This window comes from Trachemys scripta, chromosome 1 (genome assembly GCF_013100865.1).
Source record: "Trachemys scripta elegans isolate TJP31775 chromosome 1, CAS_Tse_1.0, whole genome shotgun sequence".
NCBI lineage: Eukaryota > Metazoa > Chordata > Testudines > Emydidae > Trachemys > Trachemys scripta.
The window spans coordinates 185,279,594-185,351,682 of NC_048298.1; the positions used below are offsets into that span (position 1 = coordinate 185,279,594).

The 72,089-nt window shown below is 43.1% G+C and overlaps 2 protein-coding genes across 5 annotated transcripts in view; both read left to right on the plus strand.

Moving 5' to 3' along the window:
- Positions 1-5,593: 5,593 nt before the first annotated feature.
- Positions 5,594-40,922, plus strand: IFNAR2 (interferon alpha and beta receptor subunit 2). Of its 3 annotated transcripts, none has more exons than XM_034751905.1 (9): positions 5,594-5,700; positions 16,677-16,770; positions 23,389-23,430; positions 23,761-23,890; positions 25,733-25,908; positions 28,573-28,733; positions 31,244-31,409; positions 31,757-31,878; positions 37,156-40,922. In XM_034751905.1, the coding sequence occupies exons 2-9, from the start codon at positions 16,728-16,730 to the stop codon at positions 37,810-37,812; spliced, it is 1,497 nt and encodes a 498-aa protein (XP_034607796.1). In that variant the 5' UTR covers positions 5,594-5,700; positions 16,677-16,727; the 3' UTR covers positions 37,813-40,922. The 3 variants fall into 3 exon arrangements, with proteins under 3 accessions (XP_034607796.1, XP_034607802.1, XP_034607811.1); XM_034751911.1 differs by having other exon boundaries at positions 28,576-28,733; XM_034751920.1 differs by lacking the exon at positions 16,677-16,770 and having other exon boundaries at positions 5,603-5,700.
- Positions 40,923-50,538: 9,616 nt separating this feature from the next.
- The window catches only part of IL10RB (interleukin 10 receptor subunit beta), a 27,532-nt gene continuing 5,981 nt past the window's right edge, over positions 50,539-72,089 (plus strand). The window contains exons 1-6 of one of the 2 annotated variants that reach the window (XM_034751944.1): positions 50,539-51,077; positions 59,668-59,791; positions 61,158-61,312; positions 64,285-64,451; positions 67,160-67,310; positions 68,941-69,098. In XM_034751944.1, coding sequence (XP_034607835.1) covers positions 51,020-51,077; positions 59,668-59,791; positions 61,158-61,312; positions 64,285-64,451; positions 67,160-67,310; positions 68,941-69,098 — 813 coding nt within the window. In that variant the 5' untranslated portion in view covers positions 50,539-51,019. Of the gene's footprint in view, positions 51,078-59,667; positions 59,792-61,154; positions 61,313-64,284; positions 64,452-67,159; positions 67,311-68,940; positions 69,099-72,089 lie in introns of both variants that reach the window. The other variant, XM_034751934.1, reaches the window with a different exon arrangement.

The following is a 72,089-nucleotide window of genomic DNA, read 5'->3' on the forward strand; positions in this document are numbered from 1 at the left end:
TCACTACAACCACACAACTTTCAGATACAACACCGGACAGGAACTTGCATTGCAAGTTTATCAATTTTCTGTCCAGGGAAGTAGCCTATACCAGCTAAGGCTGGGCCTTGGCCTTGTGGAGAAGGCTACATGAACCCCATAATGAGCATAGACAGAAGGGGTAGGAGAGCCACTCCTCTTTATAAGCAAGCAACTTGACCACAACCCCATGCAGCTGCCAGAGCTGCCAATCATGGAGGCAGGCACCCACAGCTGCAGCCAATAGAGGAAACACGGCCCACCATAAAGGAGAGAGCACAGAAAAGGAAGAGAAAGCAGAAAGGCCTAGGACAGCAAAGTGGTGATACCCTCAAACCAGAATGCTTTGACAAACACTGCCAACAGACTAAAGCAGACTGCTAGACTTAATTAGTGATAAGGGTCCAAGAACTACCCTGATGGAGGACAAATTAAGTAGGGCCAGGCAGGAGCAGCAGAGACCCCTCAAAAGACCATACCAGGAGCCAGTGACTCAAAACTAAGGGTAGGTCTATACTTACCTCCGGGTCTGGCGGTAAGCAATCCATCTTCTGGGATTGATTTATCGCGTCTTGTCTAGACACGATAAATCGATCCCGGAAGTGCTCGCCGTCGACGCCGGTACTCCTGCTCGGCGAGAGGAGTACGCAGCATCGACGGGGGAGCCTGCCTGCCGCGTCTGGACCCGCGGTAAGTTCGAACTAAGGTACTTCGACTTCAGCTACGTTATTCACATAGCTGAAGTTGCGTATCTTAGTTCGAAGTGGGGGGTTAGTGTGGACCAGGCCTAAAACTGTCTTCATTTGAAAGACGTGCTTTCAGTTTATGCTCACAGCCTTTGTAACCATTTGATCTGCCTATGTAACCACCAGAGAACTATTCTCGGCTACTTCAAGTAGCCTGAGAACAGGTTAAACCAACATCCAGTTACAGTTATGTTCTAGATGGAAAAGCTGCAAAAGTTGCACCAGAGTGGTACTGTATTGATAAAGCTTGTGGATGTCAGCAGTTAGGGCTTGAGGTCTTACTAGGGAAATACATCATGTTAGAAAACACACTAGCTAATACTTTACAAATAAATTATTTTATTATAAACATACATTAACTTTCCATACAAATATTAAGAAATCTTATTTGTAAGTTGTATTAACTTTAAAGACTAATTTGTGTTTGGTCAAACTCTTATCTGTGCATTTATTTTGTTCAAATTCCAAAAATAACCTTGTATTAGAAAAATCTACTGGATTCTGATAAGTCTTCTATTTTTTTTCCCCCACTGAAAGTATTTTTCATACTTTATTTCCCCATGCCACTAATGTTGGAGGATCTGTTACTTTAAAAACACGTGCGTGCATGCACATACACACACACTGAGCTATCATACAGCTGGTTGCTAGTAGTAATTATGACTTGTATCTAAGGGTCCTTCCTGTAGTTAATAACCTCATTTGGACTGTAACCTATTAGAACCACTATCAGTTCTGGGAATAGCCTAACTTTAACTCGTTATTTTTCTGCATAATACTATTATCTTGGGGGCAATTCCCAGCATATTCTATTCTGGATAGGTTCTTATACCATGTGTAACGATGCTGGTTCTGGCGGGACCCACCTGAGAGTGCCAATTCAGGATAAATTGCTTAAACAGGGCAGTTACAGCCCTAGGCTGGGGTTTTTCCACCTCTAAGGCAAACCAAACCAGCCAGACAAAGAGGACTTTGATTTCACCCCACTGGCTAACCACAAGTCACGCAAGCAATTCCCTTAGACACTCCAGTTTCCCAGTATCACCACCAGTGCCACTCATTATGGGGACAAATGGTTATGAAAACCAATACCCCAGTAAAAGAAAAAAAAAGGTTCTCTCGATCCCAAAGGACCAAGCCCCAGACCCAGGTCAATATACAAATCAGATCTTACCCACAAAATCACGCTGTTGCCAATCCTTTAGAATCTAAAATCTAAAGGTTTATTCATAAAAGGAAAAAGATACAGATGAGAGCTAGAATTGGTTAAATGGAATCAATTACGTACAGTAATGGCAAAGTTCTTGGTTCAGACTTGTACCAGTGATAGAATAAACTGCAGGTTCAAAATCAAGTCTCTGGAGTACATCCACAGCTGGGATGGGTCATCAGTCCTTTGTGTAGAGCTTCCATTTGTAGCAAAGTCCCTCCAGAGGTAAGAAGCAGGCTTGAAGACAAGATGGAGATGAGGCATCAGCCTTTTATAGTCTTTTCCAGGTGTAAAAACACCTCTTTGTTCTTACTGTGGAAAATTACAGCAAAATGGAGTCTGCAGTCACATGGGCAAGTCCCTGCATACTTTGCTGAGTTACAAGGCTTATCTGCCTTCTCTCAATGGGTCAATTGTATAGCTGATGGTCCTTAATGGGCCATCAAGCAGGCTAGGCAGAGTTAACACCAACTTGTCTGGGATGTCTCCCAGAAGCATAGCATAAGTTTGAAATACAGACAGTATAGAGCCAATATTCATAACTTCAACTACAAAATTGATACACACATATAGACAGCATAATCATAACCAGCCAACCATAACCTTGTCTTAGACACCTCATTTGACCCCCTTCATACAAGATTTGGTGCCACTACAGGATTTTGGTTGCGACAATGTTCTATATGGTCCCAGTTCAAATCAATAAAGTGACACCATGCTCATCACCATAGAATCTGCACATCTTCCAGTAGTGCATTAAGCAACATGACTACACATCTGTCATGTGGTATTAGTTCTCTCATCCTCTCCCAAAAGGCAGAAGCATGTGCAGTGGAGTATCATGTTTTGGTAGAGAGTGTGGGGTGTGTTTGTTTCAGTATAAATGTAGCTATTACCATGTGTTTGTTAGAGAAGGCAAAGTTAAAAAAAAAAGTGACTTGGAGTGGCAAAAGTTGAGGTATGAAATGGTCCTTAGTTCTTGGGGGTGTTTTCTGCGGAAAGGTCCCTGTTCTTCCACATCCTCTCCAGCATTTATGACTCCCTTTTTTATATATTTTCCTGAGCTTAAATAGAGTGAGTTACCATTGACTAATATACTTTGTCTAAATTTTCATTAATGGCTACACAAATAGATGAAATGTTGGCCTTCCTCCAGATATTCTCCCGCTGTTCCGAAGTGGTATCTATTTTAACTAACCTGATGTTAAACATTACTTTGCCTTTAGTGTGGGCAAGGATGGTCATGTTTAAAAATGTTAACTAGTCACAGTTAAACTTAGGATCTCCTCCTACACTGATGCCTGATCTAAGGAGCACCTTAGGGTTAACCACAACCAGTTAAAATGTTTTTAAATATAGCCTTTTCCCCACTAAGGGAAAAGTAGTATTTACTATCATGTTAGTTAAAACATGTCAGTCTTGTGATTAGGACACAGGACTAGGAATCAGAAAATTCTTGAGATTTCCCTTAAATGCACCGTACCTCAGGTTCACCATATGTAAAAAAGGTAGGATATTGTCTTACCTCACAGGGGTACTGTGAGGCTTAATTTATTAATGCTCGTGAGGCACTCAAACATTACAGTGACAAGCACCAAATTTACTTACAAGTAAAATAATACTACTGGAATGGGTCCTACGTTAATGACAAAGTTCCCGATTGTGGCTTATGATACTGGTTTCATACAATAATATCTGGAAAGATAAACCCACAGCTTCCTTCCCTACCAAAAAATAAATAAAAAAAATAGAGAGACCACAGACCCTTCCAGCACAATCAAAAGCCCTTCCAAAAGCCCCCAAACCATAGCTCCCTTTACCATAGTATTCCTTCCACCATTAAAAACAACAGAGAATTATGAGCACCTAATATTTTTGGCAAAGAGCTCCCATAAAATCCTCCCCTCCCCCCGCTTTCCGGCCTGTCTAAACACATGAGCTGTACTGTTTTAAATGTACCAGTGTAGTTAAGGTGATACAACCTCCTACCTCCCAGTGTTGACTCAGTTTTATCAGTATAAAGCAGGGGTTGGCAAACTTTCAGAAGTGGTGTGCCGAGGCTTCATTTATTCACTCTAATTTAAGGTTTTGCGTGCCAATAATACATTTTAACGTTTTTAGAAGGCCTCTTTCTATAAGTCTATAATGTATAACTAAACTATTGTTGTATGTAAAGTAAATAAGGTTTTTAAAATGTTTAAGAAGCTTCATTTAAAATTAAATTAAATGCAGAGCTCCCCAGACGGGTGGCCAGGACCCAGGCAGCATGAGTGCCACTGAAAATCAGCTCGCGTGCCGCCTTTGGCACCCATGCCATAGGTTGCCTACCCCATTATGAAGGTACTTATACAAGTACAGCTATACCCCTATGGAAAGGTTCCTTTATATCAATATAACTGCATCCAAAGTGGGAGTTATATAATTATTTCAGTCAAAATCATGCCCCTAACCAATAGTTACACCAGTAAAAAAACTGGGTGTAAACCAGGCCTTAGTCTGAGACAAACCTCCTGTTTTAGGCATATATGAGTTGAAAAGAGAGGTGAGGGACTAGGGATCAAACAGAACAGTACTTCCTCATCATAAACAAAGAAAGATGCAACATCAGTAGCTAAGCCAAGTTATGCTGCATGCCCTGAGAATTCCTGTTATGCTAAATATTGATACTGTGTTTCTGAGAAATACACCAAGTATTGACAGTGCAGCTGAGAGTCTGGCTACATAATGGGGAAGCAGAGTAAAGTGCAGTAGTAGGGGAGATTTGAGGTGGGGCTATGTGTGTGAGGGGGCGCTGAGTGTGGTGGGTATGCAGAGTGTTGGGGGATGCTAATAGCTGAGTGGCAAGGGTTTGGGGGGAGTGAGAGGTGTATGGGGCTGTATGGTGTCATTGGATGTGTATGGGGATGTTGGGCAAGTTGTGGTGTCTGATTAGAGGATTTGTAGGGGCTGCTGGGGGTGGTTTGTGGTCGGGGGCTGTATGGATCTATGAGGCGGGTTGTGGTGTGTGGTCAGAGGATCTCTAGGGGAGTGTTGGGGGGTAGTGGTGGACTGGTGGGGGGCTGCAAGCATATGCGGTTATGGGGGGGAGGGGCTGTGGCATATGCGGGGCTGGCTCCCCCCGCAGGCTCACACACTGGTCACGGTTCTCGCTCTTCTCGGGGAAGCGAGTGGCTCCGCAGCAGCATCTAGGGCAGGGGTAGGCAACCTATGGCACGCGTGCCGAAGGCGGCACACGAGCTGATTTTCAGTGGCACTCACACTGCCCGGGTCCTGGCCACCGGTCCGGGGGGGCTCTGCATTTTAATTTTAATTTAAATGAAGCTTCTTAAACATTTTACAAACCTTATTTACTTTACATACAACAATAGTTTAATTATATATTATAGACTTCTAGAAAGAGACCTTCTAAAAACGTTAACATGTATTACTAGCACGCGAAACCTTAAATTAGAATGAATAAATGAAGACTCGGCACATCACTTCTGGAAGGTTGCCGACCCCTGATCTAGGGGATCCCAGCCAGCGGGCCCAAGGCAGCGCAGCCCTGCCCGAGAGACTCGCCCCTGGCCCGGAGAGGGGATGTGCAGATGCCTGGAGCTCCGCCCCGTCCCCGTCTCCCCCCAGCGATGCAGATCCCGCCCAGGCGCTTTCGCTTTCGCCCCAGTCCCATGTCGCCATGAAAAACTGCCGGGGCCCCAGCTCCTAGCAAGACCGCGCTGCTGCCAGGTACAGGGGGCACTGGGGAAGCAGGCGAGCGGAACGGCAGGATAGGGGCAGGTCCCCTTGTCTCCTCCAGCCCCGGGCGTGTGCTGCCGCCCCCTGCCGCGCTCGGCTGGCAGCGGGGCTGGGGCCCTGGGCCGGAGGCTGCAGCTGGGGCCCCGAGCGCGCCGCTTGCTGCCCCGGGGTTGCGGCCGCCCCGCGCGGGGTAGCGCCAGGCTCTGGAACGGAGGGGGGTCGCTAGGAAAAGGCCCCTGTTTCCAACCAGAGACGTGGGAGAGGAGCTGGCTGGGAGTGATTGGTGGGCCTCTCCCCGAGCAGAGATTTCCCCACCCCCCCCCCCCATTCCCCCACCACCCCCCCCCCCCCCCCCCCAGTGGTCAACGAGTTACATCGCAGTGTTGCCAATGTAGTCATTATTTGGAAATTTGAATCGAAATTGAAATATTAATACACACTTTAAAAGCACACGCAGCGTATGATACAATGCTTGTACTGAAAAAGTATAATAGGTTTGAAAAGTATGAACAAAGACCAGCTTCCTCATACAGCTGTTGATTTTTCTGACAATGTTGGCACATTCGTTTCTGCAATGTTGGCCAACCTTATAATTTCAAATTATGATTTGTAAGCAAGGTCTGAATGAGCTCTCCCTGACAGCTAGTGATGAGCCACTGGTGCGTGGAGAGGCTTCAGGACCAGACTGTATTTACATGACTCATCTACTCTGCCTAGGTATCCAGCAGACAGAGCTGTGTTGCCCAAGTGGCCCATTTTGGCTGGTGGTGGGTTACAGATCACTTTAGTATTGAATGTGGGGATCATGAAATGTTATCCTTATTGTATGAGTAAAGGGAAGCAGAACTAAACTTAGCCTGTCCTGATTGAGGGGTTCAACCTCAATGCTTAATTTTGCCAGTGCTGAGCCCCGACATCTTTAGGCTCCGCAGTTCATAGCCCTGGGACCTCTGGGCTTGCCACATCAGTTATGAAAGTAATGAACTTGCTTGAACTCTGGCACCTCTTTCTTTAGAAATTAAGTACTGATCACCCTCAACTGAACTGCACTTGATAAGCAAGGGGTTTGGATGGCAGATCCCCGGAGAGTGGTGGGGGAGGATATGGGGGGAAGAGGGAGAGACAGGGATTTTGCTTGGTGGTGAGGGCTGTACCTAAGAATAACAGGCACTATTTGACTTGCCCCTCTCCCCTATTTAAAGATAGAACTTATTAGGTGCCAGAGAGAATCTTTTGTTAAGTGAGAACTGAAGCTGAAATCAGTAATAATCAGGTCTAAGTGCTTAGACCTGCTGTGGGACAGTATTTCTGTGGAAAAGACAGCCCAGCCTGCACTCACTGTGAGGTTCCCCCACTGAGAGCTGAAATCACTGAGAGCTGGGTGGAACCTCAAGAGACCGACTCACAGAGGTCACAGTGGCAGGTGGCAGCAGAAGTTGATGGCACAGGGCCATCGGCAATGGGGTGGTGGAGTGAATAGTGGCATGACAAACAACAGCTGCCGACGCGAGTGGCAAGCAACTGGAGGAACAAGCAAGGTGCCTTATCTGCACCTCCCAGGGTGGGAAGTGAACTCTTGAGAAAGCACCTCTGAACTCTGGATCTTCACTGACCAAGGTCAACAACTATGAGTGGGGGGGGGGGCGGTAGAGGGAGAAGGGAGGGGCATGTTGAACATTTGTTTGTTGTACTATTTTTAGTGACTTTGCTCCAGAATACTAGATTTGTGACTGAGAAACTTATATAAATATACATTTCCTAGTAGGCCAAGAGTTTTAAAATGCATTATTTGCCAGGATCATTATCTCAGAGTCTTGCTATCTTGAGAGGTCATTATCTTGGGGGGGAGTTTCTAGACTAAACATTATTATATTTTAATTAATTTTTACATAAGAATAGCCATATTCAGTCAGACCAATGGTCCATCTAGCCCAGTACCTTGTCTTCCAACAGTGGCCAATGTCAGGTGCTTCACAGAGAATTAACAAAACAGAGCAATTATTGAGTGATCCATCCCCTGTCATTGACTCCCAACTTCTGGCAAGCAGAGGCTCTCAGAGCATGGTATGGCATCCCTGCCCACCCTGGCTAATAGCCATTGATAGAAATATCCTCCATGAACTTATCTAGTTCTTTTTTGAACCCTTTTATAGTTTTGGCCTTCACAACATCCCCTAGCAAAAAGTTCCACAGGTTGACTGTATGTTGTTCTTTTGTTTGCTTTAAACCTGCTGCCTATTAATTTCGTTGGGTGATCCCTAGTTCTTGTGTTATGTGAAGGAGCTTATTCACTTTCTCCACACCAGCCAAGATTTTATAGCCCTCTATCATATCCTCTCTTAGTCCTCTCTTTTCCAAGCTGAAAAGTCCCAGTCTTCTTAATCTCTCCTCATATAGAAGTGTTCCATACCCCTAATCATTTTAGTTGCCCTTCTCTGTACCTTTTCCACCTCCAATATATCTTTTTTAAGATGGGCGACCAGAACTACATGCAGTATTCAAGATGTGAGCATGCCACGGATTTATATAGTAAAAGTGGAGGAGCTTGGTTTGCCAGACTGATCAGCAAAGCCAGTGCTGACAAACTATGTGAAAAGGCTGCAAAACACCAATCCTCTCGACTGCATCAACATGCAGAAAACCTTATAAGCCAGTCCTTGTCAAAGCCAATTTTAGAAGTACTTAGCCAGGCTGTTAAAAATGGTGGAGCCACAACACAGTTTATTCAAACAAACATGGCTGTCACATCATACTTTCTCTTTAAGCAACAGATACCACACACTACAAACTGGAGGCCAATGTTAAGTGCATTGTCATTTGTTAATCCTGAAGTTTGACACTGATTCTGACCCAGACCAGCAAATGCTCACTATCTTTCTGCAATAAATTCAACTGACTGGTTAGAAGCATGCAGTGCAACAGTGAAAGACTCAGCCATTGAAAACCCATTCAGAAAATGTGCATATGAGGCAGATGAATGAAATGGGTGTCAAGTATTAAGTCACGGCATAAGTTATCTTGATTGCAGTGATAGGCCAGTAGATTAATTTCTAGATGTTCAGGTTATAGAAGAGTCTTAGAAGAGTTAAATGCTTGTAAATTGAACCCTAAAGAGATGGCTGCTTGTGCATTTGATGGAGCTGCAGACTTCTCTGGAAGACATAGTGGAGTACAAGCTTTGCTCAGAGAAAAGTGCAACCCTAATCTCTCCAATACACACTGCAGAGGCCATCTACACCAATTAGCACTAGTATGAGCTGCAGAATCTTCAAAAGGCATTTGAAAAGCTATAAACTTAATGTCTTCATTATACTCTTTTTTCGGCAAGAGTCCAAAAGAACTGAACATCTTGGAAAATACAGAAGATACACTGGGACTGAAGTTCAAATTAGTCCAACCTGGGAAAACCCGCTTGCTTTCTCATGAGCGATCCTTGGCTGTTGTCTTAAAATTACTGCAACCATTGTTATTGACTTTGGAAAATATCTACCGAGATGGGACAAATCTAAGTAGTGAGGCTGGTGGACTGCTTTTGCTACTAAATTCAGAGAAGACAATTGCCCTTCTCTCTAATAAGTCTACTGTTGAAACCACTTGGGTCATTAAACAATGCCATCTAGGCATCTGCTACAACAGTAGTAGATCCCTGTCCAGAAATGGAAGCTACACATGGATCAATCAGAGAGATATCCGTTGAAAACATACTGGAAGAAGCAAAGACTTCCGTTCAGAAGTTGACTAATTAGGGCACTTCTATTGACTCCTTAAATGAAGAGGACAAGAAAAATCCACACCCCTACCCTGGGGTATCCCCCATGGGCCTTAATAAGTTTGTTTAACCTTTGACTGTTTGCCAAGGGGCTGATGAGCTAATAGAGATTGTGGGTCACTAAAGTAATGAACTGTTGTGGGGAGGAGTGGCCAAGCAATCTAAGACTCATGGGAGTTGAGGAAATGATGAGCCTCTTAAGGGCCCAAGGTGGACCAGGCCTCATGAGGCTCACAGGGATAGGGAGGTTGTCAGGGGGCTGGAGAGCTTACTAAAGCCATGTCTAACATAATGCGCTGCAGCAGTGCAGCTGTACCAATGCAACTGCATTGCTGCAGCGCCTCTGACAAAGACACGTTATGCTGATGGGAGAGCGCTCCCCCTTCGGCATAATAAAAAAGCTTCTGCCATTCACTACATCGGTGGGAGAAGCTCTCCCGCCAACATAGCGCTGGACACATGAGCGCTTATGTCGGTGCAAGTTATGTTGCTCAGGGGGTGATTTATTCACACCCCTGAGTGACATAAGTTATGCCGACATAGGCTACGTCTACACTAAAGCCCAAGTTTTGGGGGAGTCAAAGGCAACAGGTAAGGGAATGTTCACTCGCTGGAACCCCTTTCGTGGGGACTAAGGAGCAATACAAGATAGTTGGATGGAACGTGACAACGGTTCAAGACTCTCTTCTTGGGAGACGGGCAGCAGAATGTGGACAGAGACTTTTCCCTGATTCTACTGATCCTCCAAGCCTCTTGCCAGGCATATTCCCACCCAACTTTCCCTTTCTGCAAGAGAGCCCCAGTCCTGTAGACATTAGGAGGCCAATTGGAGGGGAACCCCCTTCCTATCCATGTACTGATCTTGAAGGCCTGCAGAGGTTTAGAGGAATGGGACTTTTCAGTAGGTTTGCAGCAGGCAGATCTTTGTTCCTCTGGATATCTTTAAGTGAGAATAGTCAGTTAAAAGGGTGATGTTGTTACTGTTCACTTAATTTATGGTCCAGCTATCCGACTCCTGTTCATGATTGTTTGGCCTGAAATATTACAGACACATATCAATGTTCTGAACATATATTACCATTCAAGATTGTTAAAGTTAAAAACAGCCAGTATTAGAAACCCAGGAAATTCAGAGTTGAGTTTGAATTCTCAAGTAGGACACTGATTTTCTCTGAAGCAAGAACCATCCCCTTAGTTCTTTTCCAGTGAAGCCTGAGGCCTCATTTTCACTAAGAAGTTAGGTCAACCCATCTACATTACTCAGACTGAAAAATCCACACCCCTGAGCGATGTAGTTTTAAGCCGAGCTAACCCCGGTGTACACAGTGCAAGGTTGATGGAGGAATTCTTCCGATGACCTAGCTACTGTCTCTCAGGGAGGTGGATTGACTATAGCAACAGAGAATCCTTCCTGTTGCTGGTAGTGAGTGTCTGCACTGACATGCTACAGCAGCATAGCTGCAGCTGTGTCACATTTTGAGTGTAGATATAGCCTGAGGCAAAATTCCACAGTTCTGGACATAACTGTCAGTATTCCATTACATAGACTAGTCATCAGAACGTGTGAATGCAATGGTTGCAGTGTCATTGGAGAAGTGAGGCTGTGGAAAACTTATTTCACCATTCTTTCCATTGGAATTTCAGTATCCATATACAGATCCAAACCCCCAAGTTTGCATTCTGTCATTGTGGACATAGGGAAACCCTTTTCAAAAGGGACATGTGCTCTGTTCTTTCAAGTATTAGAAGCTGAAAGGGAAATCATTACGGATTGGTAATTGACAAATTCCTTATCCCAAAACTACAGATTTCATTAAAACTAACCAAAGCTTAATTTCAAAGTTAACTTGCATTTTTATAGCAATTTCTCAAAAAAAGTTTTATGCCCATAAATGTGTGGCTAAATCAGACTTGAAGAAACCAATAGATTATGGTATTTTGCCTCTTCCCATTATATTTTTAGATGTATAGATGTCCACAGCAATGGCCTGTAGACCTCTTTTCAGCTTATTTTAACACACACAAGTCACCGCCAGATGTTTTAGATGTAGAACTGTAAAAATGATCCATAAATGAAGTCATCTGTGACAGATTGCAGTTTTCCCTGCAATTGATTTATCTCCCTGAAAGAGATCCAAATCAACAAATATTCTTCCTTAAGCATAATGATAGAAAGGTAACACTGCAATATTTTGACTCCATTCAGAGAATATAATGTGGTTGCAATTCTAGTGGGGCAGAATTGTTATTTGAATGTAAGTCAGTGGCTTTCTCAACAGATGCAATTTTTAAAGTTTCTAGTATTTGGTGGTGGTTGTGGGCATTTTTTTTTAATTATAACATTTAAAAGTTTATATGCATTTTAAGAACATTTATGTACCTGCAAGCCTTTGCCTCTTTGTAAGAGGAATTTATATTGTCATCGGGATTGCTATTGTGCTTCTGAGTTTTTCTTTTCTGTAACAAAAAATATTTAGAAAGCACTAGAGAAAGAAATAAAATGTTGAAAAGATGACCGTTTGAGTTCATGAACTGTGAAGTAGGTGAGCATTAAATGCTGTAACTAGTCTTTTTAGATTTGAATTTCTCCCATTTTACAAAAGGGCAGATAAAATTCCTTTCAAGTAAGAATTTTTCCAGGTTGATGTATAACTTCAGAAGGACAGATTTATCCATATGTAATCCCTTATGCTACATCACAGATTATAATTAATATGCACTATAATTCCATAAGCAGTGTTTTCTGCTGCTGCTAAGCGCCGACTATTTATAAGAGCCATTACATCCAAACAACTGAATGAATTGAGTTGACTTTTCTTAGGTTGCTACTGTTTCATTAATACTTGGAAATACATGTGTTATAGGGATGGTGAAACTACCTTCTGTTAATGCTTGGGGTATGCCTGTTTGTATATGTGTTTAAGATACTTGTCAATGTCAGGGAGGAACTCTAGAAAGTAAGAATTTATCTTAACACTTGCATTTATCTCCTCTTTGTACAGTACTAACCTGTTGGAGTGTAGTGTATCACTGTAGACTATAGCATTTACAGTGATATAAATTTGGATGATGTCACGGATGCAGCATTGTATTGATGTTTACCTCTGTATTATGTGTAATATTTTATTTAATGTTTAATCCATTTCATTTATATTAAGTGTTGTGTAATGTGTTCCTTGTAGTGTTTCTTCTGTCTGCTAAAGGCTTCTTTTTCATTCTTTGATATTCCCATTTTCATTCCTTTTTCTTCCTTTCCTGCAGGGTTGTTTGTATGTGTATTTAGACCTTGCAGGTACAGAAATATGTATATGTGTGTGTGTGTGTGTTTAATTTAGTTCCCTGGATTAAAAGGTTTCAACACACCTCAACATGGCTGCTTAATACTGGTGGTTAGGGAACAGTAATTCAGTTAAGGAGGATTTTGAAATTTCAAAATCTGGTTTCATTCTGACATGGAACAAAACCAAAATTTCAAAGTTCGCCACAAAATTGAGATCCAAAAAAGTTTTGTTTCAGAAACATTGAAAAGGCATTTTGTTTTGACTTTTTCAAAATGTTTCTGATGCTCCCCAACCTGCCCAGAGTCCTAGCAACCCAGGAGGTGGGCAGGCTGGCAGGAAATCTGCCTGGTTTCTGTCAGAATTTCATCAAGACACATCTTCATAGAACATTTAGATTTTGCTGAATATGCTAATTCTGATGAAAAAATATTTAGTTGAAAATTTTCCAATAAGCTGTACTGCTTAACCACAAAGTACTGAATCTTGTTAACATGTAACTTGATTTCAAACCTGTATCATTTTAAAGGTAAATTTATTATTCATTGTATCATATGCCTGACTGTATGGACATACCTGTTACTTTGGTTATTCAGCATAATATTTAGAGCAGAATACTAAAGGTAACTAATACATCTACTTTGCATAGTACTAAATATTCAGTGCTTTGCATGTATCTTGTGATTTATTGTAAGGATTAGGATTAAAAGAAATATATCCATGTTTTGGAAATTATTATGTCATTTACAGTAATGCAGATGTTGTGCAAACTTGAAAAATGGTTTCATTCAGTAGCTGATCATGTCTTAGCCTTAAGCTTTCTGTTGAAGAGTTTTCCATCACTTTTCAAAACAAATATTCCATTGCTGGTTTAGGCACTGGTTCTAAAAATGTTTACATTTATGCTTGACTTTGCACACGAGTATTTTCACCGACTTCAGTGGACTACTCGTATGTCCAGATAAACATGAGCATAAATGTTTGCAAGATCAGGGCCTTGGGGCAAGATCCTGCAAAGAGGCTGCCTTGGGAAGCCCATTTTGAATAGATAGATACCTTTGAAGGATTGGATCCTTAAATGACATGCTACTAAAGTGTACTTCTGCTCTTTAAAGTGACTGTAAAAATAGCATTGTGAGGTTCCATTTATTGTCTTTCAGTGGCATCTGTATGAAGTTTGCTCATTGCTGTTAAATATTTTCCTTAATGACTTGGATAATGGAGTGGATTATAACATTTGCAGATTACACCAACCTGGGAGGGGTTGCAAGCACTTTGGAGGACAAGATTAGAATTAAAAATTATCTTGATGAATTGGTCTGAAATTAGTAAAGACAAGTGCATAGTACTATACTTAGGAAGAAAGAAATCAAATGTAAACTAGGAAATAACTGGCTAGACAGCAGTATGACAGAAAAGGGTTATAATGGAGCATACATTGCATGAGTCAGCAGTGTGATGCTGTGGCAAAAAGGGCATATATCATTCTAGGATGTATTAACAGGAATGTTATTTGTAAGACACGGGAAGTAATTGTCCTGTGCTACTTGGCACAGGTGACGCCTCAGCTAGAGTACTGGGCCCAGTTCTGGGTGCACATACTTTAAGAAAGTCATGAACAAATTAGAAAAAGTCAGAGGAGAGCAACACAAATAAGAGGTTTAGAAAACATGACCTATGAGGAAAGGTTGAACGTATTGGACACGCTTAATCCAAAGAAGGCTGAGGATGGGGGGGAAATATTTCTTTAAATATGGGAAAGATGGTTATAAATTGTTCAGTTTGATTGATCAATTGTTCTGTTTGTCCAGCAAAGGTAGGACAAGAAGTAATTGCCTTTATTTGCAGTAAGGGAGATTTAGGTTAGATATTAGGAAAAACTTTCTAACAGTAAGGATGGTTATTTCCTGGAACAGGATACATGGGGGAGCTGTATAATCCCCATTCTTGGAGGTTTATAAGAACAGGATAGATAAATATTTGAATACCTGTAAGGAATGGCCTAGGTATACTTAATCCTGCCTCAGCACAGGGGGATGGATTTGATAGCCTCTCCAGGTTCCTTCCAGCCCTACATTTCTAGGATTTCTAAAAAGTAGAAAGTTGTTTTTTCTAACTGTCTAACTTGTAAACTTCCCCGAGACATGAAAGTAAAATGGTTGTTTCTGGCTCAAGCATTCTCACCAGAAATGAGGATTCTTCAGCACAAATTATGCCCTCATTTATATCTGTTCATTGAAAGCAATTAGGTTGCAAAAATGGAACTTAGTGCACTGTTTGGAACTTAAGGCTACATCCTGCAAGTATTATTTTACCAGTATTAAGATGGTAGAATAATTACATCTATGGCCAAGAGCAATATAATAGAGTTTATAATTTTGTGCCTCTTGAATTTCCCGTCATGTTCCACATCTTTCCAGAAACAGTCGTTGTTATAACCACAGATTTTAATAGCATTTCACATACAGTCAAACTATTTTTAATTTTCATCTTTTTTATGTTGGATCTAGTGGCATAGTGCTCCCAACTGCCATCTGTCACAGTTCAGGGCATCTGCACCTGTATTTCCTCTCAGTGTTCCAGCAAGGGCACCCACTCTAGAGTCCCAGTTCCCCAGCAGTTCCCCCACTTGGATGGAAACGTGTTCCTCTTCCGTCTAACTAGGGTATTTCCAGGCTGCATCATTTCCTGCCTACATTGTGTTATCCTCGGCAGAGGCCGACTGCCCAAACAGAACCTGCTTGCTTTCTCTTCAGATACCGTTAACAGGGTAATTGCTACAGCCTACTTTATTCTCAGTAAAAAACATTACCAAGAAAACATTTAAAACAGTAAAAGAACCCACACACATGCTAATTAGCTTATCAGAGTTAACTCCTGTTGTTGTTGTCCTTCATAGCCGAAGATGACTCCAGCAGCTGTTTTATGTCTTCTGGATACAATTGTGGCTAAAAAGGCCAAGGAAAGAGTGGCAGTCGTTTCTGCATGAATTGCATATGTAGTGCGATACCGAGGAAGGGATTACAATCTGTGTCTCCTGAGTCTGCTGCTGTTTACAGCTCAGCCTCTGTGCCTCAAGATCCCTACAGCAGTTAATCTCAAATGGGTAACCCCATCATTGACTGCTGCTTGCCAGAGTGATCTATCTGTTTCTGATGTCTCTAAGCATTAATGTTGCATTGTTTCAAATTATGCTTCAATGTGTCCTTGAAGCATTTCTTTTGGTCACTTTTTAGGCAGTTGCCCAATTTCAGTTTGCCATACTGCAGCTACTTTGGCATCCTGGTGATGTCCATCCTTTACCCTTGACCAGCCCAGAGTAATTGTGATGCAATAAGCATGGTTTCAATCCCTGTGGGAGTGACTACTTCCAGATTCTCATTAATGGCAACTTTTGGAATTAGTAGACACTGGGTTTTTCTCCCCACGGTGTAGTTTGAAAATGGAGGATTGGAAGTGGGTCATTTGCATTCCCCAGGTACTTCCTAGGATATCCAGTTCACAGGTATTGTTCCAAAAAGTCCTTTGAAGTTTGTAAAAGCTTCCAGAGATTAGTCAGTCTTCAAGAGAAGGTACAAACATACAGGCCCACAATAACAGACAGAATTGTGTTTTTAATACAATGGAATCCAAAGATGTTCAACTTAATTTGATAAAGTTCATTCAGAATATTGTCAGTCTGTCACACCATTTTCATATAAACCCTTAATGAAAATACTTCTTCTTTAAACAAATGTTTGCCTATGTTTATTTGAAACACTACAAACCCTGCATATCTCATGTTAAAGATACTGTTTCATCCCAGTTCTCACATGACATTAAAGGTGTGATATCACCTCTTACTACAGAAGCCCTGTTGTGCTTTTATATCAATCATCCAGTAATTATGCTGAAGTTGATTTTGCTTGGTATAATTGCAGATCCAGAAGTAAAATGAGTACTTCACAATCAATAAGATGTGCTTCTAAATCATGATGGCAGTACTGATTGGACCACTGAGTTTTTGTCAACTTGGTAAGTTACTTAATTGTGTATACAGTACAAAGAAATAGCAGTGCTGATCATGCTAGTGGTCAGTAAAGATTCCATGGCATTTTTTATAAGAAGAGGGGTGCTCTGGAAGAACTTGTTGCATTCTGCATCCCTAAATTCCCCTGTACTTTCAGATGGATAGAGGATTTTTCATTTCCTGTCCTAAACTTTTGGACACTATTGCTGTATGATTTAAAATCATTGGAATTTATCAGGGTCCAGCAGGGTTAATATCCTAACATTATACAACTAAAAAATCTGGCTTATCTGCCATTTTAACAGGAAACCGCTTTGGCAGATTCATTTAACTCTGTAGAAAAAGCAACTGAATAAGCGGTGAATTTATTCGTCCTGAAGATTCCCCGTTTAACTTGCAGATCATATCCCTTTGCATTCTCATTCCTCCTCCTCTAATCTAAATCAAGATATACTTCTTCCAGTTTGTTGTTTCTTTTGCTATCTGAGGCCAGAACTACACACACACACATTGTGTGCCAATATCACTATTTTGGTTAAGGGTGTGATTTTAAAAAATAATATTGATATAGCTTTGCTGGTACAATCCCCTGTATGAATGCAGTTATACTGGTATAAAAGTGTCTTCTACCACAATAGCTTATTCCTCTTCCAGTACGTGAATAAGCACTTTTATACCAGTGTAACTGCATCCACATTAGCAGGTTGTACTACTTCAACTGTACCAGTATAGTTGAAGTGGTACAACTTTGTATCTATTCAGGACCTCAGTCAGACTGAAGAAGGAGCACTCTATAAAGGAAAGTAGTAGCTGGAAGCTGGCACTGTTGCACAGGTGTAATTTGTAAAGCTGTGGGGGTCTTTTGTTTTGTTTTTTAAAAAAGGTCCAAAATGGCTGTTGTTGGTCAGCAACAGTAATGACTAAACCTTGTGATGGCCTAAACAGAAAGAGCTCTCATCCATAATTATAGCTGTTTTGATCACTTCACACTAACTCAATAGATGTTCTAAGCTTCAGAGTGACATTTGATGTCATTGTGTGTTCTACTTGTGGCATTGTGTCTGGAGGATGTTGTGCTGGGATATTTGTGTTGATTTGTGCGTGTGGTGAATGAGGGGCACATGCTGTTGTGAGGGCGGTTGGTGTGTTTCGCATTATTGTGCATCCTTGTTATATGGGTATGTAACGGGGTGCACTTACTTCTTCTGAGCGCCCCCTTGGCCATGTGCGCGCCTGCACACTCACTCCTGTCTCTCGCCGATTGTCCCTCCTCTGGAAACAATGTCTTCCCCCTCTTGGGGCTTTCAAGCTACAGCTCTCCATCTGGGCCACTATAGTTCAGTTCCCCCTCTGGGGTGCCTCACTGTCCAGGCCACTTCTCCCAGTGGCTAATGGGCAGGGGGACCCAGGCCCACTTACTACTCCGGGTCCCAGCCCAGGGACATTGTAGATAGCAGCTGTCGCTGCGTCCCTTTATCTAAAACGCTGCAGCTCTAATTCCCGGGCCACTTCCCTGTGGCCCTGTGCCATCTTCACCCTTACCTCAGGGCCTTGTCCTGATGGAGTCCCCACAACCAGCTCAGGGCTCCTTCTCGCTCTCCCTGGCTTCTGGCAGCACTACCTCATCTGAGGTCCTGTACCTCTGTCAGCCAGCCACACACCATCCATACTCCTTCAGCTCCTGCAAGGAACTGAACTCCCTATGGCCCTGCAGCTCTTCTTATACTAGGCTGCTGGGCCCTGATTGGCTGGGTCCCACACAGACACTCTAGACAGCTTGGAGGACCCTCTCCATTGCCCTTTTTTGGGGTGGGGTATGGCAGGGCCTCGAGGTCTCTAGCAGGGGGCCTCAGAGGGTTTGGTGTACCTCGTCACAGGGTAATTGTGTTGGTTGGCGTCTAGAGAACTGTGCTGGGGGATTTGTATTGACTTGTGTGGATGGCTGTTTGTGCACAGGTATGGCAGTTGAGCCAACTAATCCACCAGTGGTGCAGTCTCCCTCATAGAACTAATGAAATTGCTGAATGCAAATTAGCTGTAGAATACAGGTATACTGCACAAGTTTAATTTACAGTATCTGTACACCACACTGTATAATTTGTAAAGTCAGAATAGCTGAAAACTTAATAATTGGATGGTAAAAGACGGCAAAACCCAGTGATGGTTTAGCCTGGTGATATTCTGAACAAAAGGAATCCTCTACCATTCTTGTGGCTGCTTCCATTGCTTCGCATTGGCTCAGCAGACGTTTTAGGTTTCATCGTGACACATAGCGTGACATTCCTGGAATCTTATTATATTGCTGACAAATATGATTTCATGTTAAGGCTTTCCAAGTTTCTGTTGATGTAAGGAAACTCGGTTGTTGAGGGCAATGTGAATTCTCCAGAATAGGAATTTCACCCATTGTGCTTGCCAAAGAAGTTACACTTTTAAAAAAATATTAACTGTTGAGGACAGAAACTAAAACTTCTACAAAATTGATACGTTTTATAGCTGTAGTTTTAGTTACTATTTTTTTAAATTAAAGATAACTTGTATCAACAATAGTGTTTATCTTCTTACAGAAGTGGTAGGGCCTCATCCAACTCCCACTGAAGTCACTTTAAAACTTTCTATTTATTTCGTTGGAAGCTGTATCAGTATCATAACAAGGCAGTAGTAATATTATTTTATTTGTGTAGTGGAAGCACCCAAAATATACTAGCTGCTACATTTATGGGAAGAGAGAGTTCCTGCCCCCAAAAGCTTAAAATCTTAACTTATATGTTACTCTACATATTATAAAAGTTATAGCAATTACTTATTTTTAAAGCAGTGTTTTACTATTCATCCCACTAGACCAAACTTTATAAAATAGTTGATAATCTAATGCAGAAAATGAATTGTTCTAGTTCTCTTGACTTTCTACTCTCTTTAACAACCGTTCTATTGTGGATTTTTGTTGTGCAGTCATAGGGAGGAGGAAAGAGTGTGACAGGAAGGATGTCTTGTGGTTAAGTCACAGACTGGAACTCAAGAGAAAAGGTTTCTGTTGGGCACCACCACAGATTTACTGTGTGATTTTGAGCAAATTGCTTAATCTCTGTGTGTGTCAGTTTCCAAGGATACTGAGAGGATAAATTTTTTATGTGCGAGGCATTTAGTTACAATAGTGAAGAACATCACAGAAATGTCTGTAAATACATTTGTCTGCAGTTTCAAGGATTCTACACTGGTATCTTATTGTTTAATTTCAGTAATTAGGACACTTCATTTATACTATAATAAGAGCAATTAAGGGGTATTTCCAGGAAATAATTAGACTGGAAGTCTTTCTCCATGTACAATCAAATGTTATACTGTATTACATGTAGCATTATAAGCATTCATGATTGAGTTAAAAGCTTGTCTTTTCAATTGTAGCAAGTAATTTGCTATTTCAGAAAATATTTTTAGACCTCTGGGGACATTTCACTTTATTTTGTATCTCATTTGTCTGCATTGTGATCAAGTAGTTTATTTCACTGCTAAGTAGTATATCTCTCCTCTCATAGACTGACACTTTTAAATTAAAACAAGAATTACTTTCCCTAATAGAATATTCAGACAATTAATACAAAAATGTTACTAGCTTATATCAATGCTGGATAATTCCTTCCAATGTCCCCAAGCTTATTAACCTTCTTAACCTGGGCTGATGTCCCACTAGAATCTTGCACCCACTTTGATTTAAGGTAGGTTTGCTTTAATTTACAGTTCTCCATTCAGTGGTCATGTATTTTAAGTTTTGTCCTAAGACTCCTTTCATCCTTTCAAAATCTTCCATGCTATGACTTTTGTTAAAAGCTTAAAATGGTTATATTATTATTTATTGTAGCATCTAGGAGTCTTAGCCCTGGACCAGAACCCCATTGTTCTAGGTGCTGTACAAACAAAATAAAAAGGTTGTCCAAGCCCCAAAGATCTTACAAATGAAGTATAAGATAGGAAGTATAGCAGGTAGATACCAACAAGCAGGAGTATTAAAAAAAAAAAAGAGCCAATGTTGGTCAGCATGATAGGCAGTGGTATCAGTGCAAAAGTGGCCTACTTGTTGATTTTTTGGAGGCATCATGGTAAATTAGAGTTTTAAGGAAAGATTTGAAGGAGGATGATGAGGTAACTTTGTGGGTGTATATGGGGAGCTCTTCCCAAGTGTGAGGGTCAGGATGGGAGAAGGTACAAAGGTGCTCGTTTGAAAATTTAACAAGTGGGCAGTGGAGGCTGGCATTATTGGCCAGTTGAAGGTGGGGGTTGACATCTGAATAGTAAATGAGAGATGGTAAGGAGGGTGGGGATAGACCGTGAAGGTCTTTGAAAGTGAATACAAGCAACGTACATTTGATGCGATAAAGAAGAGGGAGCCAGAGAGGGGTAATGTGGTCAAAGCAATGGGCTAAGGGAATGAGATTTGCAGCAGCATTCTGAGTGAATATAAGTGGGGCAAGACTGCGTTTTGTCGAGGCCAGAGTACAGGATGTTGCAGCAGTTGAGACACTAGATGATGAGACTCTAGATGAGGGTTTTAGCTGTGTGGATGAAAGGAAAGGGCATATTTTAGAGATGTTTTGCAGAAAGAATCTGCAAAATTCAGACATAGCTGGGACGTGGGTACCTAGAGAGAGGTCCGAATTGAAGATGATGCCCAGGTAATAGGCCTGACTGACAGGCAAGATGCTGGTGGTGTCCACAGTGATCGAGGAAGGAGGGAGCGTGGATGGCTTTTGTGGAAAGATTCAGAGCTCAGTTTCAGCCATGTTGAGCTTCAGCTAACAGCTAGAGCCCTGCACGCATACAAATTTAGATCCGCGGATGCGGATATCTGTGGATATAAACCTGTATCTGCAGAACCACACGGCTCTCCCCGGAACCCGCAGCGGCGAAAGGAGCAGAACGTGGGGCCACTGCTCCAGGAGCCAGCGCCCCAGTGCAGCTGTACCACCCTCCAGCCCTGCCCACTGGGGTGGGCACCAGGCTCACCAGCAGCTGTCCCTGGTCTCGCTCTTGTGTTCAAGCGGCATGCACGCCCCCAGACAGGAAATGCAGACAGCTGCATGGAAGGGATGGGGGCAGGGCTGGGAACGGAGCAGCAGGTGGTACAGCTACACTGGAGGAGCTGCCAGCCTGGGCCACTGGCTCCTGGGAGCGGCGGCCCCACGTTCTGCTCCTTTCGCCACTGCGGTTCCCGGGAGAGCCCTGCGGTTCCGTGGATACTGATTTATATCTGTGAGTATCCGCAGAAATAAATTTTTATCCGTGCAGGGCTCTACTAATAGCTAAACATCCACAAGGAGATGCCAGAGAGACAGTTGAGATTTTAGTTTGGAAAGAAGGAGATAGGGATTAGGTAAATGAAAGCAGTGAATTATATGTTGCAACTCTAACAAGCTACAATATTTCAGAAGTCCACACTCCTGACATGTAGCCACCAAGGCACATGTGAACATATCACATCAATATTCCTCAAGTACTACTGGCTCCATCTCCCTTTCCAGATAGAATTTTTAAGGCCTGGGCACTGACTTGCCAGGTACTTAATAGGTTGGGGTCTGAGCTACCTCAAAAACCAATTATCCATTCACAACCCTCCATGACAGTGCTCTAAAAGAACTTTTCAACTAGGCTGACCCAAGCTAAGATTGTTGGGTCTGTGGAGCAGAGTATTTTCAGCAGCAGGAACCTGGCTAAGTAATACCTTACCAGGGGAGATCAAAGTGAGCCTGAGTGACAGTGTACATGGATCTGAATGATCCAGGAAAATGCCATCCCACATTCTGGAAGATTGGAGGAGAGAAAGAAGATGGCAAGATGGGGGGAAGAGTAAGAAAGAAGCACCCACACATACATACTGGGGACAAGGGAGGCTGTGAGAACATTTCCATTTACTGGGGCTGTCTTTAATTATTATATAGTGCTTAAATATCACAATGATATGCAATTTAGAAACTCCTGAGCTATTGCTGATCACCTCCTTAAGGATAGTAATGGAAAAGCATTTGATACAGAAAGGAAATAATTCAAGTGCAGTTTCATCAAGAAAAAATGGTATAATCTGAAAGGAAAATGATGATAGAGATAGAGAACAAGATTAACAGGAGTACTTGTGGCACCTTAGAGACTAACAAATTTATTTGAGCATAAACTTCCGTGGGCTACAGCCCACTTCTTCGGATGCATATAGAGTGGAACATATATTGAGGAGATATGTATACACACATACAGAGAGCATGAACAGGTGGGAGTTGTCTTACCAACTCTGAGAGTCCAGTTGGTAAGACAACTCCCACCTGCTCATGCTCTCTGTATGTGTGTGTATATATATATATATCCTCAATATATGTTCCACTCTATATGCATCCGAAGAAGTGGGCTGTAGCCCACGAAAGCTTATGCTCTAATAAATTTGTTAGTCTCTAAGGTGCCACAAGTACTCCTGTTCTTTTTGTGGATACAGACTAACACGGCTGCTACTCTGAAAACAAGATTAGTATCACTAATAGTAAATGAATAAGAACTCTAATTTATCATTGACAAATACTGTAGAACACACATGTACCATTTCTCTAATGAATAAATATATATACACATGTTTTCATTTCCAGTGTACCTCAGCATTTTGACCACTACTTTGTTCAGCTTGCCAGGTAAGAATTTTTATTGTATTTTAAGCACAATCCTTAGAATAGCTCTAAAGATGTGTATACTTCCATCCGGCATCCTTTTGACTTCACTATGCATTTCCATGTAAGAAAGCTATATGGATAATATCCTGCAGGACAGTCCCATGCACTTGTGCCTCCAATGCAATGAATGTGCAATTTAAAATGAATTCATCTTCAATCTTGTAATTTTCTTATCTTTTTGGGGGCTGATATTTAACTAATTGGTGAGAAGAATTACCATGTATAATGGTATTGCATTTGCTGTCCTTTTCGAATGCTTCTTAATCTTAGCAACTTTTTCTTTTAATCTAGAAGCATCTGTGATAAATCCACCTCTGGAGTTAACAATGGACTCTAAGAATTTCCAGCACATTTTATCATGGGAACCAGGAATTAATACAACTATGCCAACATACTATAATGTGAAATACATAGGTCTCAGGTTCGTTTCCTTTCATACTGTACATGAATTTGTACTTTTTCTTACTTAGTGGTCAAAATATTCTATTGACTATTTTGTTTTCCAAATAGATTTTCTGAAATTTGCCATTCATCGGATACAAGGGAAAGAATTAGGTTTTAAGATATGAGTAGCTATTTGAACAATTTTAAACAAGTACACATTAATTCCTAGAGCAAATTTGTACATGGAAGAAACCTGTATTTATCAAAGGATTGATAACCAGCTTTTGTTGATCATTTCTGTTACTTTCTGTTCTTATTCTTTCATCAGTGCAAAGTACTGTACCTTAATTGAGAGATTGGGCCACAAGCCCTTTGGAAGTGTGATGGATTGGCTGACTGTGCTGAGCCATACTATATTTGACAGTGCATGTGTGCAGAGCACACTGAACTTTAAATCAAATATTTTTCAAACTGGTGATAACATATATGCTGAGTGACCCACATAATCTGGGACACTGGGCATATAACAACACCGAACAAAGGTTCGATAACTATAAATAAAAATAAATACATTTAAACTATTTTTTTGTTTTCCTTTTTGGATTTCACTCCAAACTCTCCCTTTTCCCAGTGTAACACTGTTCAGTTCCTGTTCTCCCACCCCACTCCAGAATACCTATTCTGTGCCATCACAGGTACCAGGAAATTTGGCAAGCCAACAGACACTGCCAATAAGAGGTTACCTAAATGGTATTTAAAAAAAAAAAGACATCCACATTTTAAAAAAAAACAATTTTATAACCTTAAGAATATAAAATAAATTAAACTTTTCAAGAACATACCATGTCATGTTTTAAATGCTGCTTACCTTTGATGTTCCATAATTCAGGGCTTCCTAATATTTTTGTCATAACAGAAATACGATCTGTGTCATCATTACAGAACTGGAGACATGGGAAGAGGTACCTGAAATGGATCCCATCTGGGTGCTCAATGTTATATGTCAAATGCTGTTCTGTCTCAGGCTGTCTTGAGACATGCAAACAACTTTCAGGGTTAAACTATTTTTTTAAAATAATCCTTTGCAGGTCACATTTAAGTAAAAAGGATTCTTCCCCATTCTATTTATTATTTGTAATACAGTAGCATGTATGGACCCATCTCCGATTGGAGCCCTATTGTGCAATGCAGTGTGAAAACACATAATAAGAGAGTCCTTGCCCCAGTGAGTTAACATTTTAAATAGAGAAGATGAAGGGTTCAGGAGAAGCGGAGTATGACCTACAAGCAGAGTGAAAAATGTGAGGGGCTGCAAACATTGTTAGTTTCCATTTTTTGTCGTGGTGGTGTTTTGATTTTGGGTAGGGTTATATTGAGAAGAAATTAGTTTGTACATAACCTATATGGACCAGGAAAGGAGCCAATATGATCCTAAAACAGATTAACCCTACTAGAGTGAGTAGATTGGGGTAGCCTTTTGAGAAGAGGAGCAAGTGGGGTCCCTCTTCAGGAAGTTTATTTTATGTTGCCGAGGTGAGTGGGAGATCCTGTGCAAAGCTTATGATTGACACTTCTTGTATATCATTTTTGTTTTTATCCCTTAATCATTCTGGTTTGTTGTGGTTTGAGATTTTGTTTTTTCAGGTTTCTTTGTCAAACATGTACCTCTCTTCCACTCCTCATGTAGGTACACTGTAAATAAACCATACGGATTTTACTAGTCTTTGTCGTTTTGATTAATTTTGACACTATTTAAGGTGAGAGCAGTGATCGCTTCATCCAGTGCATCTCTGAGTTTTCATGTTACTCTCCAGAGGTACAGTCACAAATCAGAAGATCCTTTGAACAACATTGATTTTTTTTCTCTTTCAACTTAAAGTGGATCAGAAAAGGAATGGAAAATGGCTAAAGAATGTTCAAATACCACATGCCTATCCTGTAACTTGACAAAGGAGTATGAAGAATATACTTCTACCTACATAGCAATGGTTCAGAGAGTCACAGAACATGGAGAATTAAATTCATCTATTCTTGAATTCTCTCCATATACATCCAGTAAGTTTTCGCTTACTATTCTATTTTATCTGCATTTGTTCATTTTCTTGTTTTTATTCCCTGCTATACATAACCAGTGTTTTACTAATGGTACTATAAGTAACTCCAAAGTAATTTAGTTGGTGATATACTATTTTATGTAAGATGTTTTGAGCTAACATATCATCTAGTGTATATATAATGTTTTATAATCAATCATGTATACATAATACATGGCTTGAATAGTTCTTATGAATAGAAACAAGCAACGGTTTTGAAGGAAAAAGCAAATGTTGGAATAGATTTCCTTCCACTGTGCAGATATAAGAATCAATTTCTTTTATGTGTTTTTATTACAGACTTTTATAAAGGTCGTAGCATCATTTAGGGCATTTGAGAGTAGAAATTAAAAAAAAAATTACTACCTTTATAAATTGCATAATCTACTTTTTTGAAGATAATTAATTGGTTAAGTGTTGAACAGGCAAAAACAAAAGGTGAGGGGTGGAGGAATATCTGTTTTCATTCTAGCTGTCACCTGGATTTCCCCCTACCCCCTTTGGTATGTCTCACATAAACACCAGATGCTCATTAGCAATGATTGCCTAATACTGCTAGAGGCTGCTTCTCCCTGGAGTCCTATTAACAATATCGCCACACTAATTTCTTTTTTTCCTCTCCTGAAATAAGGACCATTTATGTTGGGGAGCAAGTGGTTAAACTGAACACAGAGACTACTGTACCTCATGTTAGGTACAAGGTTACAGAAATAGTATCAACTCAGATCAAAGACTCTGAAATACTTTAATTGTAATGCTATCGAGCCAGGATAACATTTTCATGAATGGAAGTTTCTCCATTAGTTTTAAATATAATGGGTAAGCTATTTTGCATCTCAAATTTGCAGGCCTTCAGGAAATAGTGTAGCCCTTATTGCAACTTGAATTGACTTGTATAGCTTCCCCCCCACACACCCTTGTTCCTGTCCTCTTCTGTCCAAACATCAATGCCCATTTATCTGGTGAAGCAGAGAATCCTGAACTTGAAAATAATGTAACACTTTTCCTCAGCTGACTCATCAACATAGTGCCTTACAATGAGATTGTTCTAAAAAATTGGAAATGGTAAATTGTACCTTGTAGTCAGACTTCATTGTTCCAAACACCTATTTTTCATAGATATGTATCAGAAAAATAAAAATATTACTCTGTAACAGTGTTTTCCAGCTGTTTCGCATTTATGGATACGTTTTCATGGATGAGGGTGCACTAGCATCTTTCCCATGCCACCTCTATGTTTGCTGTTTTGTAAAGTTGCAGAAAAGTATTATCAGTTTACTGAAGAGCCAAGCTCAAATGGTAAATGTTTTAACAAGGGCAATTTATCTATTTCTTTTCTTTTCTTTTCCTGGTACATATTTAAGCCAAAATGGCCCTAAGTAGAAATGCAGGGCTGTTCTGATCCATTTCCCTAAAGCATCTGATTTACTCCTACCCATAAAATAGGAAGGGTTGGAGCCTCTCTGTCCTTGGCAGAAGGATTTGAGGCAGAGACAGATGACTCTTGCAGTCAAAAACCATGGGAACAACCACGTTCAGGTGAAAGCTTAGGTTGAGGTTTATTGTTGATTTGTATAAATTAAGCAACATGCAAACTACAGGAAGGGGTGGGGAGTAAGATTTGGACAGTATTAAGTGTGTGCATGCTCCTGTTTGAAGCAAGGTCAGAACGCCACCTCTTTAAAATGTTTAATTATTTTACCTATATGATTACAATAATGAACCAGACAAGTAGTTAGCACTTACATAGCATGTTTTAGATTTTTCAAAGCTCTGTGTAGACAATAACTAATTAGATCAAAACACAGCACTTGCAGAAGGATCAGTGAAGTGCAAAACTTTTGACCTTCAGGTTTTGGAGATTCTGCTATGTTGTGCAGTGGAGAAAATGTCTGCATAGTTTTTAAAGTCAGGGAATTGTCAGAGCTCATGGCTCCCCAAACCCCTGGGCGTTCTGAGAAACAGGATCTCCAGGCGTTGCTTTGAGGGCAAAAGTATTCATGCAGAAGCCAGGCTCAGGATGGTATTCCTCAGGTCCTGCCTCACAGTCACCTGCAAGAGTGCATCTCCCTTTGGAGCTCTGCGGCCAGTGATTCCCAGCCAACAGTTAGTCCCTTTGTCTACCTTCCAAGGGGTATTTGTGTGTGGAGGGGCCACCCGCAGGGATTAATTCATATGGGTATTTCAAGTGTTTAACTAGAAGATGCTGCCACTGAAAACAATGTTCACCTCTTCCCCATCAGCCTGTACTCACTTCCAAGCCAAACAAACAGAGCCTTAGTTGCACAGAATTCACACAGAAGGGCTTCTGTGGGGCTGGAGAAACAAGGGATGCTGCTGTTTTGGCTCAACTCCCCTCTCTTCCCACCCTCCTCCCCAAATCCCTTTTCTCCCATGATAGTTTTTGGATTGTTTTAGGTTTTACTCTGTTTTTATTCCCTCTGCTAAAAAAATTGGAGGAACAATTTTCCCCTGAATCTTGGATAATTTCAAGCCCTTTTGGGCAACTAATTAGTCAATCATCTGACACATGGGAATTTACTTGATTTTTACAGCTTGTCAAACTGATGTTACATGTATAAATGTAGTTATATTTTTGGGGTTTGTTTTCTTTTTCTTTAAACAGCAGACTTGGGTCCACCAGCAGTTAATCTTACTGCTTGTCCAGCCTGCATAAATGTGACAGTAAAACTTCCAGCCGCATATTTAAAAGAAAGTTCTTTAATTGCTATATATCAAAAACTTGATTATACGATAACAGTGGAATCATTTGATAGAAAGGAAAAGGTAAGTAACTTGTAGTTTTTTAAGATTTTAAGAAAAACGTACAAAGCATAAAATATAAATTGGCTTGAGCAGTAAGGAAGCTTGCTGAAGATGAGCTCTGTCGTATCTTATCCTAGCTCTTTATATGAATAAGACTATTGTCAGTGGTTTACACTACTTAGGATAAATATGAGCCTTCTTCAGGCATGAACTGATGATTTGGGTACAGGAGGAAATCCTTCTGCCCTTCATTCCACCCCCCAGTGATAAAGTATTCACCAGTAAGTGCAGTGTAGGGGATTCTCTTCATTCCTTTGAAGCATCTGACATTAGCTACTGCTAGAGACAAAATAGCTGATTAGGTAGACTATTGGTTTGTTCTGGTATGTCAGGTCTTATGGTATCACATAGTATTGATAAGAAAAGTAAACTCAGTGCTAGTGAATATCAAAAGTGCCTTTTTTCCCCTCTAGGAGCTCCCCATCCAAATTTTAAATTGTAGTGAGCCGTTCCTGCAACTCACTTGAAAAGTAGAGAACACATTTACATTGTCACTTTCATCCTGAAGGATCCCAGAGTGAACTGTATAAGGAGATCACTTCTCCCGCCTCTAAAATGAATCTTGAAGGTTTATGACATTCTAGGGTGTAATTGAGACCACTGTGGGGCGGTGTCACTCTTACTCTGCAATCCTGGGTGCCACACAATGCTTTGCTGCTGTATCTTCCACTTGGGCTGCTCAGAAACAGCTTTGCAGCATGCGGGTAACACCCTTAGTATCTGTGTCTAGCTGTAATCTGCCAGTGACACATCAGTCTCACACTCGCTTCCACCAGCCTTGGTGACCACTTGCAGGGTGACTCCAACACACTCCCAGTCCTGGATTTTCCCCCAAAACCTGTGTTCTGTACTACCCGGCCCTCTCCTGGACAGTCCAGATCTATTAGGTCCATTGCCCCTCTAAGGGGATAAGTATACAACAGTCTGCTACCCTAAAGGGAGCTACACACATGGTTCACAACAATGGATTACTTTTGATTAAAGAATAAAACAAGTTTATTTAACTACAAGGAAATGGGGTTTAAGTGAGTACAAGTATAAGGCATTAAATTCACAAATGATACAAGAGAAATAAAGATAAAGTGCTTCCTAGTACTAAAACTTAACAATCTTGATTTGGTTCAAGGTGTAGTCTCTTGCCACATGTTTCCAGTAACATTGCTGACCAAATTCACAGACCAGGATCTTCTCCAAGAGTCCAAAGGTTGTTTCTTTTGTTGTCTTAGGTGAAAGAAAGAGAGGGATAGGGAGAGAGAACTTGGAGTGTTTTTGCCCCTCACTTTTATAGTTCAGTCGCCTTCTGAAATGCATTTTCCTGAAGGTTACCCCTCGATAATGTTCATTCTCACTGTGAGGACAGAGACAAGGAATCTGGTGGTGAAGAGGGTCCATGCTGTTGTTTGCTAAGATGCAGATTTGTTTGTTCATGCTCCCCCTTCCTTGCCAAAGAATGACCACTTGGTAGGTGATTGCCCATGAACTTCGATGCCTCCTGGCTAGAGGCGTTAGCTTGTCCTTTGTCTTTGAGAAACTGGTTTACCCAGACTTTTCTGGTAAACACATTTCAGATCTAATTTCTACTTATCTTTATAACTTTACATATAATGTTGTTGTTCACATTTCACCTTGATATGATTGACAAGCCAGTTATTAGTTTTTAAATGATATCTTACAAGGCATATTTCATACAAAGATTATTACTATGGTGTGTAGGGTGTGACTACAGGGGTGCATTCGGTCACACATTTGTTCAGTATTACATGACAACAGATTGGGACAGACATTGCATAAGAATTCTCTCCAGATGAAAATGTGATCTGGGTTCATTACTGACTCAGAGAGAAGTGCAAGAAGTATTTCCACAGTGCCTGTCACAGTGGTATCTAATCACCAAAATATGAGTGATTCAATTACACTGTTTTCTGCAGCATCTAGGCCCCCTATCTAAGAACTGACCTAGCCCAATTCAGCTAAGCTTCTGAGATCAGATGTAACCAACATTAATAATCAAAACCATTGAAGGGGACTCTTCTAAAAGTCTTTAATAATCCACTGTGAAGACAGATACATTTGAAGAAAGAGAAAAGGAATGTAGATACAAGACTGTTAGCTTTTCTACTGAACAGCAAAAGTGCCGTTTTATGGTGCACCATCTTCTTGCTAATGTAGAACTTGTAAGATTGAGTTATCTGTAATGACACCCTTTTAATAAATTGAATCCAGTGGACAGAAGTGTAGGGTCAGTCCTTGAGCTCTAGTAACTGCTTTCCTTCTCTCGAAAACTGAAAAAGTGCTATGCTTCCTCCCCCCCCAACTCCCACCCCCAACTATACAACTCAGTTGTACTTGCTACTGTACAGCTTCACAATGGGATATTAAAATAGCTATTATAGGCACCGTTTTTTTTTAATCAGTGTTTAACAACTCTGTTTAGACAAACAGGTTTCAATAAGATATTGTTTTCATGGCAGATTCCTATTAAGAATGAAACCTCTGAAGAAAGCTTTAGCTATGTTGTTGGAAGCTTGCGTTCAAATACAAATTATTGTGTGTCTGTTGCTGTGGCTGCATCATTAAACCGTCGTTCCATCCCTTCGGCCTTGAAATGTGTAATCACCAAGTCCAACACTCAACCAGGTATCACATATTTTAAAGTTTGGTGGGGGAGAGAATCAGGTTGTCATATGGTTGTTTTTTAGTTTTTAATAGTATTTTCAGAAAAGGGAAACTGGTAAATATCCCAGTAAGAGAGAAAGCATCTTTTGATAGACATTTGGTTGGACCTATAAATGACGTATGAGGTACCTGATATCTTTGGCTAATCCTGCTGGCTGTACAAATAGCCCTTTAATTGTTTTCAGTGATGCAGAGCTGTCCTTTTCAATCTTAAATAAGTGTGTAATATAAAATAAGATAAATTGGAAATCTCTCCTGCATCTATTGGGTTTTACTCAGTATGCTTTTTTTTTTTTTTCCATTTGCAGGTTATGGTATAATTCCAATCCTAAATGGTGGACTTGTTGCATTGATAATAGGCATCTTCCTACTAGGACTGTATAAAGGAGGTTTCATTTGCTTAAAAAGTAAACCGTGGCCAAAAGTTTTGGTATGTCTTTTTCATATTTAATTTACCTGGTGGGGGAGAGGGAAGGGCTCATAATGTTTATACAGCAAGTAGCAAGATATATTCTTCATTAGATAAAAGTTAAGCAACAAACATTTGCCCATTTCTGATTTCCTTCTCCTAGGAAAGGCGCAATGAGCAGTGCTTTGGGTCACTTTAAGGCTCTACTTCCTTGTGAATCAGAATGCTAACATCCCTTGCCCACTTCTGAAATGGGTGCTGTGACCTCTCTTGGCTGAGGTTTTCCCTTCCTCCACAGAGCATGCTCCAACATGCTCTCCCCCGAGATTCTTTCATAGAATCATAGAATATCAGGGTTGGAAGGGACCTCAGAAGGTCATCTTGTCCAACTCCCTGCTCAAAGCAGGACCAATCCACAACTAAATCATCCCAGCCAGGGCTTTGTCAAGCCTGACCTTAAAAACCTCTAAGGAAGGAGATTCCACCACCTCCCTAGGTAACCCATTCCAGTGCTTCACCACTCTCCTAGTGACAAAGTTTTTCCTAATATCCAACCTAAACCTCCCCCACTGCAACTTGAGACCATTACTCCTTGTTCTGTCATCTGCTACCACTGAGAACAATCTAGATCCATCCTCTTTGGAACCCCCTTTCAGGTAGTTGAAAGCAGCTATCGAATCCCCCACCCCCCTGTTCTTCTCTTCTGCAGACTAAACCTGCCAAGTTCCCTCAGCTTCTCCTTGTAAGTCATGTGCCCCAGCCCCCTGATCATTTTTGTTGCCCTCCGCTGGACTCTTTCCAATTTTTCCACATCCTTCTTGTAGTGTGGGGTCCAAAACTGAACACACTACTCCAGATGAGGCCTCACCAGTGCTGAATAGAGGGGAATGATCACATCCCTCGATCTGCTGGCAATGCCCCTACTTATTCAGCCCAAAATGCCGTTAGCCTTCTTGGCAACAAGGGCACACTGTTGACTCATACCCAGCTTCTCGTCTGCTGTAACCTCTAGGTCCTTTTCTGCAGAACTGCTACCTAGCCACTCAGTCCCTAGTCTGTAGCAGTGCATGAGATTCTTCCATCATAAGTGCAGGACTCTGCACTTGTCCTTGTTGAACCTCATCAGATTTATTTTGGCCCAATCCTCTAATTTGTCTAAGTCCCTCTTGTCAAAGTTAGACTCAGGACTCATAGTTTGTCAGACCACTCTGTTTTATTAGCACAGCACTCTGCTAATACATTCAGATAATGTGAGCCTCCATGCAAGATTCAAACAGTCTTATTTATACAGATAAAAGGGTGCGAACTAAACAAAGGGACAGAGAGAGCAAAATTGTAAAATATGCATGGAGCACAAAATGCATATCCTGCTTCCTTGTTAACTCTTATCGATCTAAGACTAATGCTTCACCAGTTGCCCTTAAGTGGCAAGTTAAGCAGTTAATGTCTGCTTTCCTGCCCCCCTGGCTTGCAGCATTTCTCATTTCTACTTAAAGGTACATACAGCATTCTTTAATTCATTCTATTTCTTTAATATAATTCATTTCACTTTCACACTCTGTATCCTATCCCTACCCTCCAGCATATCTACCACTCCTCCCAGTTTAGTGTCATCTGCAAACTTGTGGAGGGTGCAATCCACGCCATCCTCCAGATCATTAATGAAGATATTGAACAAAACCAGCCCCAGGACTGACCCTTGGGGCACTCCACTTGATACCGGCTGCCAACTAGACATGATCACTACCCGTTGAGACCAATGATCTAACCAGCTTTCTATCCATCTTGTAGTCCGTTCATCCAGCCCATACTTCTTTAACTTGCTGGCAAGAATACTGTGGGAGATGGTATCAAAAGCTTTCCCCAGACAGACTGAAATCCTCTAGATGCAAGGTAGAAGAGAAGTTTGAGTGTGAGACTTGGGAGGCCACTGCTAAAAAAGCACAGAAGGGGGGGGGGCGGGGACAACAAAATCTAAGAAGCCCAAGAAATTCAGGGAGCCCAAGGGGCAGCCTAAAAAGCACAGTGCTTCTCTGTCTGATTCCTCAAGTTCCTCTTACACAGAGAATGGTGAATTATCTGTGCTAAAGTAGACTGTAGTCTGTACATTGTTTTCTTGAAAGAAGAGTTTGAAGCCTTGAGAAGAAAAATGAGAAAATGTCATTTACAAACAGCCATCTAAACCTGTTTCTGAGAAGATGAAACAAACTGTCCCCTGGCAACTATCTGCCCTGCAAAGTCAAATTAGACATGCTTTTGCACTTATACTTCTTTCAAGGATATGGTAAAATTTGAATGGGCATTGCCAGACAAAGGCGAGCAGCTAAGCAGGCAAGCCTTAGCTCTTGATAAGATCCAGGAACACAAAGATTCTGAGAATTGAAGCTGAGGTGGCTTCATGGCCAAAGAATGTAGGTATTGTCTCAGGTGGAGAGAGAGAGAGTGTATGTGTGCGTGTGTGAGAGAGAGAGAGTGAGAGAAACCCTGTTACCAGAGGCAGAGCGCTTCCTGAGAAAAGAGTTTGAATCATCAACTGCCCTGAAAGTGGCTCTATTTTCTGCTGGTTTGGCTAGATCCTTTATGGCATGAAGTCACAATTTAAAATCTATGGCCACCTTGAAGATCTTACACTCTAAATAGACAAGGTACACAAAGATGTGGAGGAAAAACAGACACAGAGAGGGGAAGTAAATGCCCTAGAATTTCATACCAACCTATGATGTCCCAGTCCCCAAAGTTCAGAAGTCAGGAAAGACACATGCTAATTATGCAGGAGATCTCTTCCCTTGTCATTCTGGAGGGCCAACAGCAGAAAAATTCCCAGAGCTGTTCTTCATATTTTTTATTGTCCACAAGAGGACAGGAGACCAAGAAGCGCTAAAAATTCAGCACCTTCATAAGAAAAGACAAAACTCTGGATGAAATGTGGAAAAGAGCTCTTACAATTGATCTATCACACACTGAATAAGAGCCCAGTATTTTACTTATGTCATTACACCCAGGGTGTGAAGGAGACAAGTCATGAAGGGCTTCTTTGGCCAGGTGGATAAGATGTTGCTTTGAGGAAGCATACAAGTCTTCAGGGTACGTCATTCCTGAGGAAACCTGAACTTGCTCTACAATGTCATCAGCAGTCTCCCAAGCAAAGAACATCTTTGCTGAAATAGATATACATAGAAGAAGTCTGGCCTTCAGATTCCTAGTATATCAGATGTTATCAACTGGATCTGCAATCATCCCCAGGAGTGTGCTCTAACTAGTGGTTCCAAAATAGATATGCCACAGGATTCAGGATTTCTCTCTTAACCCCTCAATTTCTCTTTCATCATTTATTAGTGTATTCTTATATCAATGAGAATTAGGGGAGAGTTTATGCTAGAGAATGGAATGGAAATTTCACTAGAAAAAAGGAAATTAGCATGTGAGTATTCTAGAATTGCTATGTTTTCTCATAGCAAACTACAAACGTATGACAAAATCTGTCATTAACTACCAAGTGTCAAAGCTGGAAAACACTTAAGTACTTATAGGTTTAGAACAGGGGTGGGCAAACTACGGCCTGCGGGCCAGATCCAGCCCCTCAGGGCTTTGGATCCGACGCATGGTGCCGCCGGCACCACGTCCCTGCAGCTCTCAGGGAGGGGGGCAGAGGGCTCCATGCATTGCCCTTGCCTCCAGGTACCGCCCCCTGCAGCTCCCATTGGCTGGGAACTGGCCAATGGGAGTTTCGGGGTAGGTACCTGGAGGCACGGCCAGGACAGTGCACGCAGAGCCCTTTGCCTTTCCTCCCCCAGGGGCCGCAGCACTTCCTGGAGTGGTGCGGGGCCAGGGACAGGACAGGTGTGCAGGGAGCCTGCCATGGCCCCAGTGTGCGCTGCTGCCACCCAGAGCCGCTTGAGGTAAGCGGGGCTGGAGCCCGAACCCCTCCTGTAGCCTGCCCCCCAACTCCCTGCCCTAAGCCCCCTGCCTGCACCTCGCACCCCTCCTGCACCCCAACTCCCTGCCCTGAGCTCCCTGCTGCATCCTGCACCCCTGTGCACCCCAAGCCCCTGCCCTGAGCCTCCTGCCGCACCCTGCACCCCTCCTGCACCCCAGCCCCCTGCCCTGAGCCCCCTCTCGCAGTCTGCACCCCACTTGCACCCCTGCCCTGAGCTGCCTCCTGCACTCCACACCCGTCCTGCACCCCAACCACCTTCTCTGAGCCCCCTCATACACCCTGCACCCCTCCTCTTCCCCAATCCCTTGCCCTGAGCCCCTTCCTGCACACTGCACCCCCTCCCACACCCCTTTCCGCACCCCAACCCCCTGCCCCGGTCCTCCATACTATTTCCCCACCCAGATGTGGCCCTCGGCCCAAAATGTTTGACCACCCCTGGTTTAGAATAACTCTTCTGGTGGTTGGCCAGGTAGGCAGGGCCAACATCCCCTGCATAGACTTTAAAGTAACTGTCTCCAGTCACTTGTACAGATGAAGACAAAATCCATGATTGAGGATTAATGGTGAGACTAGTAGAAAAAAGGAAATTTAATTGGTGAAATACATTGTACATTGTCTCACACATTTTGACTAAAACAATCTTTCTCAGGTTTGTTATGTGAGAAAATGTCTTTTACGGAATTCATACAGCTAGGATATTATACGTAGATATAAGATTTTGTACAGGTGGCAAATATTAAAAGGGCTTTAAAAGTTGATCCTTAGCTTCCAAGAAGGAAATATAAAGTGTTAGTTAAGCAGTGTACTGATGAGTTTCAGGACTACCCGCTGAACCCATTTTCTTTTCAAAGATGAGCTTTCAGTCCTGGAAATCTGTCTCTGCAAAGAGAGCTGGAAACTTCTTTTCCCTCCCCTTTTCCTTGTTCTTCAAAACCTTGCCACAAAATATATTTGACACTCTTCAACAGAGAAAATCCCACAAAAAATACATCTTGAAAGCACAGTGCCTTCCATCTGGGGTTTTCTTTGGCGAAAAGCATAAGGTCATTTCTGATCTTATTTGGAACGAATACGCAATTGCAGAGTCTATCCAGTTCTCTGTGTTTCTGTTTTGGAGCAGGATGCCATTCTTTTTTGAGTGCAGGAGGGGGAAGACTTCTGGATTCTCAGAGCTTTGAAAGATAATGCCAAAACATTTATATTGGGGTGATCCATTGGCTTCTGAACACTTTTGCCTGTTTACTAGTATAAGTGCAAAGTGGTGAGGCAGTTGTTAAAGTAAATAACAAGATTACTTTCTTATACTCTTATCTGTGTATAATTTTTGTGTGTGTGTTTTTGTTTTGTTTTGTTTTTTTTAGGAAACCACAAATAAATTACATTGCTCGGTGCATGAACCTGATCCTGAAAATGTGTGCTCTGTACAAGTCATGTATAAGGAGGTGAAAAAAAAGGAGTGGGAATACTGTTATGATGATGATAGCGAAAGTGATAGTGAAAATTCTGGTGAATATACCAGACATGTCATCTTGGGCAGAGTTCCAAGTTCCCATGCCAAATCAAACACCTTCGCGCACCAGACTATAGACTGTACATCTGCAGAGAGTAGCAGTCAAGCAACTGAACTTCTGAATTCTGACGCAGAAAATTCTGAAGAGCATCAATCTGTCATTAGAGAAAATGAAATCACAAGTGGAGTGTTCTTTCATCCTTCATCTGAAGTAAACAGTTCCTCAACTTCTGAGTTAAGTAACAGTGCTTGCTTTAACATAAATTTAAATACTGTGATGCTGGGAGACCCTGACAAGACCTGGGATGATTCTGCAACATTAATCTCCCACCAAAAGGATGCAATTGACTTGCAAGATTCTAGTGCTTCTGATGCACTTGAATCAAAATTTTTTACTAACATAGTAGATGTTAAGAAGCCAGTTTGTCATAACATCTCACACGAATGGCAAAAACCTAGTGTCTCGGATGAAAGTGATGCATCAGATTCTGAATACATAAGGAGATGAATTGGTGAAAGCAAGAACCACTTTATAAAACATGAATAAACAATTGGTCATGTTTCAGAGTATCGCTTTCTGGTTTGAACATACAATTCAGCTTCTGATGAAGTCTGCATTTTTTACATTCTAAATATATGCCCGTACATTATAAAAGCATGCAGGACTCATGTATTAATGAACAGTGTTTTGGTAGCTTAGGGCTTATCTACACAAGGGGTTTAGTCCAGTCTAACTCAAGTTAGTACAGATTGAAAATACCTATGTACACATGAGGCAAACCCTAACTCTTAACTTGGTGCAAATTCTGGAGTCCTCCGTCAAAGTTCTAAGTACTAAGTTCAGTGAAAATTGAGTTAGTGCAGACTATCGCTCATGTCTGCACAATGTTGCTACGTGCTACTTTAGCACTCCTCCAACATCTGTCCCACACGGCTTTGTGGGGTCAAATGATAGGCATGTGGGCCCCATCAATTGCCCCAGTACAATTCAGGAAACCCTTACATGCATAGCCATCAATAATCTGAGCATTACCAAGATTTATAACCTGGTGCAACAGTACCTTCTGCATGCCAGCACACACCTGCGTGACAATGCCTCCAATAGTCGATCGCCCCACATCAAATTGGTTGGCTATGGACCAGTAACAGTTGGGGTGGCCAACTTCCAGATGGTGATGGAAACGCATTTCTCAGTGGGTTATGGGACATGACATGTTGGTATGGTGGCACTGCAGCTAGTTCAGCCCAGATCTCGGAAAAGATTGCCTTCACTCTTCTGAAATTCTGTTGCCACCGCTGGTCATCCCAGATCCTCAGAACAATCCTGCCCCACCAATCAGTGCTGGTTTCCTGAGCCAGAAATGGCACAGCACCAAGTGAAGCTGCTCCAGGAAGAGTTCAGTAGCAGTTGCTCGATGTCCTGCTCGTTCCTCTGCTACTGCTGATGGGTAGCCACATCAACTGCTTGTTGATTGGAGGCCAAAGCCACCCCGCACTCTGAGCTCAAATAAAGTCCAGACAGCCTCTGCATATACTCATAGTTGCCAGAATTGTGATGTGGATCATTGTTGCCCCCATGCTAGCCAACAGCAGTTCAAAAATGGTGCTAGCCTTCCCTGATAGAGAGGAATCGAATCAGGGTAGACGGAGCAAAATCATGGAATTCTGAATTTTACCTCAAGTCCCAGAATTCCACTGGTTTCTGCAATGCATTTCACAGTGTGCAGCGAGAGAAATCCTAGAATGCACACAGCTCAACAGCAAAGCAAAGGACTATCAGATACTCACCCAAAATGCCACACGCTTAGTACGCACAAAGCCTCCACCATGTGTACGAAATGATGCAAATTGAAAGAAGGCACAACTGTCCCATATGCATGCTGTTAGAGCAAGTTATGTATTGGGCACCAACTGGTACGTATCAGCTGAGAACAAACTAAACCCGTTGTGCAGACAAGCTTTTAGTGTACAATACTAGCTGTATTTCACACACATAAAAGCAAAGTACAGATCTGAAGGTAAATATATGTAGCAACAGTATATGCTAGTTATTAAACTTGGTGAATTCTCACATGTTATGGTCCACAGACAAATCTGCATTAAGTGTTAATAAGTAGTAAACCTTTACCAAAAATTCACCATGAGAAACAGAAGTAATGATGTTACTATATGGGTGGTCTCACCACAAAGTAATCTCCACAAGCAGTCTCTGGAAGGCCTGCTCTGTATGGGGGGTTACTTTGCAATATGTTTTCACCATTGCAAACAATAGAGTAATGCTGCATTCCTGTAAATGAATTAATCGTACACAGAAGCTGATTATGCAGAGAAAGCTGATCAAGTGAAAACCCTGGGAAAAGAATGAAAACTGACATTGTTCCTGAACTGTATCTCCTATATTGATAATATTTAAACAAATTCAGCATTTACTTCAATCTATAGTGAAACAGAGACCAGCCAACTAGTAGATGTTCATAGTGTAATTATTGCGACAGCTGTATGCCGACATAAGTTAGGTCGACTTATACCTATGGCCTTCGTCAATGGGACTTTTGCCATATGTTTCATTGGAGCCAGGATTTCACTTGATGATTAAAGCAGTTCAAAATAGTATAAGGCAGTGGTCCCCAATGCGGTGCCATGGCGCCTGCCACGACATCTATGTGCACCACTGGCCACCAGACAAGCTTCTTGGCGACATTTCAACAGCTGCTTGTCCAGCAGCCACGCTCCTCGGCGGCTAGTCATCCGTCGCCTGCCACACGGAAAGGTTGGGGACCACTGGTATAAGGTATTAAGAAATAAAAATTTTATTAAAGTGAATGTTTAAAATGAAATATACATGAGTTAAGAGGCAAGATACTGTACATCTGGGGTCAGGCTTGGGTTATGGGGGGTTACAGGTATCGTTTGCAAGGATGAAAAGATACATATATATCACATAACCTGCATAGACCCAGATTGGGGTGCAAGGGCTTTAAAAGGGGTGCAAGGCCTTTTTGGATAGGTGGGCTCAGGTACGCCACCCATGGAATGAATAAGGAGTCAAAGTCAGTAGCGGATAAGTACATGGGTGGAGTGCGTCCCTGGGTCCATCAGGGAAGGAAGTGGGTTATTTTCCTGGTCAGCGGTCTCGGTTACTCAATGTGGTATTGACAGTGTCCTGTGATGTGTTCCGTATAAATGTGTCTGGACCACCTGATGGTGTCGGACACCATGAGCTGCCTCATGAGCCGGGCGTAGACATATTTAGACTGGTACCATAGATATAAAATCTCTATCAGAAGTTAAAGTGTGAACTTCTAATGCAATGTATGGTGCTGCATGGAAATATTCCTTTTTGTAATGACATATCCAAAAAACTGTATGGCCAGAATGTATGTAATGAAACCAGGAAACACACAATATTTTCTGAGCACAGTTCAAGCTGCTAAATTAATGCAACTGGTCATTCCTAACCGGTAATGGAAGTGGATGTCTGTGGGGGTTTTTTATTTTAATTACCTTATTACTTTGTATATATATTTTTTACATTTTTTGTAAAATTATCAGCCACCACATTATATTTTTGAGGTGTTGTAAATGCCTTTTTAAAATAAAGTTTTTGAAAACGTGTAACTATTACTCTGGAATATTTAGTGATAGTACATATATGCTCCATCTAATCTTGTGGCTAGGTTTAAGAATGAAGATAAACTGTTTGAGTCAGATTCTGTGTTTCATTCTGGCCCCTTTGTGCCACTGGAAAGCCACCAGCTCTTAGCAGATGAGAATTTCCTCAGCATAGGGAAGCTTTTAGCTGATGTAGAGCTGACATTCTGTTCCAATCTGGCTCTGGCATAGGAGACAAGGAGGTGCCATGGCCATGTGCACTGTGCTCCAGTTATGATTATGGTCCCTTGGCAACCATTGCCAGCCAGTCTTGGGATGAGAGGGAAGGTCCTCTGATGGATCAGTAACTGGTTAAAAGACAGTAAACTGTAGCCCATAGAGCTAGCTGAGCCTTTTATGTAATGCAAGGAACCTACAGGCCTGTGTCCTGTAAAACATTGGCTTAAGCAAGTTAGTATAAGTAAGGTAGGCCTAGGAATAGCTTGGTCAAGAGAGAGAATTGGTCCATAACAATACCAAGCAACTGCAGGAACACTGAACTGGTACTGGGTTTGGATATTTCAGGATAGAATTGCTGGCAGATGTTTAACCACATGCGTGCTTTAGCAATAGGTGATGTATATGATAGAGCAGCGTTTCTCAAACTTGGGTCTGCAGACCCATGGGGGTCCATCAGCCCCACTGATCATCTCATCTCCTCCCCCTCCCTCCCATCACCTCTTGCATGCTGGGAAACAGCTGTTACCCGGCGTGCAGGAGGCACTGGGAGGAAGGGGGAAGAGCAGGGATAGGGTGCGCTCAGGGGAGGGGGCAGGAAGAGGAGGGGTAGGTGTGGAGCAGGGATGGGAAGAGGTGGGGCGGGAGTGGGGCCTTGGGGGAATGGGTGGAGTGGGGGCAGGGCCTGGGGCTGAGCGGGGGGTGGGAGGGCAGGGGTATGTAGTTGTGTTCCTGAAAAATGCTAAAAGCAACAGAGGGTCCTGTGGCACCTTTGAGACTAACATCTGAAGAAGTGAGGTTCTGACCCACGGAAGCTTATGCTCCCAGTACGTCTGTTAGTCTCAAAGGTGCCACAGGACCCTCTGTTGCTTTTTACAGATTCAGACTAACACGACTACCCCTCTGATACTTGAAAAATGCTACTTTAAGCAAAACGATGTTGTGCTAATCCAATTTCCCCATAAGAATTAACATAAATGGGGGGGTTAGGTTCCAGGGAAATATTTGTTATACACACACGCAGTATAAGTTTTAAACAAACAATTTAATACTGTACACAGCAATGATGATTGTGAAGCTTGGTTGAGGTGGTGAAGTCAGTGGGTGGAAGAGGGTGGGATATTTCCCAGGGAATGCCTTACTGCTAAATGATGAACTAGTACTCGGCTGAGCCCTCAAGGGTTAACATGTTGTTAATGTAGCCTCACACTCTACAAGGCAGCCGGAATGGAGGGAGGGGAGACAGCATGGCAGAGAGAGACAGAGACACACCCTGTGAGAGAGAGAGAGAGACACGCATTGCCCCTTTAGGTACATTGACCCCACTCTAAGGGTATGTCTACACTGGAAACTTCAAAGCACTGCTGTGGGAATGCTCCCCCAGCAGCGCTTTGAACTGTGAGTGTGGTCGCACACGAGTGCTGGGAGAGAGCTCTCTCAGTGCTCCTGGTAATCCACCTCCAGACTTGCTGCGCTCACAGGGGTGATTTTTCATACCCCTGAGCCAGCAAGTTAGAGCACTATAAAATGTAAGTGTAGACAAGCCCTAAGCAGATCAGCAAGTTGAGACAGCAGCTGCTGCCCGAAAGCTCCCTCCATCCTGAGACCTGTCATGTTCCCCCTGCTCCCTGCTCTGTGGAGGTGGGGGGAGGACACCCTGACATTAGCCCCCTTCATTCCCTCCCATCCATCCCCTCCCCCCCACACACACAGCAAGCAGAAAGCTCCTGGGAGCAGCTCCAAGGCAGAGGGCAGGAGCAGCACATGGCAGTGGGGGGAGGGACAACTGAACTGCCTGGCAATTGATAGCCTGTGGGCAGCTGCCACACAGGGAACTTAGGGGAGCTGATAGGGGGGCTGCCAGTCCACCCTGGTTCCAAGCCCCCACCAGCCAGCTCCAATGGGCTGCTCTTCCTGCACGCAGTGGACAAAGCAGGCGGCTGCCAAACAACGTTATAAACGAGCATGTTCTCTAATTGATCAGCAATGTAACAACGAAACAACGTTAACCGGGATTACGTTAAGTGAGGAGTTACTGTATTAGAAATGAAGAAAGTAGAGAGAAGGGCAACAAAAATGATTTAGGGTATGGAACAGCTTCCATATGAGGAGAGATTAAAAAGACGGACTGTTCAGTTTGGAAAAGAGACAGCTAAGGAGAGGTAGGCTAGAGGTCTGTAAAATCACAAATGGCGTGGAGAAAGTGAATAAGGAAGTGTTATTTACCTATTCAGTTAATACTAGGGTGACCAGATATCCCAATTTTATAGGGACAGTCCCGATTTGGGGGATTTTTTCTTATATAGGCACCTAATACCCCCCCACCTCCTGTCCCGATTTCTTACACTTGCTGTCTGGTCACCTAGTTAACACAAGAACCAGGGATCACCCAATGAAATTAATAGGCAGCAGGTTTAAAACAAATGTAAGGAAGTATTTCTTCACACAACGCACAGCAACCTGTGGAACTCATTGCCAGGGGATGTTGTGAAGGCCAAAACTATAACTGGGTTCAAAAAAGAATTAGATAAGCTCATGGAGGATGGGTCCATTAATGGCTGTTAGCCAAGATGGTTAGGGATGCAACCCCATGCTCTGGATGTTCCAAAGCATCTGGCTGGCAAATACAGGGACTGGATAAGAGGGGATGGATTAATAATTGCCCTGGTCTGTTTATTCCCTATGAAGCACCTAGCATTGGCCACTTCGGAAGACAGGATCCTGGGCTAGAAGGACCATTGATCTGACCCAGTATGGCAATTCTTATATTAACTCAATTGATAGGGCCATCTGTTCAATTATGTCTTCAAAGTATGTCTTTACTTACACCTGTACTACCCTACTCCTGTGCAATCCAGTCCATAACTGAGGACAGTGAGACTATACAGATGTAACTGAAGGCAGAATTTGGCCTGCAGAAACTTTTATTACTGAAGATGATGCACAAACCAGAAAGAATGCACTGATCCACCTCTGATAAAGGACTGGCATTCCCAACTGACAAATGTATTTTTGCTTAAATGAGCATTGATTATGAAAGTATGAATGCAAAATCATCATACTCATGGTGTTGGATCCTTCAGTCTATTCATTATGGATCGAATCCTGAAATCCATAACTTTTACTTAGCCCCTTGTTCAGGTAAAAACTCCCATTGATTTCCCTGAGAGTTTTGATTAAGAAGGGGCTGAATATGAACTTCGTGATTTGTCCTGTGTTTGTCTATTTCAATTCATGCAATTATTCCATTTGTACACTAATCTCCATGCCTACAGTTACATAATGAATTTTTGTCATCATTTATAATAAAATACCAATAATTACAGTCATAGAGTTTAAGGCCAGAAGGGACCACCAGATCATCTCATCCGACCTCCTGTATATCACAGGCCATCAACACCACAGGGCACCCACACACTAAACCCAACAACCAAAATTAGAACAAAGAATTACAACCTGCCACAGGAGACTAGACTATTATGTGCCACGGGCAGAGAATAGGAGGTACCAAGGTGCACCAGTGCCCAAGGCCCTGCAATGGCAGGGAAATGATTAAGTGAGATATAGCTAGATAATCTTGGCAAGTGACCTGCACCCACACGCTGCAGAAGAAAGTAAAAATCCCCCGGGTTCATTGCCAATTTGACTTGGGGGGAAATTCCTTCCTGGCCCCATATATGTTGGGTGATCAGTTAGACCCTGAGCATATGAGTAAGAACCAGACAGCCAAGCACCTGAGAGAGAGAATGGTCAGTGACACCTCAGAGCCTGGACCCTCCCCATCCAATGTCCCATCTCCAGCCAGGGCCACTCCTGATGCTTCAGAGGAAGGAGATTTTAAAAACAAAACAGAATACATTGCGGGGGGAGGTGGGAATCCTTCCAGGCCCCAGCAAGTCCGATCCTCCTCTATACTAACAATGCCTCCCAACTTTGTATCATCAGCACATTTCATTAGCCCTCTGCTGCTTTTTGTACCAAGGTCATTAATAAAAATATCAAATAAGATTGGTCCCAAGACCCATCCTTGAGCAACTCCACAAGTAACTTCCCTTCAGTCTGATAATTCACGCTTCTGCACAACCCATTGTCTTTTCCCCATTAGCCCATTTCTTTATTCACCTTACAGTTCTTGTACTGATCCCCCATCTTCCCTAATTTAACTAATTACCTATATGCTACCATCTCAAACACTTTCTTGAAGTCCAAGTATATTAGATCTACTGCACTTCCCTTATCTATAAAATCAGTTATTTTCTCAGAGGAAATCAAGTTAGTTTAGTGTGATCTAAATTTGGTAAATCCATGTTACATTACCTCCCTTTTACCATTTACCTCCATGAATTTAATTATTTTTTCCTTTATAATTTGTTCTAAAGCCTTGCATACTACTAAGGTCAGACTAACAGGTTTGTAATTACCTGGATCACTTTTTTTTTCCTTTTTAAAGTATAGGTATGACATAAGCTATTCTTCAGTTATATGGTACTACCCCTGAATAGATAGATTTATTAAAAATCATTGCTATTGAACTAGCGATCTCGTGTGCCAGTTCTTTCAGTATTCTGGAATGGAATATATCCAATCCCCCTGATTTCAGTCCAGTAAGCTCTTTAAGATTTTCTTCCACCTCAAATGTGGTAATTTCCATTTCTAGACACTCATTTCCATCAGCCATACTGCCTTCATGCACACAGTCCATATAATCATCCTTACTGAAAACCAAGACAAAGTATTCATTTACTTTTGGGGCCATACATAGATTATCTTTAAACTCTTCCTCATCCATGCAGCCTAGCAGCCCAACCTCATCTTTCCTTATTCTCTTTTTATATAACTAAAAAAACTCTCATTATTTATTTTAATTTCTTGGGCAAGAGCTAATTCCGCTCGACTTTTAGCAATTCTCACTTTATTTCTACATTTTCTAACCTCCATAATGTAGCTTTCTTTGCTAATCAACCCCTTTTTCCAGTCCCTATAGGCTCTCTGCTTACTCCTAATAATCTTTTTGAAGTGGTTATTCATTCAGCTGGGGCTGGAGCCTTTCTCTACATGTTTTTTCTCCTTTCTTGGGATGCAAATTTCAGATAATTTTGTATTGTTGATATGAAGAAATTCCAAGCCTCCTCCACATTTAAGTCCTTTAGCTCTGCAGTCCAGCTCATTTCTTTAACTAGTTCCCTTAATTTCCCCAAATCTGCTCATTTGAAATAAAAAATGACAGTTGATGACCTGGTTTTGATAATCCTCCCATTTAATTTAAACTGAATCAGCTGGTGATGGCTCAACTCAAGGTTATTTCCTATGACCAGCTCTTCTAGGATGTCTGCACTGCTAACAAAAGCCAAGTCTAAAATTGCATCACTTCTTGTTGGTTCAGTAACAATTTGAGGAAGAAAACTGTCATCTATCACATACAGGAATAAGGGGGCCTACCAGTATTAGTAACATTTATTCTGCAATTGATATCTAGGAAGCTAGTCTCCTATTATGACACAATTCCGGGTAGTATTTATTTTTCTAATAATACTAAAGAGATCACTATCCATATCAGAGACTGACCCTGGGGGTCTACAGTAGACCCCTAACATTATCCCAACAGAACCTCTTTTACAATCCTTCCGCAAAGTTATTTTGACTCAAACAGATTCTCTCTTGCCCATAGTATCACTTTGTATTTCTTTTCAGTTTGCTGCTTCATTGATGTACTACACTACCCCACCACCTTTACTGTTATTCCTATCTCTCTTAAACAGCACATACCCTTCAATACCTGTATTCCAGTCAGGGCCGGCTCCAGGTACCAGCTTGGCAAGCAGGTGCTTGGGGCAGCCACTCCGGAGAGGGGCGGCAGGTCCAGCTATTCAGTGGCAATTCGGCGGGAGGTGCTTCACTCCCAGCAGGAGTGAGCGGCTTTTTTGGGGTGGGGGGAGGGCTGCTTGGGGCAGCCAAAACCCTGGAGCCGGCCCTGATTCCAGTCATGAGAGCTAATCCACAACGTTTTTGTTATCCCTATATCTGGTTTGACCTCTGGCACCAGTAGTTCCAGTTCCTCCATTTTATTGTCCAGACCCTTTGCATCCATGTACAAGCATTTCAGTTGTTTTTCTTGCATCTCACCCAGTTTTTTAGCCAGACTGGATGAAGTCTTTTCAATGGGGCTACATCTACACTACACACCACTGGAGGTGACGTGTAGTGTGCATGTAGTTACACGCCGCATTGAAAGTCATACCCTGTCCACACTGCAGAGCGCAACTACGTGTGTCAGTGAAAGGCTCAGGAAGAAGGAGACAGCGGAGAAAAGCTTCAGCAGCTCCCTGCTGCTGGAGCCTTTCACTGTGGCAAAGAAAGGCTTTAGAAGGGAGGAGACGGCAAAGGAAGCTAAGCCTTTCCCTGCTGCCTCGCCCCTTCCAGAGCTTTTCCCCACTGCCAGTCTTTCCCTGTATCAGGGAAAGGCTTCAGCAACAGAGGAGCTGGTGGAACTTTTCCCTGCTGCCTTGCCCCTTCCAGAGCCTTTCCCTGCTGCTGGAGTCTTTTCCTGAGGAGAGAAAAGGCTCCAGGAGCAGGACACTACACTACTACAAATAGCAGTGTCCACGGAAGGCATGGTTTGGGTGAGTAGAGAGCCATATAGGGCATGTATTCACGTACATATCCACACCCTTCAGGCATGACTTTACTCTCCTATGCCATGCCTTACTCTCTACAGTCCTGTTTATACTTGTGCAGGAGTGGGGGGGGAGGCCGCTACCCAAGTATGTACTCTACACGCTGCCAAAAGAAGCATGCAGTGTAGACATACCCTAAGTGTAACACCTACCTGCCTACTATGCCAATCAATATTTGTATTTTGTTTCTCCTTGCTGTCCATACTGTTGCCTAGTGGTGTTTCATTATCTCCTGTTTTATCTTCATTTAGCTGACTTTCTCTCTCCTATGTACTGACACCAGGCATGGAGATTTCATGAATCACTCCCAACCTTCCCCCTTTCATAGAATCATAGGGTGAGAAGGGACCGCAAGAGTCATGTAGTCTATCCCCCTGCCAAGATGCAGAATTTGTTGTGTCGAAACCAGCCAAGACAGATCAGGCCAAAAGAAATCTGATGAGGTTCAACAAGGACAAGTGCAGAGTCCCGAACTTAGGACAGTAGAATCCCATGCATTGCTACAGGCTGGGGACCGACTGGCTAAGCAGCAGTTCTGCAGAAAAGAACCTGGGGATTACAGTGGATGAGAAGCTGGATATGAGTGAGCAGTGTGCCCTTGTTGCCAAGAAGGCCAACAGCATATTGGGCTGCATTAGTAGGAGCACTCCAGGCAGATCGAGGGAAGTGATTATTCCCCTCTATTCGGCACTCCCCACATCTAGAGTATTGCGTCCAGTTTTGGGCCCCCCACTACAGAAAGGATGTGGACAAATTGGAGAGTCCAGCGGAGGGCAACGAAAATGATCAGGGGGCTGGGGCACATGACTTCCAAGGAGAGGCTGAGGGAACTTGCCTTGTTTAGTCTGCAGAAGAGAAGAGTGAGGGGGGATTTGATAGCAGCCTTCAACTACCTGAAGTGGGGTTTCAAAGAGGATGGAGCTTGGCTGTTCTCAGTGATGGCAGACAACAGAACAAGGAGCAATGGTCTCAAGTTGCAGTGGGGGAGGTCTAGGCTGGATATTAGGAAACACTATTTCACTAGGAGGGTGGTGAAGCACTGGAATGGGTTACCTAGGGAGGTGGTGGAATCTCCTTCCTTAGAGGTTTTTAAGGCCCGGCCTGACAAAGCCCTGGCAGGGATGATTTAGTTGGTGTTGGTCCTGCTTTGAGCAGGGGGTTGGACTAGATGACCTCCTGAGGTTCCTTCCAACCCTAATCTTCTATGATTCTATGATAGATCCAGCCTCCTTTTGAAAACCTCCAGCAAAGGAGCTTCCACAACTTCCTGATACAATTGGTTCTATTGTCCTACTGTAAGAATCTCTCCAGCTGACATAGGTTTCACACCTCAGAGGCTAGGTCTACACTACCCGCCTGAATCGGCGGGTAGAAATCGACCTCTTGGGGATCGATTTATCGCGTCCCAACGGGACGCGACAATTGATCCCCAAATTGGCGCTCTTACTCCACCAGCGGAGGTGGGAGTAAGCGCCGCCGACAGAAAGCCGCAGAAGTCGATTTTGCCGCCATCCTCACAGCGGGGTAAGTCGGCTGCGATACATCGAATTCAGCTACGCTATTCACGTAGCTGAATTTGTGTATCTTAAATCGACTCCCCCCTGTAGTGTAGATGTACCCAGAGTGATGTAGTTGTACCAAAGTAAATGTGTCGTGTAGACCTGGCTTGAGAAGAATGAAGTCATGGGACTACTTACGTCTAATCAGCCCTTAATGTCCCTGTACAGTACTTCTGTTCCTCCTCTGTCAAGTGGGGATAATATTTCTCTAGATCGCTGGGGTGCTGTGAAGATGAACTAAAGTTTGCAAGGCACTTAGGTACTGTAGTGATGGGGAATATCTAGATCAGTAGTTCTCAACCTTTCCAGACTACTGTGCCCCTTTCAGGAGTCTGATTTGTCTTGCGTACCCCCAAATTTCACCTCACTTAACTACTTGCTTACAAAATCAGGCATAAAAATACAAAAGTGTCACAGCCCACTATTACCGAAACATTGCATATGTTCTCATTTTTACCATATAATTATAAAATAAATCAATTGAAATAGAATATTGTATGTAGTATATAGAACAGTATAAACAAGTCATTGTCTGTATGAAATTTTAGTTTGTACCAGCTTTGTTAGTGCTTTTTATGTAGCTTGTAAAACTAGGCAAATTATCTAGATGAGTTGATATAGCCTTTGGAAGACCCCTATGGGTACACATACCTCTGCTTGAGAATCACTGATCTAGATGTATACTGGTGTAGGTGCTGAGCACTGTTAACTCTATTGATTTCAATAGCCACTGAAGATACGCTGTATCTAAACAGGGTCTGACCCATTGGGAATAGCTACAAATGTATGATTGTTAAGAGATTTTTAATATGTATGTGCTGTAGGTAAGATTGTCATTATAGTAAATATATATAAATATCCCAAAGAGGACAGCTGGTCCCAGAAGAAATATACTATATTCATAAAGAGAATTATATTTCCCCTTTTATTAGCAACCAACGGCTTTTGCCCTGGCATGATTTGTTCCAGGGGTGGATACATGGAAGAAGGGATCATTTCTCTTTGATAGTTACAAAAAGTGGTACAGTAAAAGTTACAAAGCTACAGTACTAAACAGCGCCTTTTTCTTGTAAGCTCCCGCCCACCACCTTTGCTACAATACAAGAAGAAGGTAGGACAAGAAATCCACACCAGGAGAACGAGCTCGTGGGTGGAAAACGAGGGGAGGGCCAAAAAGATCGATTTACACCCCGTCAGGGGACTCGAATGATCTCGGCGCTGGGTTTCTCCCTCCCGGGACCTGGGCGCTCAGTCCGCCCGGAGATGGCGAGGCATTGGTTTGTCCTCCTCCGGCCCCAGCGGGATACAGGGAGCTGCCATCAAAAGCCTCCGCCCCGCGGAGCTTTCGCCTTGCCCCATTGAGCCCCGCTGCTTCTGCTCTGCAACGCGCAGGGCCCGACTACTGCGGGCCGGGCTGGGCGCTGCGGGGGCGTTTGCGAGCGCAGCGGGCGGCGCGTTTCCTCCTGGCGCGCCGCGCAGGGGACGGAGTTCACCTGCAGGAAGGAGAGGAGGGCCGGGCTGGGGACGGTCGCAGAGGGCTCGCCCAGTGCGGAGGCGGAACCAGGTGCCGGGCTGGGGCCTCCGCTGGGCAGTAGCCAGGCGGGCGCTCCTGCCGCACCCCGCGGACAGCCAGAGGGACCCCGAGGCCCTGGCCATGGCCCGGCGTTTCCTGGCGCTGGTGGCCGGCTGCCTTCTCTGGTCGAGTCACTCGGGTGAGTGGTGCGGCCGCTCCTGCCGGGTGGCGGTAGGGAGGCGGCGGGGGTCGCTTGGCTACTTCCCCACGGGTCCGAGGCCATATGTACCACAGCGGGGCTCCGACACTTTCCCCGCCAGCGCCCCTTTCCCAAGGGAGCCCCCAGTGGCTCGGTTGAGGAACTAGCCGTGGCGCACGCAAAGCCGGGTCCTCCCCCAGAGAGCTTCTAGCCCCAGAGTGGGGCCAAGGGGAAGGCGGGCTGCAGAGCCCCAGGACAGGCTGGAAGGGGCTTGGCTCCCAGGCGGGGCTGTGTGCCAGCAACCAAACCCTTGTCACCTGGTCTGTAGGTAGCCCCACAAAGAGAGTTGGGAGGAGGGGTTTGAGGGAAGATAATTAGGTCGTTTTAGATCCCGGGGAGAACTTGGTGCAATCCTGCCCCCCTCCCCTCTTTCCCCCCACCTGGATGACAAAACTCCCATCGACTTCAAGGGCGCCAGGATTTTGCCCTTAAATTTGGATGTTTGGCCAACACCATCTCAGGCTTTCCCCTCTCCACAGCCCTAGGCCAAGCCTGGCTTTCTGGCCTGGTTGCAGGCTCAAACCACTTGACCTATTGGGATCCAGGAAGTGGGCGGGGTCCACAGGACCTGGAGACCAAAAAATTATGGGGGACAACTAATAAAAGAACAGGGACAGGAGTGAGGTCAAAGGGTCAAACGAAGCAAACCAGACGGGGACACCAAGCAGAGAAACCACTTGAGGCAGGCATGTTTTCTTCCCTGCCCCATAGCTCCCAACAAAGGACATTGTGCTGAAACACATCCATGGCACAGGGCAGTGACAGATGTTCAGAATTTGCCTCCTGGCACTGTGGGAGTTGAGAGAGGTTGGTTGGGTAGTTCTCCAAGGGGACTGATTATAGAACCATAGAAGTGTAGGACTGGAAGGGACCTCAACAGGTCACCTAGTCCAGTCCCCTGCACTAGAGGCTAAGTAATAACTAGACCAGGGGTCGGCAGCCTTTCAGAAGTAGTGTGCTGAGTCTTCATTTAGTCACTCTAATTTAAGGTTTCGCGTGCTGGTAATACATTTTAACGTTTTTTAGAAGGTCTCTCTCTAAAAGTCTATATTCTATAACTAAACTACTGTTGTATGTAAAATAAACAAGGTTTTCAAAATGTTTAAGAAGCTTCATTTAAAATTAAATTAAAATGCTGATCTTACACTGCCGGCCTGCTCAGCCCCCTGCTGGCCTGGGGTTCCGTTCCGCTATGCCGGCAGCGGGCTGAGCGGGGCTTGTGGCCAGGACCCCGGCTGGCAAGGGGCCGGCGGCCAGGACCCCAGACTGGCAGCGGGCTGAGCGGGGCCGGGATCCCAGATCGGTGGCCCGCTGCCGGTCTGGAGTTCTGTCCGCTGGCTCCTGCCAGCCAGGGTCCCAGCTGTCGGTCTGGGGTCCCGGCCCTGCCCACATAGAGTGGGTACCTACCTTCTCCCTGGTTCTGGCCCATTCTCTTTCTCTCTCTCTGCACTGAGCTGAGGGTGGAGGTGCACTGAGCACAGAGCTGGGGGTGAAGGAGCAGGCTGGGGGTTGGGGTGTAGGGTCTGGCCAGGAGCTAGAATGAGGGAGGGGGCTGAGGGTTGGGGCAGGAAATTTGGGTATGGCGCGCTTACCTGGGCAGCTCCCATTTGGTGCGAGGGGTACAGGTGGGAATGTGTGTGGGGGATACAGGAGCTCCTGTTTGGTGCTCAGGGTGGATGGTGGGGATGTGGGGGGGGTGCAAGAGTCAGGGCATGGGGATGGGGGGGGGGGGGGGGGGGAGGTGGGGGGGGTGCAGGGGTCAGGGCAGAGGGCTGGGGGGTGGGCTGGGATCAGGGGGTGCTTCCACCCCCCTGCCCTGAGCGGCTCACGGCAGGGGGCTGGAGGGATACACCCTGATTCCACCCTCCTTCCCTAAGACCCCGCTCCTGCCTCTTCTCCGCCTCCTTCCCGGTCTGAGCAGTGAGGGCGCTGGGGCTCCTTTTCTCCCCTCCCTCGCAAGGGCCATCAGTGGCGGGGAGGGAGAGGAGGCGGGGCTCGACGCAGCATGCTGGGGGAAGAGGCGGGGTAGGGGGAAGCTTGGCTGCCAGCGGAGCCTGCCCTACAGCAGCAGCCAGCAGGACCAAGCTTGCTTCTGTCCCCCGCTCCCGCCAGAGAGAGCGGTAGGCGGGGGGTGGAGAAGAACGGGCTGGGCCGGGCAGGGTTTTTAATGGCACGCTGCTGCCTGCCGGGGTCCCAGCCAGCGGCCCCACTCAGCATCGGCTGCGGTGTGCCATTAAAAATCGGCTCGCATGCCGTCTTTGGCACCCGTGCCATAGGTTGCCGACCCCTGAACTAGACCATTCCTGACAGGTGTTTGTCTAACCTGCTCTAATGATTCCACAACCTCCCTAGGCAATTTATTCCATGGCTTAACCACCCTGACAGGAAGTTTTTCCTAATGTCCAATTTAAACTGCCCTTCCTGCAATTTAAGCCCATTGCTGCTTCTCCTGCCCTCAGAGGGTAAGAAGAACAGTTTTTCACTCTCCTCCCAGGAGTGGCGGAAGCTCCCTAAAAGTAGGGGGCCACCAGTGCCCGAACCATGGCTCCATCCCCACACCACCTCATCCTCCTAAGAACCTGCCCTCTACTCGCTCCTATCCACCTCTCTTCCCCTCGCCCCCATGTTCGTCCTTATGGCCAGTAAAAAGGGGGAGGGTATAGCCTCCCACTTTTAAAAGTGATGGGGCCATGGGCCCCTGGCCTGCCTTCTCTTTGTAACAACCTTTTATGTACTTGAAAACTGTTATCAGGTCCCCCCTCAGTCTTCTCTTTTCCAGACTAAACCCAGTTTTTTTCAATGTTTCTTCATAGGTCATGTTTTCTAGACTTTTAATCATTTTTGTTGCTCTCCTCTGGACTTTCTCCGATTTGTCCTCTTTCCTGAAATGTGGCGCCCAGAACTGGACCCATTACTCCAGCTGAGGCCTTATCAGCACTCAATAGAGTGGAAGAATTACTTATCATGCCTTGCTTACTCCTACCATACCCCCGGCCCTCTGCTCAGTGCTACCAATTGAAAAAAGCAGGCAATGCTCAGAAAAAAAAAATCATGCCTATGTTGTATGCATCCGCTATTGCAGCGGGATCAGGAGTTGACTGATTCTTGCAATTAAGTGTAAAGTTGTTTTCATTCCTGACCTCCCCAGTACTCGGCTGAATTGCTTGATTCTCAGGACTTCCCAAAGGCCCAGATCTGAGAAATCCCTATCTTTAAAACCCTTGTGCTGGGGCCACTTGGCCAATTCAGAACCTTCTCATTTTCAAAATATCAATCTAGTGTACATTTACTCTAGAGTTTAAATATTGCTGCACTCTAATATCTTGTTTACAAGATGTATGATTAGGGAAAGAGAATGGTCTTCGGCTAATCTTTGGTATTAATTAAATATTAAGAGTCAGATTTTCCTCTCAGTTGCATGGGTATAATTCTATTGAAATCAAAAGACTATAAACAAGGAGAATTTGACCCTCCAGATCAGGGGTGGGCAAACTTTTTGGCCTGAGGGCCACATCTGGGTATGGAAATTGTATGGCGGGCCATGAATGCTCATGAAATTGGGGGTTCGGTTGTGGGAGGGGGTGAGGGCTCCGGCTGGAGGTGTGGGCTCTGGAGTGGTGCGAGGGATGAGGGGTTTGGAGTGTAGGAGGGGGCTGGGTTTGGAGCAGAGGGGTTTAGAATATGGGAGGGGACAGTGGGTTGGGGTGTGGGAGGGGCTCTGGGCTGGGGGTGCGGGTTCCAGGGTGAGGCCAGAAGTGAGGGGTTAAGGGTGCGGGGGAGGGGGAAGGGACTCCAGGCTGGGGTTGAGGGGTTAGGAGTGCAGGAGGGGGCTCCGGGCAGGGGGTTGGGGAGGGAGGGAGGGGTCTGGCTGGGGGGGTGGGCTCTGGGGTGGGGCTGGGGATGAGGGGTTTGGGGTGCAGGAGGGTGTTCCAAGCTGGGACAGAGGGGTTTGAAGGGTGGGAGTGGGATCAGGGCAGGGGTTGGGGCACGGGAGGAGGTCAGGGGTGCAGACTCTGGGCGCTGCTTACCTTAAGCAGCTCCCGGAAGCAGCGGCACGTCTCCCCTCTATCTCCTATGTGGAGGCGTGGCCAGGCGGCTCTGTGTGCTGCCCCATCCGCAGGCACCACACCTGAAGCTCCCATTGGCTGCAGTGCCAGCGCTTGGAGTGGGGGCAGCGTGCGGAGCCCTCTGGCTGCCTCTACACATAGGAGCCGGGGGGAGGGGGGGACATGCCACTGCTTCTGGGAGCTGTGCGAAGCCACCTCACGCACAGAGTGAGACAAACTCCTGACCCCGCTCCCTAGCAGGAGCTCAAGGGCCATATTTAAAGGTCTGATGGGCTGGACTTGGCTCAAAGGCTGTTTGCCCACCCCTACAGATCTAAGTGCATCAATCAGCCAAAGACCATATGATTTGTGTAGGGGGAATATGTCTGTATAACTGAAACACCCAAGATTCCATGCAGCAACTGAAGAAAATAGCAGTGAGGAGAAAGTACTGAAGCTGATATTTATATTTTAAATGAAATTTGAACAATAAATATTTTTAAACAATATTTATACTATGGCTAGATAGATCTACCACAATTTACAACAGCTGAAATTCTGGCCCTGCGCTTATAGCAAAAGACTATCGTATAAAGTCTTAAAAGTGATCTGAAAAGGAATTTCTTTTTAAATGGATCGGAGCCAGAAACTTTGGGGATAGTTTGGGACCCATTTTATTTAATCTATTTATTACTGACCTCGGAACCAAATGTAGAAGTGGGCTGATAAAGTTTGCGGATGACACAAAGCTGGGAGGTATTGCCAATTCGGAGGAGGATCGGGATATTCTGCAGGGAGACTTGAATGACCTTGTGAATTGAAGTAACAGAAATAGGATGAAATTTAATAGTGAAAAGTGTAAGGTGATGCATTTAGGGATGACTAACAACAATTTTAGTTACAAGCTGGGGACGCATCCGTTAGAAGTAATGGAGGAGGAGAAAGACCTTGGGGTCCTGGTAGACCGCAGGATGACTATGAGTCGACAATGTGACGTGGCGGTAAAAAAAGCCAATGCGGTCTTGGGATGCATTAGGCGAGGTATATCTAGTAGGGATAAGGAGGTGCTGCTTCCGTTGTACAAGGCACTGGTGAGACCTCATTTGGAGTACTGTGTGCAGTTCTGGTCTCCCATGTTTAAAAAAGATGAACTCAGACTGGAACGGGTACAGAGAAGGGCCACTAGGATGATCAGAGGAATGGAAAACCTGTCGTATGAGAGGAGACTCGAGGAGCTCGGGTTGTTTAGCCTGATCAAACGAAGGCTGAGCGGGGATATGATTGCTCTTTTTAAATATATTAGAGGAATAAATACCAGGGAGGGAAAGGAATTATTCCAGCTCAGTACTAATGTGGACACGAGAACGAATGGATATAAATTGGCCGTGGGGAAGTTTAGGCTTGAAATTAGACGAAGGTTTCTGACCGTCAGAGGGGTGAAATATTGGAACAGCCTTCCGAGGGAAACGGTGGGGGCGAAGGACCTGTCTGGCTTTAAGATTAAGCTAGATAAGTTTATGGAGGGAATGGTTTAATGGGATAACATGATTTTAGTCGAAGGAACACCGTGCCATCACTGGTAAGTAGTATAATGGCTAATGAGGGTCTGGCTGGAGAATCTTGCCTACATGCTCGGGGTTCTACTGATCACCATATTTGGGGTTGGGAAGGAATTTTCCTCCAGGGTAGATTGGCAGAGGCCCCGGAAGTTTTTCTCCTTCCTCCGCAGCATGGGGCAGGGATCGCTAGCTGGAGGATTCTCTGCTAATTGAAGTCTCTAAACCACAGGATTTGGGGACTTCAACAACAGAGTCAAGGCAGGGCCGGCTTTAGGCCAATTCCACCAATTCCCCCGAATCGGGCCCCGCGCTTAAGAGGGCCCCGCGCCCAGTGGCAGGGTCGCCCAAAGTGGGGGGCAAGTGGCAGAGAATCCCTTCCCTGGCTAGAGGCACCTTTTTAATTTTTACTCACCCGGCAGTGCTCCAGGTCTTTGGCAGCGGGTCCTTCACTCGCTCCGGGTCTTTGGCGGCGGGTCCTTCAGTGCCGCTGAAGACCCGGAGCGAGTGAAGGACCTGCCGCCAAAGACTAGGAGCACGGCCCGGTGAGTACAAGCCCCATGTGTTTTTTTTAACGTGTTTTTTTTAGTCATCCCTGTCGGGGCCCCGTCGAAACTGTTCGAATTGGGCCCCGCACTTCCTAAAGCCGGCCCTGAGTCAAGGGAAAGGGTGGGACGGCTTTGTGGCCTGCATCATGCAGGAGGTCAGACTAGATGATCATGATGGTCCCTTCTGACCTTAAAGTCTATGAGTCTATGAGGACCATTTTATTTTACAAATAAAATTAAGTGTTATCAGTTTGTTTCCACATTGCAAATAACAAGCTTGTCAAGTTTTTCCTTTTATGGTTTTGCTGGAGGACATTTGTGAAGATGCTTATTGTGAGCTCTCCCATCTTAGTTGAAGGTGTGGGGTGATGAAATTTTAACAAAGGGCTCATTGGGTAGTGGAGTCAAATAGATGATGAAAATTAAAACTTCAAATAATCTAAAATCCCTGCTCTTCTGAATTGCAGCAAGCTGAAGCTCTTGCCTCCTTTGATGTTGTTTTTTAATTAGTTCACCAGTCAGACAGACCAGATCTGATTTTTAGGAGAGGTGGGGAAAGCACCAAGCAGAACTTTTTTTAAACAAAAATCTTACACACTTCTTTATACATCATAAAGAAATGAAAAGGGGCACAAATCCACTTCCCTTTCCAGGTCACTTTTATTTATGTTGTGTTGAAATTGTGAGTGTGGAGAGTTGTGTATCCCCTTTGGAGAAAATGAGATACAATGGAAGCTGCTTGAGCCAGCCAGAAGGCTGCTTTGCCAAAACAATGTTACCTCATGTTGTCTGCAACTGATTATTTTCTTAGATGATTTTCTGCACTAGGAAATTGGACGTTCCTTTCCAGTTTTTCAGCAATGTAGAGCTCTGAAAATGAAATGGGGTGAAAAACAATTGTCTATACTGGACCTTATGCCCTTTGGAAGCACTGGTGCAGCTGCACCATTGCTGAAAAATTAGTAACCAATGTCCCAGTTCAACAAGGCCCTAGTGTAGATGGCCCCATAGGGGACTGGATGTGACTTCATTTGGAGCCAGTCAGTGGCACTCTTGAGTTGGCCACAGAGGATGTTGTAGAGTGTATGGGAGTCCATACCTTCCTATTTCCAGTGGTTGAGCATAACACCTCTACAGCACTGCTAATCTGGGACAGAGAGACAGAGTTTTGAACTTGGTCCATTTACAGTAGTTTCATCTTGGTCTACATTGAAAAGTTATGTTGGCATAGTTACATTGTTCAGGGGTGTGAAAATCCACACCACTGACCAACATAGCTAACAAACCCCCCAGTATAGACACAACTACGTCAATGGAAGACTGCTTCCATGAATACAGCTAACGTCTTCCAAGGAGGTGGTATTCCTACACTGACAGAAAAACTCCTTCTCTTGGTGTGGACTGCATCTGCAATATGGGTCTACGCCAGTATAGCAGTGCCAGTATAGTCTCCATAGCATAAACATATCCTCAGTACACCTCTACCTCGATAGAACGCTGTCCTCAGGAGCCAAAAAATCTTACCGTGTTATAGGTGAAAGTTATGTCAAACTTGCATTGATCCACTGGAGTGCGCAGCCCCGCCCCTGCCCTCCCCCCCCCGGAGCACTGCTTTACCGCATTATATCTGAATTCGTGTTATATCGGGTCACGTTATATCGAGGTAGAGGTATATGTAGCAGATCAGGAAACATCTTGATGGCCATAGATGAAATCCTGTTCTCACTGATGTCAATGGGACTTCTTCCATTGACTTTAATTAGGCCAGGATTTCACCTTACAAGCTTATTTGGCAAGGAGGAAAGTGAAATGCCAGAATTTCTTTAAATCAAAAATTCTAGATCCAAATTATGTACATAAGTGACATTCTCTTCAATTTAATGGACATTCTGACTGAAATTTTATGGGTACAGGAAGAGGTCACATTTGAGGAAGTAAACTCTGTACTTGAAATGGAGTTCCTGTGTTAAAATTTAGTTTCTGTCTTGTGCAGGTGCATGGAGTGTACTTCTCACACATTAGTTTCATGCATCTTTACATCTAAAATATGCACATAACATTACTAATTAGTTTTTTTTTTCTTCTTAAAGAGCATACACATTATTTGGTTTCTCTCTTGTGGCTTAAAATGAAATCGGCTCTGAAGCACAACAGTAAGAGACGTGCTTTGTAGCTGGCTTGGCTGGTATAATTTCTGACTCATCTGTAAAGAATCAAAATGATGATCATAACTCAGTAGTCACGGAAACTACTAGTTAGCAGTACAGTATGTGTATATTCCAGCAATACTTCTGGTCTCTTTTCCAGTTTTCAAAAAGGGTTATTTGTTACTTTAGTCATTGGAAGAACATATATTACAGTGGTTTTGTTTGTTTTTCAGCATTTGGAATAGTGCCAGAACCAAAAAATGTAACAATTAATTCAGTTAACTTGAAAAGCACTCTACAGTGGGATCCACCTACTTTTCACAAAGAAAATATTACTTATACAGTCGAGTATATAAGGTAGGTCTGGGAGCTTTGTGTATTTACCTTTGCAAGATGTCTTAGATAAACTTACAGTGTTCTTGTGACTTTTTTTTTCCCAGACGTGGACTGTCCCTTTCTTTTGGCTTATGCACATAAGACCTTCTCCTGAGCTAGATACCATTAAAGGGCATGCTTTATAGTTTTTAATATTCATTAGTTTGTCACATATTCATCTGGAGTGGGAAACACAGTGTAATCTTAACTGTAATCAGTCAGCTACACGTACATTTACATTCTCTGTCATAGAAAACTACTACTTCAACAGGCTTAGTACTAATGCATTCTCCCACGTTTTCCAATTTCTAATGCAGGCAACAGGTTCCACTTTTTCCCCAGAGCAATCTGTTTGTCAGGGCCCTCTACATACATGGCTAGTGAAGTGCAGCAAAAATGTTCCCCTGTCTGCTGCCTCTGTGCTCAAAAGCAGAGGTTCTCAGCAGCTTACTCTGAGGCCTCATTTTGTCAGGAATTTTTCCCATTTTTTCCCTCCAGATTGGTCTTTGTCTGGGAGGGGAAGGATTTTGTGGGGAGCATTGTAAAGAAGGCTGAGGACTCCCCTAGTCTAGTATTAGATCCCTGGCTACTTCAGTAGCTGAACAAAGCCCAGACATCAAATTACCCCGATGAGTCAAAAGGTTCATTTCTTGGCAAAGAAAGAGTAGGACCTTAGGGAGGGGGAATGGCAGACAGTCAGGTGCCTGCTGAGAAAGGGCCTCTAAAATGATGTAGAACATAAAGTAAGTGTGTCTGCTATGTCAGTTAGCGGGGGGAAGGTACGAGGGATGTGTGGGACCCCCAAACTGCCAGGCTAGCAAGCTCCTATTCCAAGGTGGGCTCTAAGTACAAAACAGACGTAACATTCCACATATTAACTAGTACCCATTCAAGACCTGGGCATATAATGAAAGATTAGGATAGTGTAAGGCCTATCCAAAGGACCATTTGTAGAAAGGTGAGAATTAATCTGAAAATTCAGGCATAGTTGAACTTGGCTGTGGTATCAGGCATTTTCTGTCTGCTCAATCAGGATTTGCGGGTGCCAAGTCAGAGCAACAGTGTGCTTTTTGCTGAATGGTCACCTTAATCTCTACCTTTATCATAAAGTAATAATAGACTATCCTAATAGATGTTATGAGTGTCTAATACCTATATACAAGTATGTGTGATTAGATATATGAATGTTCTTATTTTTTTTCAGCTAATGAGTTTTGCCTGAGTGGTAATTAGCAATGTTAATACATGGTGAGTGAGTACCGCCACTTACCTGCTTCACTGAAATGAAGGATGTTTTCTGTTCCTAATATATGACTCAGATGCAATTCTTTTGCCTCCCATACAGTAGTATTTTTAACAGGAATGTGTGTGTGAACATTGTCATCACGGAGTGTGACTTCTCTTCTCTGCCTGTATATGGAAACTACACCTTGCGAGTCAGGGCTGAATCAGAAAATGAAAAGTCAGACTGGGTGAACATCATCTTTAAGCCAATCGATGACAGTAAGGCTTCCCCTACACGGGAAACTTTTGCTCACTAATAGCGAACTGTTAATTAAATAAAATTGCAATTAATCTGAATAAGTAGTGATATTAAAATACAGATTGTTTTAAATTTACAAATTATTTTAAGTAAAGTATGAAATATCCAAGTCCTATTTGGTATACCTTTTGGGAAGAGGAGAGTTGCTCTCAGAAATACTCCTGGGGGAAATCTGCACCAAAAAATTAAACATTCTGCTTACAATATTTTCAAATTCTGCATATTTTGTTTGTCAAAATAACAGAATTCAATTATTTTTGGTCATTTATTTCAAAATACGTGTTAGCAAGTATGTCTGTAACAATATAGACAACAAAAAAGATTCAGGAAATGTTTTTTGGCAAATAGATTCCTTACTAGGCATATTAATACAGAACTCTGAGTAATAATTCATTTAAACTACAATACAGAAATGTATTTCCTGCACCCCTCAGTAGCAGTGCAAAGGCTTGGGGGAGTCAGAGGTAATGGAGGAGCTGAGGGAGAGGGAAGTAATTGCTGGGAAGGAGCCTGGGTGTGAACTTGGAGGGCTGTTGGGTATGGGTGGGAAAAGTATGGAACAGATTTGGGGGGGGGGGGGGCGGGGAGGGATTGTTAGGGAGCTTCCCCCCATGCAGACTCTGGCTGATCCCTAGCCTCTCCCATTCAGTCAGGCACATCTGCCCCTGTCCCCAAGTTTCCCTGCACCCCCATGTGTCATCGTACCCCCTGTCCATGTGTCCCTCCACCCCCACTTGGACACCCACTCCTCCCATCCCTATGTGTCCCTGCACCCCTCTCCCTGTCACCATGTGTCTCTGTTCCCCCACCCAGCCACCCTCCTGTCCCTATGTGGCCCTGCACCTCCCTCTCCATTTCTCCATTGCACAGATGTCAATGGGAAGCTATGCAAGAGGCCTCTTTGGTTTCTCTACCTCTAGAAACAATTCTTAGTTTTCTCTTCTTCTCTGGCTTGGCTTGGATTTACTTAAAGCTTAACCTTTCTAGTCCTCGGTTTTCAGAGTTTAAGTTTCCAGTCTCATTTTCTCAATGCAATTGTTGTTTATATCAGGACAGTGTTTATGACATAATTTTTCCATATTAAATTCCAAATTCATAAGATGTTGTGGCCATTGCTCTTTGATCTCTTCACTTGGACATCTCTCTGTAAACTCACTCCCATATCCATGCACTAACTCTTGAAGGACTTTTTAAAAAAGACTTCAAAGCACTGATGAGTTTAAAGTATTCATTGAGAAAAATCCCTCACAGTAGGACAAAAGACATATTACCAGTTACTCTATTGGAAATCTGAAAATGGTTACAAGGGGAAGATTAGTTGCATACATTAGTGCAAATATAATACTTAAGGAAGAAAAAGAAATTTGGAAAATGAGAGCACGTTTTTGGGATTTGTCTTTTTTCAAAAGCTTAGCTTGGAGAGAATTAAAACTGGCTGAACAGAAAAGCTGTATTACAACATAGAAAACTGAAGTATTTAACAAATACTATGAGAGTTAGGGTAAAGCCAAAAGAAACAGTAGTACTTAGCATGAACCCCCATATCAGAGAACAAATCCATTAACAGGTCAGAGTTTTATAAAGAATTGCATTGAAAACAGGATTTTGATTCACATTTCAAGGAAAGAGTTAACTTCTAAGCAACACTGACCTTCAAAAGCCAATTTATAATTGGACTAAAGAGTCTATGTATAAAACGAATTGAGGGAGAAGACCTGGCAGCACTGGTGAAATCTGCAATGTAGATAGGACTCTTAATCACTGTGTCATTTTTACCACAGTATTGTTTAATCCTGCTCAGAGCACCTAGCCAGGTGTATCATATTTGTATCTTAGTTTCCACCAGCATTACCACCAACAGAGTTGTAGTTGTTGGGAAATTACCTAATGTGTAGGTGCAGCCTAGAAACATCAGAGTCACCAATGGGGAAATTTTTCCATAACTTTAAACCAGTTGGAACTACCGTGTAACCAAGGCTGCCACAGCCAGAACTGTTTTTATAACTAGTTTGAATTTCTGGAAAAATGCAAAGCCTTGTCTACATTGAGCTATTTCTTAAAATCTCCCACTGATGCTCTAGCCCTGGTGTAACTTCACTACTGGTAGCAATGGTTGGAGTGCTAGTGTAAACTGACCATTGGCATTTTTACAACCTGATTACAGGTTTAAATGAGAAGCACCCATCCAGTGGTATAGGTGGAACACTGGGAGAGTTTATGAAAGAGTTCATTGTAGACACAACCTAACTGAGGACTAAAGTACTCACTAAACTAAGTTATTTAGTGGAACAAAAATACAGTAAAAGGAGCCAGTTTCAAAATATAAAAATATATCCTTTGATGTAAAAAAAGAATAATAAATTCAGAAGCAATTCAAGAGTTGCAGTTCCTCAAATGAGTTGCAGTGCAGAGAGCAATAAAAACACTTCACCGGAAAGTTTCCTCAGCGAAGTCCGACGTCACTGAGCTGCAGCTCAGTGGGGAAATGCAGGCAATAAGATGCCCTGGGAGTGGGTTCCTTAGTATTCTTACTTCTTCCACTAGTGAAAGCAGCTGGTGGGACAGAACTGAGTGGCTTAGTGAGTGGAGGAGGCACAGACAGCAAAAGTGTCTTCTATTTAAATGAGACAAGTGGGTGAGATAATATCTTTTCTTGGACCAACTTCTGTGGTTGGGACCAACACAGCTACTATTATAGTGTATACAGCAATGGAAGATAGTCTATTTAAGTGTAAAGACAAATTCACTTTATGACACATCTGTGAATGAAGAGTTTATTTATCCTCGATTCTTTGAGATGAAAGAGTTTTCTTCAAGTAAATAAGATGATGATAGTGATTAGGTGTAGTGCTGTATGCGATATAAAAATATCACTCTGAGAACACAGTGAGAGATTGTATTTTTGTGATTTTTTTTTTCTCCTCTCATTTAGCAATCATTGGACCACCTGATGTAAAAGTGAAATCTGAATCTGGATCTTTGCATGTAGATTTCACAGGCCCTGTCGCTGTACAAGAGTCGCATGTGTGGCCTTTAAATAAATATTATGGCTCTTGGGTTTACAGGGTGCTATACTGGAAGAAAGGCAATAGTGAAGAGGTAACTTTTGCTCAACTGACTATTGTGTAATTCTGCTTTACAGCTGCAGCTTTGAACAGGCATTTCTAGGTATAATATGATATTGATAATGTTCTGAGACATAACATTGCTGAAGCAAAACCAAGATCTCTGAAAGTTAGTGATATCAGCAACTTATTATTGTCACAACCTGCATTCAGTAGCAAACTGGCAGAGGGAATGAGTAACCACCTACTAAATCGGCATAAATTATCCTTCCATAGTTAGAAATAGTTATTAACTTACGAGGGTTTATTCCCTTTGTGCATCAATGTTTTTATTTTTTCAGTGGTATATACTGCACACTCCTCACAACAGTACCCATGCACACTGCACAAAAAAACAAATGCAACTTAGAAGTGTCTACATAGGTAATATCTAGGGATATGATGAATAGCTGCTCCGCAACCAAATCATATGTGATTCAAGCAGTTTTGCTAGAATGATCTATTGTACAATACTGGCTTGAAAAAAGACTGGATTTTGGATGCTTAACATGGCTGCTGCCATAGGGTCAGTCTCTCTCCTGCTACCATCTTCCCTGTTATCAGACATAATCTGTTTACTCTTTCACTTCCATTATGGTCACCCTCCGCTAAGCCAGAGAGACATTCTGTCCCAGAGGTGGGCATGTTCCACAGCCCCAAAGACTCCACCACACTGTATGCATGGAAAAAATGTTGTAAATAATAGGTTAATTATAGTGTCATAGAATGTTGCTTTTGATCCAAGAAAGACAGAAATTTCTATCAATATCAATGGGAATATACTAGATCTCTGTACAACACAGGAAATTTTTATACATGAAGACTTTGGTGCCCCTATTATTCTGATTCATATTAGGTATCCTTCACAATTCCCAGTCTAGTACTTAATATGCAGTTCCAGAAATAAAGGAATCTTCTCATCCCTAACACCTTATTAGCCCCAGCTCACGAGTAATGGAGGAAGAGGGGGAAAAGAGAGTGTTATTCTGTAGAGAGAAGAACAGGAGTACTTGTGGCACCTTAGAGACTAACAAATTTATTAGAGCATAAGCTTTCGTGGACTACAGCCCACTTACAGACTAACTTACAGACTAACACGGCTGCTACTCTGAATTCTGTAGAGAAAGTCAGTGAGTCCATACCTGGTCAAGCAGCCTTCGGCAAACTGCCAAAGGAAGCGAGTTACCCAAAAAGAGATTTCACTAAGGATACTCGGATTCCAGTACTCGAGTGCAAAACTGGGAGATTCCCTCAGTGATTAAAGAGGCTTCCAAGAAGTGCCGGACAATGAGATTTCATTAGATCTTTTTTTTTTAATTTAGTACTTGGATAGTTTGTTCAAGTATATTTATTCCCTCACAGCAGCCAAGTCTCCTAAGACCCACCTACAAAAAAAATGTGTCCTCATTTACTGAAAGCCACATCTAGAAGTAACAGCACTTTTAGCTGATGTCACCCAGTGTGACGTTGCATAGAGAGAGAGGCAATCTCTTTTGGTATCACCTCCTTAACCAGGGCCGGCTCTGGCTTTTTGGACGCTCCAAGCAAAAAAAAAAAACTGCGGCGTGGCTGGAGTGCGAGTGCAGGGGGACCGGCTGGGGGATGGGGGAGGGAGCGGGCGGGAGAGAGAGAGAAGGGGGCGGCCAGGGCTACAGCAGGGGCGCTGCCACGCAGCCCCTTCTGCTGCGCCGCCTCCTGCCACGAGGGCTCCACTCCGGTCGGCGGGGAGGGAAGGAAGAGGACTGCCCTGCAGGGCGCTCTGGTTCTCCGCGCCGCTGCCCCCTACAGGGCAACCGGAGCGGAACACACAAAAAAAAACGGCCGTGCTGCCCTAGGATTGGGCAGAATGCCGCCTCAAACAATCTGCTGCCCCAAGCACCAGCTTCCTCAGCTGGTGCCTGGAGCCGGTCCTGTCCTTAACCATATAAGGATTTATACTCTTAAGACCAATACCATTAAACATACCCAGAAGAAGATAAAAAGTCTGTGCTGTGAACAATCATACACAAAGTACTTACATTGATCAGCTGTTTTAAGTAGGCAGTGTGCCACATTCTACATTAGCTAAAGTATGAGTGGTCTTCATATGTAACCCTAAACAGAGCGTGTTGCATGAATACTTGTTTGGTTTTGTTAGTTGCATGATTTTTTTAAAATACTGCTACTTAGAATTCTGTGCACATTTATATAATAGCTTTAGAGTCCCTCTTTCTGTTACAGTGTGTCTCTTGAAAAATTATTTTATGACATAGTGGAAGGAGTCTGATCACAAGAAACTTAGAGCCCACTTCCTGTTGTTGGGTCAACCAGCTTAGGAGCTAGGATTTCAACACTGTTACAGCTCTTGTTTTGGAAGGTGATTATTTTCACCATCAATAGGATGTTCTAAAATAGAAAAAGCAATTTGAAGACAGATGATTAATTTTAATATTTGTAGTGTCCTTTTTAAGTAATTCTTAAAAGGAAACTTTTCTTTGATTCTTGTCAAGTAAGTAATACAGAAAACTACAAAACCGTTTTAACAGCTGATATTTTAAACTTTCACTTTTTCAGGAACTAGATATTGTGTAAATCCAATCCATAGTGCAGCTACAAATGCAAAGACTACTAAATGGAGTTCTAACTAGAAACTAGTGCTGTAATTTGTTAATTTATTGGAACTTGAATTTGCTTTTGAATGTTCTGTATTCTTCTTTGATGTAGGTTATAACCACAGATACTAAATATAACTCAGAAATATTATCTGATTTGGACCCTTGGACAATATATTGCCTTCAAGTTCAAGCAGTTATTCCTGAATGGAACAAAACAGGAAAACTGAGTGAAGAGTTCTGTGATAGGACAACTGATAATGGTAATAGCTAATGCACCAGTATATTATAAACATTGTAAGACACTCATTGATTGACGTAAAAGAAACAAAAGCATGCATGTAAACCTTCAGAAATGTTTTGGTACTTCCATATTGTTCATTGTGATATCCAAGTGTATCTCTAATTTGCAAAAAAAATTGAAACTTTCATGCCAGAAAAAAGGAGAGCTTTAATTCAGTCTCTTATAACTACAAATAATAAGATACACAACAGATTAAATGTACTCCCATGCAGAGAACCATATGAGGCACGTCCATCCCTAAAGCCCTTCAAAGCAAGATTTAAGTGCAGTTTAAGTGGTGCATAGGCCTTGTGCTGGCCCTTCTGCACAGGCGTAAACGTCATCTACCCATAAGCCAATTTACGTTTGTTTGTGAACCCTTTGGCTTCCACTGGCCTAGTGGAGAGTAGAATTTGGCCCTGCATTGCAAAGTCTGATTCTGTTTACATTTTGTAACAGAATTACATTGTTGAAATATTTTTTTTAAATGGATAGAGCTCAGTCATGCTTTCTTTTTCTGTTCTCATGTTTAAAATCTTTAACTAGGCAAGCATGCCAGATAATCAGTTTTCTTCATGGTTACAAAAAGCATGTAATTTATTAGTCAAGGTACATCTTCCAAAGGAGTGAAATCCTGGTCCCACTGAAGTCAATGGAAGTTTTGCCATTGTCTCCAATGGGACTAAGATTTTACCCAAGGTGTTTTTCTCCTGGTGCAATCCAAAGCTACCATTATTATGAACTCTCAATATAAACAACTAATTTCTTTGTTTAAATATTTTATTTTTATGCAACTATACCAGTAAGTGCCAATCATAAAAAATTCTCCAATGTAACATCTGCAATGCGTAATCAGTATTCCAGTCTTTCATTTTTTATAGCACTAACCTGACAGTGGAAACTGGCTGAACACTCCAATTTCCAACCACTCCACCTCAATAGCTATCCATCAGTCAGGTGGCCTCCTCTTAGAAGAGAGCTTTGTGTTTCCATTTAAAAGGAAAAGTGCAGTCCCAGACTAATTAGTAAGCAGCTGCTTAACAATCATAGACAGCTTTAAAGTGATACCTCCATCAATCTTTATTCGTATCACATGCTGTGACAATCCCGTGCATGAAACCAGGCTTTAGAAGACACAATATTTTGGAAGTTAAGGAATTTTGGACTACCCCCACCTCCAAATTAGTTGTCATTTTTGTTACCATTATTTCACGTTTCCTTTAGCGAGAAACAGAATTCAGTGCTCTGGTTTGAAGCATCCAGGAATAAGTATACTGGGACTTTACATGTTGTTACCTTGCTTTCCCTCTTCCCCCATTTACCTAGAATTTTTTTCTTTCTGTAAATGTTTACATATCATGGCCATAGGTCAAACTTATCTAGTGAGAATGTCATGAGTGGTTGAAGTAAAAACAAAGTTGAGATATTCTTCCTTTTGGGAACAAAAATATGTATTTGTTCATTCACCAAAATAGTTGCTAATACGAAAAAGTGGAGGAAATTTTTTTTTATTCACTTACGAGAATTAAATTCTGAAAATTGTATATTCAAAATAATTATAAAGAAGAATCAGGTTAATAAAGAAGAATTTCTCGTCTTGTCTCTTGCAGGTGTAACTCCAGTGTGGATAATTCTCACTGTTCTTGTAGGATCAATGTTGGTTGTTCTAGTATCAGTTCCTGCCTGTTTCTTCATCTTTTCATATATATATCGACAGGCCAGATATGTCTTCTGCCCGACTTATTCTTTTCCACAACATCTGAAGGAGGTTTGTCTATTTGTATTCTACACAGGGCCGGCTCCAGGCACCAGCCCAGCAAGCAGGTGCTTCGGGCGGCTAACAGTGAGGGGCGGCCCATCCGGCTCTTCGGCAGCAATTCAGCAGCGGGTCCCTCACTCCCTTCTCGGAGGGAAGGAACTGCCGCCGAATTGCCGCTGAAGACTGAAGCGGCGGCGGTAGAGCTGCAGATCGTGATCACGGCTTTTTTTTTTTTTTTTTTTTTTTTTTTTGCGCTGCTTGGGGCGGCAAAAAACCTGGAGCCGGCCCTGATTCTACATAAAATAATTAAGTAAGCCTTCCAGGAGAGCCTCTTGTCTGTCAAAGACTCCTGAAACGCTTGCAACTATTGCATGTGAACCTTCTGACAGCAGTTCCTCATTCTTACACATGCACCTGGATAGTTAACTAGCTGTGTTAGTGTTACATGGGTTTTGCCTGAAGTGAATGTATGGGGTAATGGTGGTTATTAGGCACACAGGCTAAAAGAACCCAGGTGTAGTATATATGTTGCAAAATAATAGATATGAGTCTTAGCAGCTATATGGTATGATCTGTTTAAGCTATGTCACCTTTGGTTACTTTAGTTCACTTGTCATAAACTGCTTGTGTGGTTGACTGTCATTTCAAACCCTTAATCAACTGCAAAAGTTCATTAATCTGCTGCCAAAGACTTTGGACCAAACTGAGCAGTAGTTTAAGTGAGTGTAAATAGTGACGTAATGTGACTTGAGCCAATTCAGCATTCAGTTGGCTTCATTCCACAACTTTCTCCCACACTGCATAGGGACTGGGCTACACTTTAAATTTATACTGACATAGCTAAGTAGGTCAGGGGTATGACAAAACCACATCCCATAGTGACATAGCTATGCTGACAATCCTCCCCCCATGTAAATGCAACTGTGCTGACTGAACAGGGCTTCTAACAGCATAACTAACCTTGTTTGGGGATGTGGTTTTCTTATACTGGTAGAACTCCTTTTGTCAGTATATGCTGCATCTAGGGGGCTATGCCAGCATATACTACGTTAGCATAGACATAACCGAGTACCTTACTCCATCGTCTGTTTCTGTTGATTTCTGTGGCACTGCTCAGCATGAGTAAGAGTGGTGTTACTCTTTAGTAAATGATGAAATCTTGCCCATCTGGTATGTTGTAACAGAATACTGTAAAGGAAGCATTCAACAGCTCAGCCATATCACTGAGACACGGTGGGTGAGGCAGTATCTTTTATTGGACCAATTTCTGTTGGTGAGAGAGATAAGCTTTCGAGCTTCACAAAGGTTTTCTTCGGGTCTGGGGAATATACTCTGTGTCAGAGCTAAATACAAGGTGGAACAGATTGTCTAGCGTAAGACACATATTTCAAGGGACTGTTCAAGGTGAGGTGGCCCGTTAACCTGCCTGCAGTGATGAGGGAAAGAAAGAAGGGAGGAAGGGCAGTTGGAGGGGTTGTTAGTGGGTTATATATTATTTTAATAAACCATAAATCCCATCTCTACTCAGTCCCTGATTTTTAGTGTCTAGCAAAGTTATGAATTTAAGCTCCCAGGCTCATCTTTTGTAGGGTTTTTTTTTTTTTGGTCCAATTTCTCCACATCTTTTTTAAAATGCGGTGCCCAGAACTGGACACAATACTCCAGCTGAGGCCTAACCAGAGCAGAGTAGAGCAGAAGAATGACTTCTTGTGTCTTGCTCACAACACACCTGTTAATACATCCCAGAATCATGTTTGCTTTTTTTGCAACAGCATCACACTGACTCATATTTAGCTTGTGGTCCACTATAACCCCTAGATCCCTTTCTGCCGTACTCCTTCCTAGACAGTCTCTTCCCATTCTGTATGTGTGAAACTGATTTTTTCTTCCTAAGTGGAGCACTTTGCATTTGTCTTTGTTAAACTTCATCCTGTTTACCTCAGACCATTTCTCCAATTTGTCCAGATCATTTTGAATTATGACCCTGTCCTCCAAAGCAGTTGCAATCCCTCCCAGTTTGGTATCATCCGCAAACTTAATAAGCGTACTTTCTATGCCAATATCTAAGTCGTTGATGAAGATATTGAACAGATCCGGTCCCAAAACAGACCCCTGCGGTACCCCACTCGTTATGCCTTTCCAGCAGGATTGGGAACCATTAATAACAACTCTCTGAGTATGGTTATCCAGCCAGTTATGCACCCACCTTATAGTAGCCCCATCTAAATTGTATTTGCCTAGTTTATCGATAAGAATATCATGCGAGACCGTATCAAATGCCTTACTAAAGTATAGGTATACCACATCCACAGCTTCACCCTTATCCACAGGCTCGTTATCCTATCAAAGAAAGCTATCAGATTGGTTTGACATGATTTGTTCTTCAGAAATCCATGCTGGCTGTTCCCTATCACCTTACCACCTTCCAAGTGTTTGCAGATGATTTCCTTAATTACTTGCTCCATTATCTTCCCTGGCACAGAAGTTAAACTAACTGGTCTGTAATTTCCTGGGTTATTTTTATTTCCCTTTTTATAGATGGGCACTATATTTACCCTTTTCCAGGCTTCTGGGATCTCTCCCGTCTCCCATGATTTTCCAAAGATAATAGCTAGAGGCTCAGATACCTCCTCTATTAGCTCCTTGAGTATTCTAGGATGCATTTCATCAGGCCCTGGTGACTTGCAGGCATCTAACTTTTCTAAGTGATTTTTAACTTGTTCTTTTTTTATTTTATCTGCTAAACCTACCCCCTTCCCATTAGCATTCACTATGTTAGGCATTCCTTCAGACTTCTCGGTGAAGACCGAAACAAAGAAGTCATTAAGCATCTCTGCCATTTCCAAGTTTCCTGATACTTTTTCTCCCTCTTCACTAAGCAGTGGGCCTACCCTGTCTTTGGTCTTCCTCTTGCTTCTAATGTATTGATAAAAAGTCTTCTTGTTTCCCTTTATTCCTGTAGCTAGTTTGAGCTCATTTTGTGCCTTTGCCTTTCTAATC

Coding starts and splice junctions, on each gene's coding strand:
- IFNAR2 (XM_034751905.1), top strand. CDS start 16,728: ATGATGGCAGTACTGATTGGACCACTGAGTTTTTGTCAACTTG. Junction 31,410..31,756: donor CAAGTCCAACACTCAACCAG/GTATCACATATT, acceptor TTCCATTTGCAG/GTTATGGTATAATTCCAATC. Junction 31,879..37,155: donor AACCGTGGCCAAAAGTTTTG/GTATGTCTTTTT, acceptor TGTTTTTTTTAG/GAAACCACAAATAAATTACA.